We start from the raw sequence: 72,089 nt of genomic DNA, 5'->3' as shown, positions 1-72,089 counted from the left end.
TTGAACTATACAATAATGTTGGAGTGGCCTTTCTTCGATAGCTTCTCCATATGGTGAGAGTTAATAATTATAGGGAGTTGAACTTAAGCCCCATTGAGTGTATGTTTATGCCCAATGCTTATTAAAGCCAGTGTATAATTCCTTGAAACCCCATGGTATCAGGACTCAAAGTGTGAAACCATTTGAACCAAGAACTATATCACAACCACCCATATCCATAGAAAACAGGCAAGATTTGAATAAAAAATATCCCATTTGAAGTTTCACATTTTCACATTAGCCAGCATGTTTAATCAAACCTCCATTAGCTATCATAATTTCAAATTTATACATTGCATGGGCGCAACAATGGGTTTCTTCAACCACTCTCTTATGGATAGAATTGTGGGTGCTACAACTATCAATTAAAACAATCACCATGTTGTTCTTGATGAAGGAAATCTTTAGAGTTTTGGGTAAAAAATGCATGATAAAGAATGGAGAGAAATTCAAGGTTCCTCACAAGGGGCTTCTAAGGTTGTTTCTTCTTGAGGAGGAAGGGTGATCTCTCCAAAATCTAGTTCAAGAGCTTCATCTACTAAAATGTCTTTCAATTGGTGTTGGGAGGACACATATACATGGAATAATTTATGTTCTTTACATTTATGCCCTTTGAAGTACCACTTATCTAAATTATAGCATAGTTGAAGACATTGGCATTTTGTGACTTCTTTTGGTGAAAGTTTTTAGATTCTCAAGGGTTGATAGGGGAGGGGGTGGTAGTACATGCCAAAGATGGCAAGGAGGGGAAATAAAAAGGTGTTTTTTGGTCTATGCATTTATCCCCATCTCAACTTCTCGAGCTCTCTCACAAGCCTGCAACAAAGTAGTTAGGCATTGCATTGTGATTTTCTCTCTAATTACCTTCTCAAGACCATTAATGAAACATTCTTCTAAAAATGAGTAAGACATAGCCCATGTGTAAATTTCCAATCGCTCAAAGGTTGCTATAAATTCTATATTTGTGCTTGTTTGGCACAATATATTTAGACTTCTGAGATAATGATTGTCTCGTCCAAAAAAAGAGTAGATTGTCTTCAAAAATTGGATGTAGGAAATGTATCCTCCATGATATTTCTTATGCCATTGCGAACACTCTTCATCCAAGTATAACACCCCCTCTAAGTTTCATAAATTATTAGTATGAAAGTGTAGAGAGAAATAATGTCCCATTTGGGTAACTTGACTAATGGGATCAAAATCATCAAACTTATTCATATCTATTTTACGGAATTCTTACTACATAATGCGATGATTATCATAACAATGTCCTACTCAATTAGAAGAGTCATCCCTTCTAGTGGCATGCCCATATCCTACTAGATTCCTTTGCCTTTGACAATGTGGTAAAAGGTTGATTAGAGAGCTCACAAGCAATCTCATCAAGCTTGGTGTTGAGATGGGAAACCTAGTGGTTGAGGTGGGTGGTTGTGTCATCTAAGGTAGATTGTTGTATAAGTCTTTAAGTTTGTTCACATTTGAGAGCATGTGCATGACCACATTGTCCAAAGTGTAGAGGTTATGTGTGGAGTATTTCTAAGTGAATGTTGTGAGCCTTGTGCTTACCAAAAGGTTCCAAGTCTTGAGTACCTACAAAGGTCATTAAAAGAAACATTCATATTGCATTAGTTGATTTCATTGTTGCTTCCCTAACACACCCAAAAAAAAAAAAAACAAACAAACAAACTTTCACTATCATAGGAGGCAACATTTATGAATTTGTTCTCTCACATTTACATCCCAATTAATAACCAATAGAGAATTATAAAAGAAAATAACTAGTTATTGGAACCCTTGGAAAAAATCAATCCATAACTGAATTATAAAAGGTACCTATAAATTAGTAAAAAATAAGAAAATATTAATGACATTGAAAAAGATAAAGTTGATCATAAACCTGCCAAGAATTAACCAAATACATAATAAATGTAATAAATAAATAAAATACATAATAAATACTTAACCTAACTATTGTAATGAGCTTCAGGAGAAAAGAACTAACCAACTTGAAACACGTTATCATCTTAAATGCTTACATCATGAACATATCTAATACGTTTTAAAGAAACTTTCTCGTTCAAGATAATCAAAATAGTTTCTAATTTAAAGTGTAACATGCTTAAGCAAATGAATGGCCTTAATTAATGAATTCAGTAGACGCTAAGCTACCAGTTAACTTATGCCCTTCATTCATTGTACTATGAAATGGTATTAAAGTGTAACATACTTAAGCAAATGAATGGCCTTAATTAATGAATTTAGTAGATGATAAGCTACCAGTTAAGTTATGCCCTTCATTCATTGTACTATGAAATTGCCAACCATGGACGTGGACACTCAGAGTCCCACTTGCTGCTGCTTTAATTTATAGTGATGGACGTTGACTCCCACTTGCCGCTGTTTTAATTTACAGTGATTGTTACAGGGAAAAGTGTCTATACAGAACTGCTCTATCCCACTAAGGTGTGGCAGCTACCTTAGAAACAAACAAAGTAAAGTCTACTTTCGTTTTCTTTTATGAAAGATAGATGAGAGAAGAATAAGGAGACCAACCTCTGTCTTGCGCTTGACTCCTTGTTTAGTTCCTCTCTCTTCTGATAGTCTTTCGCTACTTGCCTTCTCGTATACCCAGCTTCACAGAGTACCTGTAAGATCAAAGCAGCATAAAACTATACAAGAACATGGATCTATTATCATAAACAATCTAGGGTCAGATGTAAATTGACCATACAAATGCACAAAACATAGATTACACAAGAGTATGGAAGAAAACTAGAATAGCTTTATTGATAATCAAGAAAAAAGCCAAGAGAGTTACAACCAGCTGTTCCGACCCAGCATCATCCTCTTGGCAAGAAAGCCCTCTTTCACCTCATACAAAGCTTAGATCACCCAACACACACTGATATTGCCTCAAGAAACTAACAGCAATTCCTTACAAGATGCAAAATTCCAGCCTCTGGATCTCTGGGATGAGGGATCCATATATAGATATCTGAAAGGGAGATGAGTCAGCTTGTGTTTTGATTAGTTGCCTCCCTCTGATAGTTCTTGTTTCCACTTGGAGATTTGAGGATCTCTTACTCATCCTGGGTCGAATTCAGAGAGGCAAGTGTCACAGGAGAAACTTCTGGAAGATTCCATGCTTTTCCACCTTGCAGAATGACACTGCCATTTGTCTCTTCCCACTCATCGCACCCCATAGAAGGGATTTTTGAAATTCAACGCACCCACTGAGTGTACTTAGGTGAGATGCAACGCACCCTGGCCATGGAGCAAGTGCAATGGTCCTGTTTTGACCAGTTCTGAGTAGTTTTTCATGGAGAACTTCTGGGAGAAGTTGTAATCAGTTGACCTTGTTCCTTTAGGGGTTGGAAAAACACTTTTAGGGACTTGGGAGCCCTTAGTTTATGGATATTTTATGCATGGGGTTACAGGGCCCAAAAATATCTATAACAGTGATGGACTCAACTCCCACTTGCTTCTTATGTGGATGGATGCCACCTGTATTGTTTAATAAATTAACTTCTCAACATAAGAAATCAGTCATGTCTCGGGTTAGTGGATGCAGTTGCTTTTGCATAAAGATTGGGTCCCACATATCTGTGGTCAGCATATCTTCTAAACGATCGGGAATATATGGTCGGTGACTCGGCGGCAACACTCAATAATGCAGCAACTTTCATGATTTCACCGTTCAGATTATGGTATTAGTTCCTTCCATCCATTTAAAAACAATTTAATAATAAAACAAAAGTATCCTCTTGGTTCGTTCAGCGGAAAACAAAAGTATCATTCAATGGAAATATATATCGACTTGGTTTGTTCAGCGGAAAAAAAATCCTCTGAATCGACCAGATATAATTAGTGTGCTGTTTTGTTCTCATCGATTCGTTGGTAGGTGGTCTTGACATTATTCAGAAAATATTGAGGTTCACCGCTCATTCCCAATCTCTGTAAAACGTCTTGCATCTCGCTTGCTTCTTTCTTATTCTGTATCCGATGGCAGACCTTACTTCCACACCAGCCTCTTCTTCGTCTTCATCCACCAACACTAGCCATGTTTATGACATTTTTTTGAATCACCGCGGTTCTGACGAAAATAAAGTCCTCGCCAGCCATATCTATTGTCGCTTAATTGCACGTGGCTTAAGAGTATTTTTGGCCCGGCCTGAATTGGAGAAGGGAGAGGACATACTACATCAAATCGAAGGGGCTATTCAAACCGCCTCAGTGCATGTTGCAATATTTTCTCCAACATATGCCCAATCAAGATGGTGTCTTGAGGAGCTCGCACTAATGGTGGAATCTGGATCGACAATTATTCCGGTCTTCCATAATGTCGATCCTTCAGAACTTCGGTGGACGCGGAGTGGAGATGGAGTCCAGAGTCAGTATGCTCGAGACCTGCAGATGCTCGAAAAGAAGAGAACATTAGATCCTCATACCAACTAAAGGAAGCCACGATATGACTCTATCACTCTGGAAAAATGGAGGAATGCTCTCTATGTTGTCTCAAATAAAAGCGGTTTTGATATAAACGCATACAACGGGTAAGGGCCACACTCTCTCCTGTTTTTCTTAGTTTATTTAATGAATGATAAGGTATATCATACTATATTTTCGGAGACGTTCCTCAATCATATTATCGTGCATATTGTTCAGTGACGAAGGGCAACTACTTGAGGAGGTCGTAGAAGAAGTGTGGCGAAAGGTTAATAAAACAACCCTTCATGTAGCCGAATATGCTACTGGCCTGGATGAGAAAATAAAATATGTGGAGAGAATTGTGCAAAGCCAGAAGACTAGGGTTGTGGGAATGGTGGGTCTTGGCGGGGTAGGAAAAACGACCCTTGCAAAAGAAATCTTCAACAGACACGCACCAAAGTATCATTGATCTTGTTTTGTGTTTGATGTGAGAGAAAACATAGCCAATAGCTCTTTAAGTTCATTGCAGACACAACTTCTTAAAGACTTGGCTCTTTTACAGGACGAGCAAATAAGAAACACTGATGAAGGAAAAGAGAAGCTCCGAAAGCATATCTCATCCTATCCCCCATCTCTCATAGTATTAGATGATGTTGATCATATTGATCAACTTCATGCATTGTTTTCACCGTTTAAAGATACCATTCAATCCAGTAGTTTAATCTTGGTTACTTCTCGCAATAGGGATGTGCTTACAAGCTCGGAAATTGTAGAGGAGTCTATTTACCAGCAAACAGGTCTTAACAGACTGCTAAGAAATTTACCCAAGAACACAAATTAATTACGGGGAATTATTGAAAGAAACAAATATAAAAATAACTAGCAACAACCATAAACACATAAACACACATGTTTATTTAGGAAAACCCCAAATCCGGGGAAAACCCAATCATAATGAAATTTCATTATCCTTGGCCAAAACCCTGGCCAATTCGGCCAAGTGAGCTTTCACCGTTCACCTCCAGGCCTTGCATTACAATGAAGTCCTTCCAGCCTTTTATAGGCTCCATTACATATAATACCACGGTGTTGTGGGGAAAAGTGCCTATTCAGGACGAACCTATCCACCTAAGGTGTGACAGTGCCTTAGCAACAAACAGAGAAAACTATTCTTGTATTCTTCTTTATTAATTGTAAATGAAGAGGAATAGGATGAACCAACCTGTGTCTTGCGCTAGTCCTTTGATCCAATCTCTCTTCTCTTTGACAGCTTCCAGCTACCTGCTTCCTCGCTTGCCCAGCTTCACCAAGTTCCTGCAAGATCACAGAAGAGGAAAACTACACAAAGACATGGATTTATATTCATAAATAGCTTAGGATCAGATTTAAGCTAAACATACTAATGCAATCATACATCAAAGATACACAAGCATGTAGGAGAAACTAAAATAGTTTTATTGATATAACAAGAAGATCCAGGAGGAGATACAACCAAGTGAGTCCCGATCCAGCATCAACCTCCCAGCAAAGGAATCCCTTCTTCACCTCCAACAAAGCATAAATCACCCAATACTCTAATCTCAATCCAAAAACCAACAACAATTCTCTGCAAAGTACAAAATTCCAGCCCCTGGATCTCTGGGATGAGGGATCCATATATAGATGTATGCAAAGAGGATGAGTCAGCTTGTCATCTGACTAGTGTCCTTTCTCTCTGTCAGTTCTTGCTTCCACTTGGAGGCTGAGAGCCTCTTACTCATCCCTGGTCGAACTCAGTGAGGCAAGTGTCATGGAGGAAGATTCTGGAAGCTTCCATTGTGTTTACACCTCGCGGAATGGCACTGCCATTTGTCATTTCCCGCTCAGTGCACCCTGGTAGTGCATTTAGGTGCGTTGCAACGCACCTAGCTAGTGTACTGGGGTGCTATGCAACGCAGGTGGCTAGTGGAGCCACTGAAATGATCCTAATTTGATTGATTCTGAGTAGTTTCTGGTGGAGAACTTCTGGGAGAAGCTGTATTTTGCTGACCTTGTTCCTTTAGGGGTAAGAACAACACTTTTAGGGACTTTGGATCCCTTGGTTTATGGACATTTCATGCTCAGAGCTGTAAGGCACAAAAATGTCTATAACAGTTGCCCCCTAAAGTATGAGGTCGTTTATCGGGTGAAATGCTTTATTAGGAGGATCCGAAGTTCTTTCAATACAATACATTATTTTCATACTATTTTCATGATCTAGCTGAGGCGGGCATTCCCATGCTCAGCTTTATAAATTCATTTTCATGTACATAGGACAGACAATTGTCTGATGGTAGATTGATGATTCTGATAGAGCCATCATCCTTTTGGTAGGATGATTATCTGTGCTGCAAGGCTGTACATTTCCATGTCTTTATTTTCCTGAATATATATCGCAGCCTGGATGGATGAAACTAGATCCGGGGTCTTCAATCTTGTCCGATCTTCACTCTAAGTACAAGTCGATCCATGTGAGAAATGTTTTGAAGTCGAACATGGAAAGACATCGCTTGATTACCAGTCAATGATGTAAACTGTTAACAAGCGCGAGAGGAATCACCGATAATGATGATGACCCTCAAGGTACTGCAGTACAATTCACGTGGTGTGAATAAAGGACTTGTCGTCGAACACCACGCAAAATTTTTCGGTCGAAGGTCATTGATGTATACCTATCGCCGGAAGTGAGAAACTTGCCATTGAGGCATGCAAGCTTCAAAGCACTGAAGGGGTTGTTCCTAGATCAACTTCTTGGATAATGAGCTGATGTCGACAAGAAGCGATCCGTCAAAGAAGGACCTTAATGAATCCCACATCAATGACACAAAACGGAGCAAATGATTTTGATGGAGGTGAAAATGATCTGATGATACATGGTTCAGGATGGCGGTCATGAAAGAGTATAATGTATGGTAGTGGATGGGACACAGGTGACTTCTCTGAATGACTTCTCTTGAACATGTCGGCGACACTTATGTGATGGATTGGTAGCATTTACCCCAAATGTGGATGGTATGGCGATACCATGGTGATGTGACCGGTGAATGAAACAACCCAACCCAATTCTGGTACGGAGTAGAAGTGTCATGTTCAAGAGCGACTTGCTACCAATAAAGATTCTTTGAGTTTTTCCCAATTTTTCCCCAGTCATTGCTGACCAGTACCTCTTTATTTTTGTCAAGCTTGAGGAGGATAACATATGCTTGTTCTATAATTTTCCCTTCGGGCAAACCCATCGCTATGTTTTAACGAGCCTAGCGATAGTGAAACTCGTTCTCCTCTAAAGACAAGTTTGTCGCTATTTAATGTTTTTAACGAGTCTAACGACAAAGATAACTCGGTCCTTTTCATTTTTAGAGAGTCTGAAAAGGTACGTAAAGTTAACTCCGGAATTCCTTTTTCGTCATCTAATCCCTTAAGTCCGAAAAAGTATAAAATAATACAGAAGGGATGAATTTTCGATAGTTTTAACGAGCTGAACAAAACAAGCGCTCGATCTTTTTGTGCAATAATCCCTCAGGTCTAAAAAGATTAAAATATAGAGGAGGGATAGCGCTTCCGGTCGCTTTAACGAGCTGGCAGGCCAAAACTCGGCAATATTTTCATATTTTATGAGTCAGATGAAAAGAGCTTAAAGAAGACTCGTCTTTTGAGGAACGAGTGATAAAATGGGTAGCAGCTGATTCCAGGTAAGGTTTGGAGTTTTCCAATCACGACAGTGTCACAAGGATGGCTAGTGAAATCACTCTTCGCAGCTGTTCCTCAAAATGGGTAAACAATCAAATGGAGGTGAATGATCGGCCAATAGAAAAGTGGAGGTGACGGTGCAAACACGACCAAGGCTTTAATGGCTGATAATGTTACATTCACGGTGGTTATTTACCAGAGGGTAGTTCATTTTTTAACGAGCTTAAACGCGGATTGAAACACTTGCTCGGTCTTGCGTTTATTTTTTAACGAGCATGAACTGTGTGCTAAAACTGCTCGATAATCCAGTCATATGATAAGAATGTCTCATATAAAACGGAAATATTTAGATTTTTTCCCCACATCCTTTCTTTATGCAAGTTAGGAAATGACTAATCCTACGAGTTTAAAGGGTTAGCCTACGGGTTTAAAGGGAGGACCTAAAAATTTAAAAAATAAATAGCTGTCCCTTGCTTGCACTCCAAAAGGTTTGCATGCCCCCAGGTATAAAGTACGATTTCAAGGTTACCCCTCAATTTGCAGACAAAACATTTGTTCTATCAGGAAAGGCCTACCTCTTTCAGGTTACCAAAGATTGCTCTATTCACGGTGCAAATAAAACACTTCCTCGGCGATGTTTACCGAAATAAACAAAGGTGAGCAGAGACGAGCGCCACTCACATAACTTTGACAAGAGAATCTTATTCTAGAATAACCCCTCTTCCACTGACGGATGGGGTACAGACTAGTCATATTCTCCCGTGGAAACCTACCCTATACCCAAAGTTTTCCTGCCGAAGCAGACCAGGACGCATGCCCCCTGGGTTCCAGTCATATCCCTCCGAATTACTTGCGCTCATCGGGAGGACGGACCGTGGGTTGAGACATTTCTTGCGTGAAGAGACCATTGAGGGATGGTATATGACTATTTGCCATGCGTGATCCGGGAAATGAAAGCTGGTCCACGAGCTTGACCACTCTTCCTTCGTGCAGAAAACACATTACTCTAAAGAGTGAGGAGACGATGGCTCCCATGCAATAAATATAGTCTCGTCCAAGGAGTAGGTTATAATCCAAGGGTCCTTGAACTACCATTACGTTCATTTGAACGGTCTTCCTTTTCAATGTTATGGGCACATTGGGAAGAATCCCTGAAGGTCGACTGGTTCCCTTATCAAAGCCTGTCAGATTTCTCATTTCAGGCGCAAGCGGTGGCGAACCAAGCGCTTTCCAAGCAGTAGAGGAAAGCATACTCACAGAAGCCCCTTCATCTATGATGGTACCAGGCATGACCATTCTATATATTTGAACGATAATTAGGAATGGTACACTAGCTGGTAAGCGGGGTCTGCCTAGTTGATTCCAGTGGAAGGAGACAACTAGGCTGCTTGGAGGTGGGACCGAGTAGACGGGCGGTTATGGCTCTGACGAACTTCCTTCCTGTGGTAAAGGAATGGGTAGACTGCCCCCTTGTTCGTCGAAGTCTGTGTTGATGAAAAGAATTTGAACGGTGTCATCCTTGTTCTCTTCCGTGATGGTATCATCTGAAGATGAAACCTCTGAAGGCAAGACCGGGTCAACTGCCACCTCGACCTTTTGACTTTCGTCTGGTATGGATTCAGGTGGTTTATCTTCAGCGATAGGTACTTCAGCTGACCACCTGAGCAGGCCGGCCGGGTTTTCAACTGGTGAAGGACTTGGCAGGAGTTTTTGATATCCAGGAGGAAGTCGCAACGGTGAAACCGGACGATCTTCCAAAACTCTTTTAGCCTCGTCTAAGAAGGGACAACGGTGGATGGCATGGTCGCCTTCACACAGTTTACAGGGAAATCTAGCTTTCCCTTTTTGTCCTGTGGCTTCACTTTCACTAGTTGACGATGTGCTGTCAACATGGCTATCAGAGGTTGACGCCACCGGATTGTGCAAGCGGGGAGACCAGTCCCTTAGTATCCGAGGGATGCAAGGACAATCTCTATGAAAGTGGTCTCCCTTGCAAATGACACATGGCGATTTAGGCCTGGTCAGTGCAGTGTGTGGATTTTCGTTAGACGACACTCGTTTGCCCCCATTCACCTTTGGCTCCTTCTTCTTCTTCTCTTTCTTCTTCTTTTCCTTCTTCTCCTTAGGAACTTGGCTTTTGGCTTTGCCAGCTCCATCAAGCGAAGAAGGAGGAGGAGAGGAAGAATTAGAGGAAGTAGAAGGTTGGTGGGTAACTCTGGACTGGTCTAACTGCTGATTCGATTGTTCAGGAATAGTGGTGTTCTGAACGACATTGGTTGAGAAGAGCCATACTGGCAGGCCAATTGTCAATCCTGGAAACGACAAGGTGGCCATATGGGGTGCACCAACATCTCCCCAAGAGGAGAAGGGACTAGGATTTCCACCAAGGGGAATTCCTTGGTTGGTAGACTCCATTTTCTCAACTTAAAGATCAACGTAGGAAAAGGGTGATGAATATTCCGTTTAAAATAAATTTTACGACGCTTTAGACACAACATGTTTTTTTAGTTTTAAAGAGTCGAGAAAAAACAAAAGATGAATCTAGTCTCCTTCGATTTTTAATGAGCTTGAAGTGACAAGTGCTCAGATGGACCTTTTCCATTAAGGAGTCTGAAAAGGAACGAAAGGGACTACTCTGGAGATCTAGGTAAAGGGAGTACCAAACCAATCACAAAACTGCAGAATACGTTTTACTGTACGGCAGTCAATCTTCCCGAATGCTGAGTTCGGTGCATTGCGATCAGTAGGGCGGCTGACATGGCTTCCTATGGATAAAAGGTTTTAAGCCTATAGGGGTCTCCCAATATATACTCGACGGTACGTGGGAGCACAATCTGTACTGGCACTTATCGCCTCACAGTGGAGGAATCACCCAACCATCAGTGAGGCCAACAGTTACCAGGTTTTACGACGCCGGAACACGTCTCTAGCCTAGACCTCTATGTTGTGCGTTAAGTTCCAAAGCGTTGTTAGATTCATTCAGTTTATTTTAAGTTGATCTTTTTTAGAAGTTTGCCTTTTGAGGTTCACCACGAGATGTAGATGTAATTCCTAAATGCAATCTAAAGATGATAAGCAAATCTTTATCTCTTTTCAACAATGAAAATCCTAGCTACAAGGGGAAAAGAAAGACACAATCTTTTCTCAAAGAGCAAAGAGCACACTGTAAATGCACTTTTCCTAAATCAAGCCATACAAACTATCAATATGCAAATGCACAAGTGCATGTATTTGTTTTTCACTTTCTTAATATTGATGCCTAAAAAGAAAGTTGATGTACAATTTTGAATTCGCTTTCAAATGACAAACACAAACAAGCTTCTTTTTCGAAATCAAAAGGTAGAGAAGATTACGACACTTTACGATTTTCGAAATAAACACTTGTTTCGACACTTAGAAAGTGACAAATTCAAACCAAAGGCAAAAGTAAATGTATAATCGATTGTCAACAGCAAATGAACTTTCTCCTAAGACCAAAATTGATAGTTACGACAGATCTAAATCAAAGGACGACAGTATGACTATTTCACTTTTGCAATGGAAAACTGTAAATGATGCCACAAACACACAAAAACACCTACAGTCTTTTTGTACAAAGGAGGCAGAATCAAGGCATAGAAAAGGAGTTTTCAGATAGGTACCCACACTGGTCACAGGCTACAAAAAAAAGAGATCAAAACTGGACAAAACAGAGCAAAGAACCTCAGCTGCACAGGGCAAAGGCTGGTCAGCGCACCTGTTGCACAGAGAAACTGAATTGCAGCGCAGGTAGCCCTCTCGGGACCTGCTTTGAAATGCAGAACCTCTTCATAGAGCCTGCACTGGGGCAGAAACGAGAGTTCTCTCCGGGTTCTGGGTCACGGTTTGCAGTTTAATCTACGGTTTTTGGCCAAGTAAAAGCAATCAGTAAAGTACAATCAGAGGGATGATTTAAAGGAGGACTAAGAGCTATCACAAAGGGCAATCAGATCATTTGTGAATCCATTGTTCAAATCATAGACAAATCCAGTGAGTGGATTGAAGTAGCAGTTGTCTACTTTGTATTTGAAAATGGCAAATGCAGTTCGATTGCTACTTCTAAATCTATGGAACAAACAACAAGAGAAACACAAATAAACTAATTAGACAATTTCCCAAGCGGAGTCGCCATTTTGTTGTGGGGAAAAGTGCCTATTCAGGACGACCCTATCCACCTAAGGTGTGACAGTGCCTTAGCAACAAACAGAGAAAACTATTCTTGCATTCTTCTTTATGAATTGTAAATGAAGAGGAATAGGATGAACCAACCTGTGTCTTGCGCTAGTCCTTTGATCCAATCTCTCTTCTCTTTGACAGCTTCCAGCTACCTGCTTCCTCGCTTGCCCAGCTTCACCAAGCTCCTGCAAGATCACAGAAGAGGAAAACTACACAAAGACATGGATTTATATTCATAAATAGCTTAGGATCAGATTTAAGCTAAACATACTAATGCAATCATACATCAAAGATACATAAGCATGTAGGAGAAACTCAAATAGTTTTATTGATATAACAAGAAGATCCAGGGGCAGATACAACCAAGTGAGTCCCGATCCAGCATCAACCTCCCAGCAAAGGAATCCCTTCTTCGCCTCCAACAAAGCATAAATCACCCAATACTCTAATCTCATTCCAAAAACCAACAGCAATTCTCTGCAAAGTACAAAATTCCAGCCCCTGGATCTCTGGGATGAGGGATCCATATATAGATGTATGCAAAGAGGATGAGTCAGCTTGTCATCTGACTAGTGTCCTTTCTCTCTGTCAGTTCTTGCTTCCACTTGGAGGCTGAGAGCCTCTTACTCATCCCTGGTCGAACTCAGTGAGGCAAGTGTCATGGAGAAAGATTCTGGAAGCTTCCATTGTGTTTACACCTCGCGGAATGGCACTGCCATTTGTCATTTCCCGCTCAGCGTACCCTGGTAGTGCATTTAGGTGCGTTGCAACGCACCTAGCTAGTGTACTGGGGTGCTATGCAATGCAGGTGGCTAGTGGAGCCACTGAAATGATCCTGATTTGACTGATTCTGAGTAGTTTCTGGTGGAGAACTTCTGGGAGAAGCTGTAGTTTGATGACCTTGTTCCTTTAGGGGCAGGAACAACACTTTTAGGGACTTTGGATCCCTTGGTTTATGTACATTTCATGCTCAGAGCTGTAAGGCACAAAAATGTCTATAACACACGGGTAGAATACCATGGGTGCACAATACCATGTTCCCCAAAACCATCACTGTTTAACCTGGTCAACTTTGACTCTATCCTGAGTCAAGTTTACCTAACCATATTCCCCCTTTAAACTTGACGTGGGGTTCCTTGACTAACTCCAGCCAAACCTGCTAAGTGAGACAATCCCGCTCACTCTAGCTCTTACACCCCTCAGAGTTTTTACCCGGTGTATTGTTAACCCGACATCCCCCCTATCACCTAGGTCTAATTCAGACTTCACTGATGATCACTGAGGGGTACACATGCCTTACCAGGTCTTAGAGTGGTATGCCCATTTACATGCAATAATTTTGACTTCATTAATTTTTTTTTTTTTGTTGCTGTTATTCTGAGCCATCTTCTCTCAATTGCGGGCATCCTTGTTTTGTTTCTTTGCTGCCTTCTTGCCAAGTTTAACTGCCTTTAACTTCTGAGATGAATCCTTGAAACCCTCGCCTGGGGTGACTTCACCTAGAGGCCTTGATCTGGATCTGGAGCGTGATAACATGTGATGTTTCTTGTTTGGTTGATCTATATCCATAGCATCAGCATTCTCTTCCACACCACTGCAACCGCGGGTCTATATCGACCTTCGGCTCCTCCGGAATAGTCCACACGACCTTCCACTATTTGCCTTTGTAGAACCTTGTTTTGGCTGCATTTAGATTAGATTTGCGAACAAACTATGCATCAATCCTTTCTATGTCTACCAGGCTAAATAACCCTTGGCAACAAAAGCATTTTTCTGAAGCCAATACACAACCTTTGGCTCCGATACCAATTGTTAAGAAATTTACCCAAGAACAAAAATTAATTACGGAGAATTACTGAGAGAAACAAATATAAAAATATCCAGCAACAACCATAAACACATAAACACACATGTTTATCCGGGAAAACCCCAAATTCGGGGAAAAACCCAATCATAATGAAATTTCATTATCCTTAGCCAAAACCCTGGCCAATCTGGCCAAGTGAGCCTTCACCGCTCACCTTCAGGCCTTGCATTACAATGAAGTCCTTCCAGCCTTTTATAGGCTCCATTACATATAATTCCACGGGTAGAATACCATGGGTGCACGATACCATGTGCCCCAAAACCATCATTGTTTAACCTGGTCAACTTTGACTCTATTCTGAGTCAAGTTTACCTCACAATATTGAATCAAAGGTATCCTCTTTCAAACTATATTTTGTTGACTGATGAAGGTGAACCTAATTGTTTTCAAGAAGCTTGTAAAGTCAAGCACAGTAAAGAATAGAAGAAAGCAATGGAAGAAGAAATGGACTCTTTGCTGGAAAATAAAACTTGGGAGTTGGTAAACCTCCCAAAAAGTAGAAAGGCTCTACAAAACGAATGGGTTTACAGGATTAAGCATGAAGGTGACGAAAAGAAGGAGAGGTATAAAGCAAGACTGGTGGTGAAAGGTTTTTCCCAAAAAGAAGGTATTGACTTCACTAAAAAAATTTCACCTGTTGTTAAAATGTCATCCATTAGAGTCATTCTTGGTCTAGTCGCTGCTTTAAACCTAGAATGTGAACAATTAGATGTAAAAACTGCTTTCCTTCATGGTGAATTGGAGAAAGAAATTTATATGGAGCAACCAGAAGGCTTCATAGAAAAATGCAAAGAAGGCCTTGTTTGTAGGTTGAAGAAGAGTCTCTATGGGTTGAAACAGGCACCTCGACAATGGTACAAGAAATTTGATTCATTCATGTTAAAACATGGTTTTTAGAGGTTGGAAGCTGACCATCTATATCAAGAGGTATTGTTATAGACATTTTTGTGCCTTGCAGCATTGAGCATGAAATGTCCATAATCTAAGGGATCCAAAGTCCCTAAACATGTTGTTCCTACCCCTAGAGGAACAAGGCTAGCAAACTACAGCAATTCACAAAAGTTCTCCACTGAAAAACACTCAAAACAAGCCAATTCTGGATCATGTCAACTGCTCCACTGAGCATCTGCGCTGAATGTCAAGTGCTCCACTGTCTACCTGCATTGAATGTCAACTTCAACAAAGGCTACCTGCGTTGAGCATACTTGGACAAGTGGCAGGCTCGTTTCTCAATGAGTCAATGCACAGGAAGCTTCCAAAATGACACTTGCATCAAGGAATTCGACTGGTGATGAGTAAGAGGCTCTAATTCTCCAAGTGGAAGCAAGAACCTCCAAGTGGATTCAAGAACTGAAGTGGGAGAGGACACAAGTCAACTTCACACCAGCCTCAAGCTGACTCATCCTTTCTCCAAAACTCCTATATATAGATCTCTTCTATGAGGTCTAGGGAGGCTGGAATATTGTAATTGCAAAGAATTGCTGCTAGTTTGTGATCAGAATCTTTGGGTGCTTAATGCTTTGAAAGGGGGTGAAGATAGGAACTTCATTTGCTGGGAAGAGGCGTTGGATTGGAGCCCTTTGGGTTGTAACTCTTCTCAAACCCTTGTTATTTATCAACAAAGCTATCTTGTTTTCTCCTATATGCTGATGTTTATTTGATGAATGTTTACATTAGTGTATTTGATTTATCTAATCCTGAATCATTTGTGAATATGAATATCTATCTTTGAGCTGTGTTCTTGTAGCTGTTCTCTTGTGATCCCGCAAGTATTCAAGTAACTGTTCTCTTGGAGCTGGGCAAGCGAGGAGGCAAGTGGTTGCAAACATCCAAAGAGGAAGAGGAGCTAGATCGAGGGACAAACGCAAGACATCGGTAGGTCCACTGATCTCCCTCTCTTTCATTTCACAAAGGAAGAAATATCTAGATAGCTGTCTCTCTTTGTTGCTAAAGTACTATCACACTTTAGGTGGATAGGATCGTCCTAAATAGGCATTTTTCCCCACAACAAACTGGCGACTCCGCTGGGGAAGAACTTATCTTAGTTAGCTTCATTTGTGTCTCCATTATTTGTTTATTTTATAGACTCAACAGCTACTTTCGAACTGCTTCTGTTTCACGGATTGCAAATAAGATAGTGCTGCCTTGATCCAGTCTTTTGATGAGTCTATAACCTGAACAATAGACTCACAAATGAGTTGATGATCCTTGTGATAGATCTTAGTACACCCTTTCAAAGTATCCCTTTGATATTACCTTGCCTGTGTTTTTGATTTGGCCTGAAACAGTGCATTTTTGAGCAAACTGTGACCCAGAACTTGAGGGAAACGAGAGTTTCTCCTCTCAGCGCAGGCACTGTGAAGCCAGTCTGCATTTCAACGCAGGTCCCGAAGGGAGTACCTGCGCTGAATTTCAAACTGACAGTGCTGCACCTGCATTGATCCAGTTTGGCCTAGTCCTACTGGGGTTCTCTGCCTTCTGTTGCCTTGTTTTGCTCTCTGTTTTTGCAGCCATTAACCAGCATTGGTACTGATCTGAAAACTCCTTTTCTTGCTTGCATTCCACCTCATTTTTGTACAAAAAGGCTTTGAATGTTTTTAAGTGTTTTTACATCATTCGAAGTTTTCCTTTGCAAAAGTAAAGTAATCATCCTGTAGCCCTTGATTCAGATCTGATTGTGATCTTAGGAGAGAGTCCATTGGCTGATTGCAGTTTGATTATCCATATTTGCTTTTGTTAATGGTTTGGATTTGTCTCTTTTGAATGTCAAAACAAGTATTTGTTTCAAGAAATCGTTAAGTGATTGTAATCTCTTCTACCCTTGCTGATTTCGGGAAAAAGTATTCTTGTTTGTATTGAGTATTTAAAAGCAAATTCAAAATTGTGCAAAAAGCTTTCTTTGTAGGCATCAATACTAAAGAAAGTTAAAAAGAAACACTTGCATTGTGCATTTTGCATTTGATAAAGATTGCATGACTGATTTAGGAAAAGTGCATTAGAGTGTGCTGATTGCTCATTGTGAAAAGATGATGTCTTTCTTTTCCCTTGTAGTTAGGATTTTCATCTGTTGAAAAGATTATAAAGCTTGCTTATCATCTTTAGACTGCATTTAGGAATTTGTATCAATACATCTCGTGGTGATCCATAAAGGCAAACTGCTAAACAAGATCAACCTTAAAATAAACTGAATTTACTTAACAACGCTTTGAAACATAACGCAAACATAGAAGGTCTAGGCTAGAGACGTGTTCCGGCGTCGTAAAACCTGGTATCTTATCGTTGAGTGGTTGGGTGATTCCTCCACGGTGAAGCGATAAGTATCAATACGGACTTGTGCTCCCACGTACCGTCGCGTATATATTGGGAGACCCCTATAGGAATAAATCCTTTATCCATAGGAAGCCGTGTCGGCCGCCCTATGATTCGCAATGCAGTGAACACAGCATTCACGAAGATCGACCACCCGTACCGTAAAAAGTATTCTGTGGTTTTGTGAAAAGTTTGGCACACCCTCTACCTAGAACTCCAGAGCAGTTCCTTTTGGCCTTTTTCAGACTCTATAACAGAAAAAGTCCATCCGAGCATTTGTCACTTCGGGCTCGTTAAAACATCGAAGGAGACTAGAGTAATCTTTAGCTTTTTCTCGACTCTTTAAAACTGAAAAGCAAGTTGTGTCTAAAAGCGTCGTTAATAAAATTTATTTTAAACGGAACATAATCACCTCTTATTCCTACGTTGATCTTTCGATTGAAAAATGGAGCACACCAACCAAGGAGTTCCCCTTGGTGGAAATCCTAGTCCCTTCTCCTCTTGGGGAGATGTTGGTGCGCCCCACATGGCCACATTGTCGCTTCCAGGACTGACAATTGGCCTGCCAGTTTGGCTCTTTTCAACCAATGTAGTTCAGACCACCACAAATCCTGAACAGTCGAATCGACAGCTAGATGAGTCTAGAGTTAACCTCCAGCCTTCCACTTCTTCTAACTCTTCCTCTCCCCCTTCCTCTTCGCTTGAAGGAACTGGTAAAGATAAAAACCAGATTCCTAAGGAGAAGAAGGAGAAGAAGAAGAAAGAGAAGAAGCAGAAGGAGCCAAAGGCGACTGGAGGCAAACGTGACTCATCTAGAAAAAATCCACACACTGCACAGACCGGGCCTAAATCGCCATGTGTCATATGCAAAGGAGACCACTTCCATCGTGATTGTCCCTGTATTCCCCGGATACTAAGGGACTGGTCCCCCAGATTGCACAATCCGGTAGCATCAACCTCTGATAGCCATGTTGAATGCATTCCGTCAACTAGCGAGAGTGAAGGACAGAGAGGGAGAGCAAGATCTCCCTGCAGACTGTGTGATGGCGATCACGCCATCCACCGTTGTCCATTCTTAGATGAGGCGAAGAGAGTTTTGGAAGATCGTCCGGTGTCACCGTTACGACTTCCTCCTGGATACAAAAAACTCGTGCCAAGTCCCTCAGTAGTTGAGAATCCAGCTGGCCCGCTCAAGTGGTCAGCTGAAGCGCCGGTCATTGAAAATGAACCTACTGAGTCCGTACCTGACGAAAGTCAAAAGGTTGAAACGGCAGTTAACCCGGTATTGTCTTCAGAAGATTCATCTTCGAATGACTCCATCACAGAAGAGAAGAAGGATGACACCATCCAGATTCTTTTCATCAACACAGACTCAGATGACCAAGGGGGCAATGCTCCCATTCCTTTATCGCAGGAAGGAAGCTCATCAGAGTCATATCCGGCCGTGTATTCGGTCCCACCACCAAGCAACCTGTTTGTGTCCTTTGATTGGAACCAACTAGGCAGACCTCGGTTGCCAGCAAGCATTCCATTTCGAATTATAGTTCAAATCTATAGAATGGTAATGGCTGGCGCTATTATTGATGAGGGAGCATCTGTGAGTATCCTTTCCTCTATTGCTTGGAAAGCGCTTGGTTCTCCTGCGCTTTTGCCTGAGATGAGGAATCTATCAGGCTTTGATAAAGGAACCAGTCGACCTTTAGGGATTCTCCCCAATGTGCCCATAACATTGAGGAAGAAGACGGTTCAAATGAACGTCATGGTCATTCAAGGACCCTTGGATTATAACCTACTCCTTGGACGAGACTATATATATTGCATAGGAGCAATTGTCTCCTCACTCTTTAGAGTAATGTGTTTTCCACATGAAGGAAGAATGGTCAAGCTCGTAGACCAACTTTCATTTCCGGGATCACGCATCGCAAATAGTCAAATACCAACCCTGAATGGTCTTTTCACTCAAGAAATGCCTCCACCCTCAGTTCTCCTTCCCGATGAGTGCGAGTGATTCGGAAAGAGGTAACTGGAACCCAGGGGGCATGCATCCTGGCCTGCTTTGGGCAGAGAAAACCTTGGGTAGAGGGTAGATTTCCGCGGAAGAATATGACTAGTCCGTACCCCGTCCGAAAAGGAAGAGGGGTTGTTCTAGAATAAAATTCTTTTGTCAAAGTTATGTGTGTGACAGTTCACTCACCTTTGTCCTATCTGAAAAATATTAGTTGACATCGCCGAGGAAGTGTTTCATTCACGGCAGCGTATAGAACAATCTTTGGATAACCTGAAAGAGGCAAGCCTCACCCATTAAAACAAATGTTTTGACGGATAAGTAGGGGCAGCCTTGAAATCATACTTTATACCTGGGGGCATGCAACCCTTTTGGAGTGCAAGAAAAGAGCGGTTATTTATCTGTTTTTTGGATTAGTCGTTTCCTAACTTGCATAAAGAAAGGATGTGGGGCAAAGGTCAAAAAATTGCCAAATGAGGAGCATAGCTTTGGAGGCGAAGCTCCATAAAAAATAGAATCTCTGAGAGGCATTTCTTATCTTATGACTGGTATAATCGAGCAGTTTTAGCATATAGTTCATGCTCGTTAAAAAATAAACGCAAGAACCGAGCAGTTTTAGTGCATAGTTCATGCTCGTTAAAAAATAAACATAAGTTGTGAGCAAGCTTCCCCTAGAGTTCAAGCTCATCCAGAAAAAATGAACTGGTAAATAACCATTGAGAATGTAACCCTAACAGCCATTAAAGCCTTGGTCGTGTTTGTGCACCGTCACCTCCACTTTTCATTTGGCCGATCGTTCACATCCATATGATTGTTTACCCATTTTGAGGAACAGCTGCGAAGAGTGATTTCACTAAGCCATCCTTGTGACACTGCCGTGATTGGAATATTCCAAACTGTACCTGGAATCTGCTGCTGCCCTGTTCATCATTCGTTCCTCAAAAGACGAGTCTTCTTTAAGCTCTTTTCAACTGACTCGTAAAATATGAAAAGATTGCCGAGTTTTGGCCTACCAGCTCGTTAAACGACCGGAAGAGCTATCCCTCCTCTAGATTTTAATCTTTTTGGACTTGAGGGATTATTGCACAAAAAGATCGAGCGTTTGTTTAGTTCGGCTCGTTAAAACTACCGAAAATTCATCCCTTCTGTATTGTTTTATACTTTTTCGGACTTAAGGGATTAGATGACGAAAAAGGAACTTTGGAGTTAACTTTATGTACCTTTTCAGACTCTCTAAAAATGAAAAGGACCGAGTTATCCTTGTCGTTAGACTCGTTAAATGCATTAAATAGCGGCAAACTTGTCTTTAGACGAGAACGAGTTTCCCTATCGCTAGGCTCGTTAAAACATAGCGATGGGCTTGCCCGAAGGGCAGATTATAGAACAAGCATATGTTATCCTCCTCAAGCTTGACAAAAATAAAGAGGTACTGGTCAGTAATGACTGGGGAAAAATTGGGAGAAACAAGAAAACTTTGATGGTAGCAAGTCGCTCTTGAACATGACACTTTTCCTTCGTACATCGGGTTGGATTGTCTCATTCACCGGTCACATCCATGGTCTCGCCAAACCATCCACATTTGGGGTAATGTTACCGATCCATTGCATCAGTGTCGTTATATGTTCAAGAGAAGTCGTTTGAAAAGAGTCAACCGTGTCCCATCCACTACCATACATTATCCTTCATCCATTCATGACCGCCACCCTGAATCATATCTCACAGATTGTTTTCACCTCATCAAAATCATTAGCTCTGTTCCGTGTCACTGATGTGGGATTCATTAAGGCCCTCCTTTGACAGATCGCTCCTTGTCGACATCAGCTCATTATCCAAGGAGTTGATCTAGGAACAACCCCTCCAGTACTTTGAAGCTTGCATGCCTCAATGGCAAGTTTCTCACTTCCGGCGACAGGTATACATCAATGACCTTCGACCAGAAGATTTTGCGTGGTGTTCGATGCCAAGTCCTTTATTCACACCACGTGAATTGTACTGCCGTACCTTGAGGGTCATCATCCTTATCGGTGATTCCTCTCGCGCTTGTTAACGGTTTACATCATTGACCGGTAATCAAGCGATGTCTTTCCATGTTCGACTTCAGGAAATTCTCACATGGATCGACTTGTACATCGAGTGAAGATCGGAAGAGATTGAAGACCCCGGATCTAGTTTCATCCATCTGGGCTGCGATATATATTCAGGAAATAAAGACATTGACATGTACAACATTGCAATAGATAATCATCCTACAGAAAAGGATGATGATTTCAGCAAATCATCAGTCTACCATCAGACAATTGTCTGTTCTATGTACAAGAAAATGTATTTATAAAGCTGAGCATGGGACATGCCCGACTCAGCTAGATCATGAAAGCAAAATGAAAAATAATGTATTGTATTGTATTGTATTACAGGTCTCCTACCAGCAATGAATGAACTTCGGATCCCCCTGATAAAGCATTTCGTTCAATAAACAACCTCATACTTTAGGGGGCAACTGTTATAGACATTTTTGTGCCTTGCAGCATTGAGCATGAAATGTCCATAATCTAAGGGATTCAAAGTCCCTAAACATGTTGTTCCTACCCCTAGAGGAACAAGGCTAGCAAACTACAGCAATTCACAAAAGTTCTCCACTAAAAAACACTCAAAACAAGCCAATTCTGGATCATGTCAACTGCTCCACTGAGCATCTGCGCTGAATGTCAAGTGCTCCACTGTCTACCTGCGTTGAATGTCAACTTCAACAAAGGCTACCTGCGCTGAGCGTACTTGGACAAGTGGCAGGCTCGTTTCTCAATGAGTCAATGCACAGGAAGCTTCCAAAATGACACTTGCATCAAGGAATTCGACTGGTGATGAGTAAGAGGCTCTAATTCTCCAAGTGGAAGCAAGAACCTCCAAGTGGACTCAAGAACTGAAGTGGGAGAGGACACAAGTCAGCTTCACACCAGCCTCAAGCTGACTCATCCTTTCTCCAAAACTCCTATATATAGATCTCTTCTATGAGGTCTAGGGAGGTTGGAATATTGTAATTGCAAAGAATCGCTGCTAGTTTGTGATCAGAATCTTTGGGTGCTTAATGCTTTGAAAGGGGGTGAAGATAGGAACTTCATTTGCTGGGAAGAGGCGCTGGATTGGAGCCCTTTGGGTTGTAACTCTTCTCAAACCCTTGTTATTTATCAATAAAGCTATCTTGTTTTCTCCTATATGCTGATGTTTATTTGATGAATGTTTACATTAGTGTATTTGATTTATCTAATCCTGAATCATTTGTGAATATGAATATCTATCTTTGAGCTGTGTTCTTGTAGCTGTTCTCTTGTGATCCCGCAGGTATTCAAGTAGCTGTTCTCTTGGAGCTGGGCAAGCGAGGAGGCAAGTGGTTGCAAACATCCAAAAAGGAAGAGGAGCTAGATCGAGGAACAAACGCAAGACATCGGTAGGTCCACTGATCTCCCTCTCTTTCATTTCACAAAGGAAGAAATATCTAGATAGCTGTCTCTCTTTGTTGCTAAAGTACTATCACACTTTAGGTGGATAGGATCGTCCTAAATAGGCATTTTTCCCCACAACAGGTATGATCAAGGAAAGTATATCATATTATTGTTATATGTGGATGACATGTTGATTGTTGGACATGATAAGAATAAGATCAATAGATTGAAGAAAGATTTGGGTAGCAAATTTGCAATGAAGGATTTGGGACCAGCATAACAGATATTGGGCATGCGAATTATGCATGACAGGAAAAACAAAAGGTTGTGGCTGTCACAAGAAATATATATCAAGAAGGTGCTTGACAGGTTTAATATGAAGGATGCCAAGCCAATTGGTACACCCCTTGCAGCCCACTTCAAGCTGAGTACGGAATTATGTCCTTGTAATGACAAAGAGAAAGAAGAGATGCGCGGAATTCCTTATGCTTCAGCAGTTGGCAGCTTAATGTATGCCATGGTATGCACACGACCAGATATTGCATATTTAGTGGGAGTAGTGAGCAGGTTCCTTACCAATCCAGGCAAACAACATTGGCAAGCAGTGAAATGGATTTTAAGGTATCTCAAGGGTACTAGTCATTATTGTTTATGTTTTGGTCAGGATGAGACTATGCTTGAAGGATTTACAGATGCAGATATGGCTGGAGATATGGATACCAGAAAGTCCACTACAAGTTATTTGTATACATTTGCAGGTGCAGCAGTATCTTGGGTGTCAAGGCTACAAAGAATAGTAGCCCTCTCTACAACAAAAGCAGAGTACATAGCTGCAACAGAAGCTTGTAAAGAGATGTTGCGGATGCAACGACTCCTAGGAGAGATAGGAATAAAGCAGGACAAGTATGTGTTATATTGTGATAGTCAGAGTGCCATTCACTTGGAAAAAAACCCAGCGTTTCATTCAAAAACCAAGCACATTGACTTAAGGTACCATTGGATTCGGCATGTGTTGGAGGAAGAACAGTTATCCCTGGAAAAGATCCATACAGATAGGAACCCTGCTGATATGCTCACTAAGATTTTACCACAAAATAAACATAAGTTATGTAGAGGCATGGTAGGACTTGGTGTGACTTGATGAATCTTATTTGGCTTCAAGTGGGAGAATGTTAAGTGTGAAGTCAAATTCACGGAAGATTTTAGATTAGATCTTTCTAGATCTCCAGGATTCTAGATCTTTCTACACCGCCATTAATTTCTAGAATCACATGCAAGATTCTAGATCCTCCTACACCGCCAGTGGTTTCTAGATCATTCCAAATCTCCATCTGAATCACACACAAGATTCTAGATCCTTTTTCTGCCTCTATAAATTTGTAATTTCTTTGGCCAAGGAAAGCAAGCCAAGGCCTAAGCCTGTAATGTAATGCAAAGTAATTTCTGTTCTCCAGTAATTGTTTTATCTATTCCGCTATTTCTGATTAAGTAATCTTGTTGTTTCTCCATTTGTCTGTCTCTGAGTATAAATCCGCTGTGTTATGTATGCTCTGGTCTAACACCGACAACACTCCGCAACACTATTCTGCTCGCATGTCTTTGACCAGAGTTGTCCTGAGACGGGATTTGAACAACTGGTTGAACATTTTTTGGATTTCTGATGGATTGCCCTTATCTCTTAAGGTCATTGGAGCGACTATTCGTGGAAAAGATTCTGAGTTTTGGAAAAACCAGTTAGACAAAATCAGAAGAATACTTCCAACGAATATTCATAGCAAGATTAAGATTAGCTATGATGGTCTCGATAAAGAAGAGCAGGAGATCTTTTTAGACGTCGCTTGTTTTTTTAATAGGAGAGAACAGAGATACCGCTATCAAAACATGGAACGGATCAGGTTGGGCAGGATGGCTGGGTTGCGCGGGTGTTCCAATTTGCAAATGATTCCAAAGTACTGTGGGAACCTAGAGGGCCTCGAACGTATTGACTTATCTGGGTGTTCGGGGTTGCATATGGTTCCAAATTCGTTCAGGAACTTAAAGAACCTCCGACATCTTGACTTGTCTAATTGTTTCAATTTAGAGATGCTTCCATATTCTTTTGGAAACTTGAGAAACCTCCAATATATTAACTTGTCCAAGTGCTCCAGTTCGCAGATTCTTCCAAATTCTTTGGAAAACTTAAAGCAACTCCAATACATGAACTTGTCTTGGTGCTCCAATTTTCAGACTCTTCCAAATTCCTTTGGAAACTTAAGGAACCTTCGACCTATTGACTTGTCCTGGTGCTCGAACTTGCAGATGTTTCCAAATTCCTTTGGCAACTTAACGAACCTCCAGCTTATTAACTTGTCTGGGTGCTCCAATTTGCCAATACTTCCAAATTCCTTTGGAAATTTAATACAACTTATACACCTGTATTTGGGAAAATGTTACGAATTGAGCATTTCTAACGAGACGCTCGGACAGATCCGAACACTTGAAGCGTTAGAAATCTCAGGTTGTTATGGAATTGAAGTATTGCCTCCCCAAATCACAAATCAACGGTTCTTGAGTGAAATGTATTTGTTTTGCCCATTCTTACGAGAATTGCCGAGTGCTATTGGAGAGCTAAGCCATTTGGAAATTCTGCATTTGGAAAGCTCTTGCCTAGAACTGTTAGAAATGGGAGAATTGGTATCTTTGGAGGAGTTGCAGGTACGTGAATGTGTCAAATTGAAGAGCATACAGGGGTTGGCCCAGCTGACAAAGCTTCGAAGACTAGACGTTGCTAATTGCTCTGGCTTAAAAGAGCTGTCAGGTGTTGAACATTTGATGTCGTTGGAGAAGCTTAACGCCGCTGGTTGTCCCAACCTGCAGTGGGGTTCGGGAGTGCTGGAGCAGCTAGACAAACAACTGAATGGTTGCATCATCAAATGAAAAGCAGTTACCTCTGCAATTATGTAGTAATAACACTTCAAATTATTACCTTTGTTGCCGAACAACAACAGCTCAACTGAAAGGTTGCATCATCAAATGAAAAGCAGTTACCTCTGCAATTATGTAGTAATAGCACTTCAAATTATTACCTTTGTTGCCGAACAACAACAGCTGTTTTTGTGCCCGTTATCTTTATTCTTCATTCTTGTCTTGTGAATGGCAGGAAGAGTAAATTTGTATTTTTTTAAATTACTTTTCGTTGACAGTGGCCACAGTTCTTAGTGCAAGCCGCAGATGAGCTCTCTTAATGACCAAAATGTCTGGCACTTGATCTTTTTGACACTTACTACACCGAGTCTTCTAAATTTTGCATCGAGTCTTCTAATTTTTGTTCCGCTTGTTTTAAAATGACCGGCTGAAACAACGAATTCTTCTCTTATAAGCTGTTCTGCTATAATGATCTCAACTACAGTCATGTTTTTTAATTAAATATTTGATTCTATGCTGAGCTTTTATGGTGCGCACTGACATTAATGGTAAAGTAGCCATATTAAGCTTCTCCGGTATGAGTGGGCAGATCCATATCCCCCCACCACTACTGAGATATTGAGATATCTACATAGCAGGGGACATTTTTTCTGGGCTAGCGTAATAAAAAAATTGGGACGGCGGGACCCCGATATGGAAAACCGCTGCAGAACTAAAAGTTCCCGGTGCTCTTGTTTCACAGCCCGGGCCTACAATCTTCCGGAATATATCGTTCCATGGACAATGATAGTATCAGCTGGAGAGGTCTTGGTGGCTATTCGGTGGTCAGTGCCACGCACATATACTTATAGATTTTACATAAGGATTGGGACTCGAGCGAAATCATCTTCCCGCCTGCTTTATGGAAATCCGGTTGCTCACTAAAAATTATTATCTTCGCTTGGCTGGTATTTTATGACAGGAACCTCACCTGGGAGAACCTCCAGAAGCGCCAGTGGTATGGGCCTGCAATCTGTTCACTTTGTGGATTAGATTCTGAAAATAATTTACATATATTTCTTCAATGTCCTCAATCCTATATGATCTGGCATCTCTTAGCTTCACAATTCGGTTTCGATATGGTCAACGCCTCTTCCATCTGCGAGGCCTTTTATTCATGGCGCAGCGTGCGCCACAAGTGGAGGCCGCTTCCTTTGATTACAATATGGACCATCTGGAAATGGCGCAACCGTATTATTTTTGAATCCATAAAGGACCCGATTAATACAGTTTATGAATCCATCCTTTCACTATTTGATGCTATTGCTCGGCCACATCAACTCACTATCAGAGAGGGAAGGAACCTAATGCATAATGATTGCTATGATTATCCATATGCTTTTTTTGATGGCGCAGCCCAACGAAACATTTGTGCTTGTGGGATTCACATTATTCCAGAAGAAGGTCAATCATATGATATCCATTGGAATGGAGGTCCCGGTACAAACAGCAAAGCGGAGATTATGGCCCTGGCTGGTATCATTGCTTTCTCTGATTTCCTGGGCATCAAGAACCTTCAAATTTATGGAGACTCCAAAGTCACCATCGATCATGTTCTGTCCAGAAGCCGAATCAGAAATATACACCTTTCAGGCTGGTTAAACAGGATTGTGGATTGGTGGCGCAGCAGGAGGGACTACACCATCTCCCATATTCCCAGAGGAAAAAATCAAAGAGCAGACATTCTGTCCAAGCAGGGACTTACATCGTCACCGGGCATATGGAGACTGCAGATTACTGTGGACAACTACGTCCACCAGATCCAAGATTTCACTATGACGGGTAAACAATTCACAATTTTGTGAAGCCATCAGATAAGTTTTCTATTCTCCTACATATACTCACACATATGTGGTTTTTTTTCTATATATAAGCTCATTGTATTATCACACAGATTTGTCTGTTATTTTTTCTACACTCTATTTGTATCAGTTTTTATATTGGTCTAGATCCACATATCAGTCTCCATGTGGTCTATGGTTCCATATAATTACTATCAGTACAGTCGCCATATCTATTATGTTATACATGTATATTTTGTATATCGATAATACAATATCTATTATGTTATACATGTATATTTTGTATATCGATAATACAAATACCATACAGCTTTTTCCGTACTGAAAAAAGCATCCTTTTCAAATTCCATGAGCACAGATGTCCAGTGGAGACTTGGGAAGTGGGGGTATATTTATACATTAGTCACCAGCCCTGGTGGACATTTGTGCTATCCTAGAGTAGGTTTTGTGCTTCCTTCCATGCCATTAATAGAAATGCGCATATTAATACAAATGAACATTGGTGCTGCCCTATGACAAGAACTTTTTAACTATTATTATTGAAATGAAGGTATACATTAATAGCTAGATAGATAATACGTTTATTAAACATTTAGTGATGTAAGATATTTATAGGACCATATAGAATAATATGGAGTATTTAAGGGAATTATAATAATGTGGATTTAATTCAAATTATTTAAAAAAATAAAAAAACAAAGTTCATATAATGGTTTAGGAAATAGAGAGCATTATATAAGAAATAAAAATTTAAGTCATGTAATGAAATATGTATGTTGAAAATTATTGTAAATATATGGAATATTAATTGAAGTGTATTATCTTTTTAGCGAATAATATATGGTTTCACTATATGTTGAGAGTTGTATTTGTTAGAGTATTTTATTGAGTTTTTTTATATATATGGGAAAAGAGGGTTACATGCTTAAAATTATTTTTTGAAAATTTTAAGTTAAAATTTGAAAAAATTAGTTATAGATATAAAATCTTTTCGAAAAAATACTCAAACTTAAATAAATAAATAATCATTTTAAAAAAAAAATACTCATAAAAATAAATAAATAAATAAATAATTATTTGTCTACAACTTTAAATTTTTGAGATTTGTGTGAAGTGCAAATTAGATATTTTTCTAATGAATAACAAGATTTTAGGCTTACTACAACCATTAGATGCACAATAAGTATGTTTTATAATTGTAATAATAATAGAAAATTGGAATAGTGTAAGCACACTTATTGCCATTATAATTTAGTCCCATAAGTGATTTTTTTTCAAAACACAAGTTTTATTTTCAAGTTATGTATAGTAAGATGGATTTTAGTGACAAAGATGACAGTTAATGAATACATAAATTGAATAAAATTTCAACATTTATTATTTTTGTAAAAATGTTCTACATATGTATATGAGGGAGGGCTCTCAAATTTGGTGGGGTGAATTTAACTTTGAAGATATAGATGTACTATCAAATAAAGGCTATGAAACACTATTTTTAGATAAGTGGTTTTATGTTGAGAAAAAAGGATAAAGAGAGCATCCATAGTTTATTTTCACGTGGAAAATCTATATAACAAATCATGGATGGATTTAGCAAAATAAAATTATTGTTTCTATAAGCCCAACAGAGCATATAATTTCATCAATGCTAATTTGGCTAGAAAATTGGAAGTACCTACATATAATGTTCCTAGCACACATGTTGATATCATGGATAAATATGTGTTGCATTCTAATTTTTATGCCATGGATGTGAAGGATGTGCATGTTATTCTTGGAAATTCTTGGATGGAATTAATTGGTACTATTAATATTAATGTTCAAAAGAAATTTATGATGATTTGGTATAAGAAAAAAAATCACATTATAGGTTGTCTCTAGCTAAACAAAAGGGGTTGAAATTGCCACATGCGTAAGTCTCTATCGGGAACATAATTATAAAGAATGAATCCAATGTTGAATCAACAGAAAAGCATACAAAAGCACTTGAAGAACCACCACAAGAGGGCCATAAACAAGAAGAAGAAGCTAAGGAAACCTCAGGTTGAAGAGTCCAAGCAAGAGGAATTGAGAGCTAAGGCTATTGTATATCACCACCCAAACCACTCAGTGAAACATCAATCAATAAGGCATAGGTGTGAGCATAAACAAGTTTATCATGGACCAATGTGGCACTAGAACAACAAGAAGACGAGACACATGGAGGCATCACAATACCACATGGATACATTAGAGAAACATAGTAAGGAGCACCATAATTCTAGCTCAACCTAGCAAGAAAACAATAGAACCCCTTGATCACCTATCATTAGGATGGATGGATGTCAGTACTTGGTGCCATATGGCTACATTGATTGTATGATTTCTTTTCGTGTTTCAAGGATGAAACTTTTGAAGGGGAATGAAATGTACATATCTATGGAGGGTAATATAGGGTACCTAGTGAGATATCCAAGAGATTTATAATAGATATACATTTACAATTTAGTGTTCTTAGAAAATAAGAGTTATTGGAAAGTTCCACCTATTAAAATGTTTGTTCACTAAAATGTTCTTAAAACACAATAAGCACAATATAAAATAATGTAATAAGGTATAACATTTAATGTTTTGAGCATTGTGATGTTACCCTATCTCAAATATTTTATCTATCTTAATTGTGTTAAATGTTTTATACTTAATTAAATTTGTTTTAAAGTTTATATTATATTATCAGATCCATTGAACAATTTAGAACTTAACGACCAGAAAGACAACCAAGATTGAAATAGATTTATTATAATATTTATATGAAAACGTATTTTGAATATTCATTTTATGTGGTAGCAATGACGAGTATGATGAGACAATAATGTACACAATTGAACTAATTCAAAGTTTTAGCTTTTTTGTTCTTTCAGTTTACCCTTTTTCAAATCTTATTTGCAATTCATTTAATTAAGTGAAAAGTTGACACTCACATCTAGTTCTGATGTCACAATATTGCATTCCTGGCATTTCTAATTCTTAAAAGTCAAAACCCATAATTTTTTCTAACACAAATCTTTATGCACCATGCTAGTTTGGTAATGTACTTTTAATGGCTCTCGGGTTGTAACGTTCCTATTTAAGCATGAGATTAGCGTAAGAGGGACAATAGAGTTGGAGAAAAAGAATTATGTGTAGCATAGTTTATCCTATGCATTTTCCTGTAAGAAAAGAGAGAGAATTATGGCCAACACAGTCTCTGTTATGCATTTTCCTGTAAGAATGGAGATAAACTAGGTGCTAATTCTGGGGGACATTTCTTGGTTGTTACTAACTTTTTTGTATGAGATTTGAGTGTGGATTGAATAAAAAAAGTTATTAATGTGCTGCTAGTTGAGTATTCTATATTTCCCTGATATGTTAATCCATCTGAATAAAATCTTCTCTTAGACTCTTGCTCTAGTTAGTGTTTTTGTGGTGTCTATTTTCTCTGTTTATTGCCAATTCTCTCAATTCATGTTTGAAGAATAATTCAAGACCATGCTCTGTATATCTGAAAACAAAGTATATGCATACTCATGAACAATTTTGAGGAATGGAATTGTTGGAGGTTTGAGGTGAACCATGTTTTTATTAGAGAAACCAAAAATATTAGGAGGAGAATCATGTCGACAATCGAGGTAGATTTTAGAGCAAGAGTTTATTTTCTTAATTAAAGAGTTCGTTCAAGGAAAAGAATCATTGGCGTGCTCGAAGGAGCATTAGAAAGTACTATGGTGTTGTTGAATGCCTGAGGACATCAGAAAGTACTATGGCGCTGCTGAATGCCTGAGGACATCGGATTGGCATTGAGAGACATGACTACAGGTAATGAGTGAATAGTTCATGGGGAGGACTAGAAGACTCATCACAATGGTTCCTAGCGAGTGAATTGTCGAGAGAAGCCAAAGAGAGGATGATTGAGAGACGTATCTTGACGAAGAAACTGATAATTGAAGAGTGTATTTGGCCAACGTGGAGAGTGAAGCAAAGTTGGAAGAGAGGCAAAATTCTTGACAGGCAAAAAACCACACCAACATCATAACAATAAAAAAAAGTTACAGATACAGATGAAATCATCCAAGCAACATGCAGTTGATAGCATGCATCGAGAGGTTGAAATATGGAGGAACATTTTTGTTAACTCCCCCATTTGCTAACATTGATGATAATCACTCCGTAAAATGTGAGGAAAATAGTATGCAGAGATTTTTTTTTCAGAAGGATGGTGCAACATTTATAAGATTATAGTCATCGAGGTTGCATACCAGCAAGTTGGCCAAGAATTTTGAGGAAGCGGAAAAAAAAATATGTAGAGGAAGATGAAGTCGTAGAATAATTTTTTTTTTATGGCAGAGCATACATAGAAAGTAGTCTAACTATTCTAATTTTTGAACCCATTTACAACTCAAATCATCAATAAAAATGTCAATATTCAATTAGGTATAAAAAAGTAGAATAGTTAGATAGTTCCCATACAATTTGCCAAATGCCACTTGAGAATAACATTTGAACAATCGAGTACAAAGGGAAACATGAAAAAGGCAACAGTTTGCTACGAGAAATTGGAGGAGAAAGCATAGAGAGACCCATGAATAAACTTCACAATCGAATATTGATGTTGAAAATATTTATTTATACAAATAAAGAGTAGAGAAGAGACACTTGTGTCTCAATAATTTCTTCATCTAATTAATAATATACAAATTAATCCTGAAGGATTAGTCAACATCCCCCTTTTAATATGAAGGGACATCTGACATGCCAAGTAACATTATGAATTTTTCAAATTTTTCACATCCCAATGCTTTGGTAAAGATATTTGTGATTTGTTGAATGGTTTTGGTCTCTACATGATGTCGAAATGTTTGATTCGATCATGGAATTTGGGATCCTTGGCCAATTGAATTGTAGAAATATTGTCAATAAAGAGAAGCATTGAAGTCTTTTGTTTCTCCTACAAATATTCAAGTATGTTCCTTAAACCAAATGATTTCTTTTGTAGCTTGAGGTGCTGCAACATATTTGGCTTCAGTGGTAGAATCAACAGGAACATATTTCTTTCGTGATCTGCAAGTGATAGTTGTTGATCTGAGATTTATCAAATAACCAGAAGTAGACACCCCATGCTCTTTATCTCCATCAAAATCTGAATCTGAATAACAAGTGAGTTGAAAGTCTGAGACTTTAGAATATTTGATTCCATATGGCTAAGTGCCTTTTAAATATTTAAGCACTCGTTTTGTTGTGACCCATTGACCTTCACAGGGTTGATGCATAAACCTGGAAAGTATTCCTACAACAAAAGTTATGTCAGGACGAGTAGTAGTAAGATAAATCAAACTTCCAACACGCTGCATGTACTTTGTTGGATCTTCAAATGTACCGCCTTCATTTGAAGTAAGCATTAGGTTCTACTTCATTGGAGTAGAAACAAAATTACAATCCTGCATACCAAATTTACTCAATAACTCTCCAATAAAAATACACTTAGGTTTTTGATAAACTTCAATTCCTAAATAATGATGAAGTAAACTTAAATATATCATATCCAAAACCTTTTACAACTCCATTTTAATGTATGCTGTATAATTATCATTATTCCCTATGATAGACAAATCATCAACAAAGATAACTAAATATACAGCGAATCTTCCAACTTTCTTGACAAATAAAGTTGCATCATCTAAATTGAAATGCTTATAATTCAACTTGAAAAAATGGTTAATTAATTTTTCATGCTCTTGCTAGTTTCAAACCATACAAATATTTCACCAAGTTACTTACCTTCTACCTTTTTCCTTCAACAAACAACTCTTTAGCTGAAACATATAAACGGAGATTTAAAAAGAAATTTTACATCCATGTCATATATTTTACAGCTAAATGTGCCAATCATAGTATTACTCCCGATGTAAAAATCAATGTGCCAACTTCCAATATTAAAGGGCCAACATAAAACACATGCAAAAGCGAAACGTTAATAATTAAAGAATATGTAAAATAGTTTCTGTAACGTATCGTTCATAGAGATCTATCAATTTATTAGGATGCAACAACACAACGAAAATACTTTGAAAGAATACCAGATAGAAAAACAAAGGGCGCCTGGAGTATTATGGAGGAATACAATTCAATAGCTCAAGTTTCGGTTAAGACGTGCCTTGACAATTGTAAATACCATAAAACATGATTAGTTTGCATACTTCTAAAACCTTGCTTTCGCTGGCAAGCGTCACTATCCATCCCTTTTCCCCATCCACTTCATTTCCAGTACCAATGTGATAAGCAATGACCTTGGTGTACATAGTTTCATTTTGGAATAGTTTTGAGTTTTTTGTCCACATATACATATGTAGCATTCTTCCACTTCATCCGCCTCCACTGAAGGTTTTGTACTCCACATATTGTGCAAGGTGGTTACCTGGTTCAAAACATGCACGAAAGGCGTTGCTACTGGCTTTGTTGGTTATAAAGCACATGATTACTGCTTTATGTGAAAGGACATCATTTAGGCCCGCGGGAGATCTACGTGTGGTTGCCGCAACGACATCCTGTACTGCTGTAACATGCTCAAAACTACTCATCAGAGATTGCATTAATCCCTCAAAGTCCTGCACGATAATCAAATAATGCATCGCTTTAAAATTCAAACATTGATAACTTTAATAACTGATGATCTACCATCCCCTATACACGCTTCTATATATACGCAAAAGAGGTACCTACCGAAGCATTCAAGAAATGTCTTCCGTCTATGTCTGTTGAAACACCCTCAAAGTCCTGCACGATAATCGAATAATGCATTGCTTTAAAATTCAAACATTGATAACTTTAATAACTGAGGATCGACCATCCCCTATACACGCTTCTACCCACGGTTTTTGTATATATATATACACAAAGAAGTACTTACGGAAGCATTCGAGAAATATCTTCCGTCTATGTCCGTTGAAACGCCCAGAAAATTTAGCCGTTTCAACTGATTAAATGCTTCTATACTCTGCAGCTTCCAACACCTTTCCGCGCTAATTTCTTCCAATGATATCAGTCCTTCAACATTCAGGGTTTCCAGTTTAGTGCACCCATTTATGTTGAGAAATTTAAGGTGTACAAGATCTGAAAGATCTGTCAACCTCTCCAATCGTGTGCAACCTTCCAGTGTCAGTCTTACAAGTGTTCGTGGAAAACCTTGGACCTGCTTCAACTGAGTGCTACCTGAAAGATCAACTTCTTCAAGCTTAGGGCAAACATCTGAAGGAATGCAAATGTTGGATATGTTTGTGTATCTCAAAGTGAAATCTCTTAAAGCTTCCATGACATCAGTCTGAAAACTAAATTCACTTATAGGAGATTCGGATATACTCAAAACTTTGACATTTTTCCACCGTGGTGAGATTGTGTTCACTTGCGATTCAAGGATGTATAATCTTTCCAAAAGATTTAACTCTTCTACAGGTGTGATGTTATCTAATTCTAGGCATCCTAACATAATCAACTCTTTTAAGCCCTTCAAAGAGGCCACAGAACGTGGTAAGCTTTGTAAATGTGGACTACCTATTCTTAGGTGTTCTAACTTATCCAGTAATCGTAAGTCCGCAGGCAAATCTTGTAAACCAGTATATAGTAAATTCAAATATCCTAAATAGGTTTGAGATGCGATTCGCTCGGGCAAGTAATTCAATTGAGCACAGCCTCTAAAGTCGACATACTCAAGTGTGGAAATTCCACCCAGAATATTTGTTGGGATGGATAGCTTCTCGCAGTCACGCAATGCCAAATGTTCTAATTGCAGTAACTAGGAGAAGGAAGTGGGCAGTTCGGTCAGATTAGTAGACCCGGATAGATCTAAAAACCTTAGGTTTCTGAGATTGGAAAAATCAATTGGGAGCGTGTCCCATTTCGTCAGATTAGCGGAGAAAGATAGATCTAAGTGCGTTAGGCTTACAAGATTGGAAAATTCAATTGGAAGTGATGGTAGCAATGGGATATTTTTCAACACTATCTTATTCAAATCTTTCAACTGGATACCTATGCATTGCAAAAAGCTGCGAAAGGAAGGCATGAGGCTGTCGTGGGTGCTGGAAGTACTTGCAGATGCATCCCCTTTCGCATCAATTCTCAACTCACGCAACTTTGTAGGTACCTGTAATGAACACACAATATGTTAATCATCAAGAACTGGCTTCATGAATCTTACCACCACGAAATGTCATAATCTCTTTACCATCGCGAACTGATTGAATGATCTAAAATATAGATCCACTTACCTCATGGTTTCCAATATGGCCGAATAAAAGTTCAAGGTGATTAGTAGGACCCTGAAACTCCAACACCCTTAAACATCTTATTGAAATGGTAGAGGGAATGCAGATACGGCCAAAATCACGCAAGCGAAGCCATACCAAACTCCCAGACTTGATAGCCGAACCAAAAAACGCAGCCAGGTTTATTGGATGTTCAACAACCAGAAAACGCACACCCTCTAAGGTATTAGTGAGTTCAGGCGGATCCTGACCTGTAGGGATAAGAATGCCGCGAATGTGACGGGACTCTGATCCGTCCTAGTAAGCATATTCAAATACAAAATAAGTTTATGCTCTGAAAACAAATAAATTGTCTGCTGTTTCAGAAAATAAATGGATGAGGCCCAGCTAGACATACCTGACTCAACATTTTTTTGTTGGATATTTTTAATGGAGAAATACCAAAACCAAATAAAATTATTCACCACAGAGACAATGCTCTGTTTACTCTGTCCAGGATCTTTTTGCCAGGAACCTCTTAAAATCAAAATGACTCAGAAGACACCATTACACAGTCACAAAACATTTCTATTAATTTAAAAACTGAAAGACTGATACAAATTCCATCCTCTGTGCAAAGAGGGATTAACAAAATAAACTTTGTTGCTCTCACAGATTTTCCACTGCTGTGGAAATTACATACACAGCTCTCTGTTCTTCAAAAACTAAATCAAAACATTACATTGCCTCCCCTGTTCCATTTTCCGCACTGCTGTGCGTTCAATACATGTTCTATGAACAAAACAAAATTACAGTCCTATTCTAGTTGAGCCCTTGCACTGCTGTGCATTCTCCAGGCATATATCACAATACATTTCCATAAAAAAAACACAGTGCTCAGCCACCATACATGTACCTGTTCTCTTTTGCGCATCCCATGCGCAGCCTCAATGCACACCAAAAAAAATACAACACGCGCATCCACCACTATATATAAAAAAACTACCGCACGGGAACAACACCATTTTTGTTCTCATAAAACTCTATCGCGCAGGCTCTTCTCCATTTTTTTGTTGTTCTCATGAGCAAAAAATAGCGCGCAGGCACAATGCACTATTTTTGTATAAAACATACGTTTATATCCAAAAACATAAAAACCTTATGTGCCGTAAGGAAAATTAATTATTTACCTACATCCTACGAATAGGCATTAACTCCATTAAATTTCCTTCTCTGCGGTCAACGGGAAAACCAAACACTGCACGCAAAAAATTGATTTGATGTAGGCGGGGAGCAGCTTCGGAGATCGACGGCGGAGGTGGCACGTTGGGTCAGATCTTTGTCCCCTGGGCTGATCGGACGCAATTCGCACACCATCCTCGGGGAAACCAAACGACCCTTAGCGTCCGGGGAGCAAGCGGTTTCTTGTTTGTACACAGGACGCGTGGCGCCATTTGATTGTGTCGGGGCCCCTGCTACGGATACAGCCTTCTGCCAAAGGCGGTGCGGGGAGACCGGGCCGGTTTTCCAAAAAACCTCCGCGCCGTTGAAATTACAATTTAACACTCCCCTTTAATTTCAACTGCTGGGCATTAGGACATACCCAAACACTTCCTCTCGTAGAGGGATTCCTCAGTACTGCTGTTACAAAGATATCATCCTCACATAGAGGGATTCACCAACTGCTTCTGATGCAGTTCACAAACAAGCAAAGTTGTCTTCCTCTTAATAGAGGGATTAACCTGAAACTGTGCTTAAGAGCACCTTCCTCATGACAGAGGGATTCACCATGTGACTGTGCTTAAGAGCACCTTCCTCATGACAGAGGGGTTCACCATCACAATGTGCTGAAGAGCACCTTCCTCATGATAGAGGGATTCACCTGTTATAAAAACATCTTCCTCTTAACAGAGGGATTTACCAAACAATGCTAAAGAGCATCTTCCTCTCAACAGAGGGATTCACTAATGACTATGCTGAAAAGCATCATCCTCTTGATAGAGGGTTTCACCAAATGACTGCTTCAAATGCAGTTCCAAAACAAACAATCATTGCACTGCTGTGTGTGCAAGTTCATTACAATGTTCTTTTATGCTGCTGCATATTCTCTGCTACACTGTTGTTCCATCTTCTTTACTGTGTCTACCCCACACTGTTGTGTCTGCTCCACGCTACTGCGTCTACACCTGCACTGCTCTTACATTTCTTTACAAACTCTGCATTGCTGTGCGTCAATAAAAAAACATGTGCGTTGCTATGCCTTTCCTTTCTCACATTCACACTGTTGTGTGAGAATTCTTTACTTGTGCACCAATGCGTGCTTCCCTTCTTCACCATGGGAAAGCTTTTCTTCGCGCTGCTGCGTGCTCCCCTTCATTAATTACAATCATACTTCTGCTGTGTCTTACTTGCATTTCATATGCAAACAACACACTCACTGCACTTACATTTACTGCTGTAAAAAAAAATTCTTTTACCTGTGCTGCTGTCCATAACTTCTTGCTGCTGCATTTTTCACATTTGCATTGCTGTGTAAAAACACATTTCTTCAACAAAGCTTCATGCTGCTGCATTTTCTTATTTGCCTTGCTGTATACTTTCTTCTTCTTCACGATGGGAAAACTTTTCTTCAAGCTGCTGCTGTCCATACACTTGCTGTTGTGTTGCTGCTGCAATTTGCACTATGGCTGCCTTTTGTTTCATCATACTGCTGTGTGCCCATACACTAACTCCTGTTAGCACGGGCTGCCCCTGTTCCTTTTTACACCCTTGCTTCACACAATCTTAGTCTTCATTTTTTTTTTACAACGCACTGCTGTGCAATCCCTTTCAATTTTCTGCTGCCTCACATATTCATTCACCCATGTGCATTAAAATTCTGCTGTCCTTGTTTTTCTTTATGCATTTTTGTGCATATTGCATAAACACAAAGCAAAAACATTGCTCATTTCATCACCGCTGCATGTTACCTTTCAGAGGGATTAACAAAGATTTCATTTGCAACTGCTGCGTTGCAATACATCCTCCATCAACAAATGACTGTTAATACAGTTCAGCAAACAAAAAATTACAAGCTCCCCTTTAATGTATGCTTGTCTTCTTTTGGCAGACTCTTCTCAAAACAAACTTAGATCAGCTGCGTTGCTTAAGGGACTTTCACACTGTATTTATTTTCTTCTCCATTCTTGTGTAACTTTCTTCTTTTGCATGGGTCTAGCTTGTGTAAGAGCCCATGTTAAGTTACAATCTCGTGCCATATGCCCAATGTTATGACACTTGAAACATTCAACATTTTTCATGAATAAGAATTCATGATTTCTTCTTGTGAAATTATTTCTTGGAGATTGTCGGGGACCACAACATCTATCTCCATGAAATGCTCTACAGTCTTTTGCCATATGACCAAAGTTTGAGCAAGCATAACAATAACCATAAAATGAACTTTGGTACCTGGGAGATGGAGGTTTCCTTGATGTACTTTTGAAGCCTTGCTGCCTTGAGATCCTTTGATGATCACCATTGCCTCTTGCCTTCTTGCCATCAGCTACATTTCTTCTTGGAGCTGGTTTTCTTCTATTGCAGCCTTCATTTTTCTCCTTGCCTTTGCTGGAACTAGGAGCATCACCATCTCTTTCTGGCTTCTTCACATCTCCTTTGCTTAAAGCATCCTCATCCTTGTTTGAGGATTCACCTACATACCCAAGTCCTGATTTATCAAATGGAGATCTGTGATAGCTGAGCATGTCATCCAAAGCTTGAGAGCTCTTCATGATCTTGTTCATCCCTTCAACCTTCTTCCTGAGGAGGACAATCTCTTCTTCTAACTTTTCACATTCATTACTTTTCTTTGCTAGTTGTCCCTCAGTTTCTTCCTTGCTACGAGTAGCTTCAGCTGCTACTACTTTGAAGGAGATAATATCAGTCTTCATTTTGGAGATTTCTTCATCTTTTGCTTGACTGCTCTTCATTTTCTTTTCAGCTCCTTGTACCTGCTTCCTGGCTTCTTGTAGTTCGGACTTAAGGGAGGAGACCTCTACCTTATACTGTCCAATCTCTTCCACAAGTTTGTTCACCCTCATGTGCCTTTGTTCAAGTTGACTTGACAAGGCATCTGCCTGCTTCCTTGCTTCATTCAGCTGATTTGTCATGGATATGACTTCTTCATAATGTTTCCTCTTGCTTTCTTCAAGTTCTTTCTTAAGCTTGGCAAGCTCTTCATCCCTTTCTTTTACTTGAAGCTTGATGAGGTCAAGCTTTTCATTCTCAGCTTCTATGATGGGTTCTTCTTGACTCATTGTCATGGTCAGTGCTCCCTTTGCATGAAGGTCATGCAGTCTGTCCCATATATCCTTTGCTGATGTATATTTTCCAAGGTTCCTCTTCACTGAATCAGGGAGACCATCCAAGATAGTCTTTGCTGCTTGTGCATCATACTCCATGGATTCTTTATCCATCTTGCTGTCATCAATCACTGACTCCCAGACTTCAATCCCCTCAGACATTAGGAAAGCCCTCATCATTATTTCCCATACATCAAAGTTTCCATCAAACTTTGGAACCTCAAATACAATGCTTTCAAACAGATTGCCTTCTAATTTAGTAGAGGAGGGAGACACATTTTTAGCAGGCTTGGAGGCTTTCTTCTTTGACCTCGCCATTCTTATCTAGGCTTTAAATACTTGACTGTGTTTTCTTTTAAATCATTGACTGTTCTCTTAACAGTAACAGAAAGGAAAGCTTTGAAAAATACCTTAACTCTTTTGGCTGAGTCTTCACACTGCTGGAGAAATTTGACTGCTGCAACCACACCTTCCTTCAGCTTCTTTGAGTCTTCAAAGAGCCTGGACTAGCTCTGATACCACTGTTGGATATTTTTAATGGAGAAATACCAAAACCAAATAAAATTATTCACCACAGAGACAATGCTCTGTTTACTCTGTCCAGGATCTTTTTGCCAGGAACCTCTTAAAATCAAAATGACTCAGAAGACACCATTACACAGTCACAAAACATTTCTATTAATTTAAAAACTGAAAGACTAATACAAATTCCATCCTCTGTGCAAAGAGGGATTAACAAAATAAACTCTGTTGCTCTCACAGATTTTCCACTGCTGTGGAAATTACATACACAGCTCTCTGTTCTTCAAAAACTAAATCAAAACATTACATTGCCTCCCCTGTTCCATTTTCCGCACTGCTGTGCGTTCAATACATGTTCTATGAACAAAACAAAATTACAGTCCTATTCTAGTTGAGCCCTTGCACTGCTGTGCATTCTCCAGGCATATATCACAATACATTTCCATAAAAAAAACACAGTGCTCAGCCACCATACATGTACCTGTTCTCTTTTGCGCATCCCATGCGCAGCCTCAATGCACACCAAAAAAAATACAACACGCGCATCCACCACTATATATAAAAAAAAACTACCGCACGGGAACAACACCATTTTTGTTCTCATAAAACTCTATCGCGCAGGCTCTTCTCCATTTTTTTGTTGTTCTCATGAGCAAAAAATAGCGCGCAGGCACACTGCACTATTTTTGTATAAAACATACGTTTATATCCAAAAACATAAAAACCTTATGTGCCGTAAGGAAAATTAATTATTTACCTACATCCTACGAACAGGCATTAACTCCATTAAATTTCCTTCTCTGCGGTCAACGGGAAAACCAAACACTGCACGCAAAAAATTGATTTGATGTAGGCGGGGAGCAGCTTCGGAGATCGACGGCGGAGGTGGCACGTTGGGTCAGATCTTTGTCCCCTGGGCTGATCGGACGCAATTCGCACACCATCCTCGGGGAAACCAAACGACCCTTAGCGTCCGGGGAGCAAGCGGTTTCTTGTTTGTACACAGGACGCGTGGCGCCATTTGATTGTGTCGGGGCCCCTGCTACGGATACAGCCTTCTGCCAAAGGCGGTGCGGGGAGACCGGGCCGGTTTTCCAAAAAACCTCCGCGCCGTTGAAATTACAATTTAACATTTTTCTATCTCAATTGAGCAACTAAGACGGAGTGGCTTTTCACGTGAGCGTGAATCTTGTCTCACAATATGTCTAGCCAATTCCCTGACTGGAGTTGGCACTATAATTTTTGCAGTTGTCTATAATGGAAGCTTTTTCGGTAGGTTTTTCTGGTCAAAATCCCGCAGCAATTTATTGGAATCGTTGGAATCGCAAGTTTGATAGTTAGTTTCTGCACAATCAAAGCGTCCCAGGGGTTTTTCAGGGTGCTGAATCCAAATATGCAGTTAAAATGGTTTTTAACTGCAACAAATCAAGATTTAACCTCAATTTCTTCCACCGGATTCGTCACCGGAATCTCCAAAAAATCGCATTATAGACAACTCCATAATTTTTGATCTCTTCTGCGGTAATACTGCTGGCAGGTAAGACTCTATGTACTTACACCCTTCCCGGAACTTGCAGAGTGGTTTCATTAAATACCCATTTCCTTTTGGACTTGGATCTTTTCCGCGGTTCTCAATTTTATGATAGGACTCCGCATCAGACTCAAAGTACACAAGGCACTTTTTACGGAGATTTTCAAGAAGTTCGTTCTGAACATCAGAATAATAGCCCAATCCTTCTGATACATTAACAGCTAGTTCTTTGTCTTCTCCTACAAAGAAACACCCAATGTCCAAAAACAAGTTCTTCTCTTCGTGGCTGTACATTGACCCGTAACTCACTCTTAGTGTTTTTAGAAGACGGTTTGCATCGACCAGTGGTTCTCCTTGAGAAAACCTTGTCAACTGCTGTTTCCAATACCTTTTGTCACGATTACCAGCGAGCTGTTCCCCCCAATATTCTAAACAGAAGGGCAACCCCCCACAAATGTCCAAAATGTCCTCCACCAAATCTTTATATCCTTCCAATGGTTCTGCTTCAGTGAAAGCATGATGACAGAAGAGCTTCTTGGCATGCGTTTTCTCTAATGGCTTCAAATCATACCACAAAGGATTATATCCTTCAAGTATTTTCTTATCACGACATGTTACCAAGATCTTACTACCAGGCTCCATTGCATCAATGTCTAGTAGTCTCTTTATTTGCTCCCTCTCATCCACATCATCCAGAACAATCAGAATTTTGAACCCTTTTACACTATTCTGTAAAATTGTCTTCCCGGTTTCGGTATCCGGAATGTCAATATCGTTACCACGGAGAGCACCAACAATCTGCAGCTGCAAAGATGTTAAATTACCTTTTCGTTCCCCTACGTTAGACACATAGCAAAACCTGCTAAAAGACCGACTTCTCAAGTTAAAATAATGTTTAGCGAGAGACGACTTCCCAATTCCGGTTATTCCTGAAATCCCTATCAATTTCGTCGCGCTTTGTTTCTCAATTTCATTTTCTAAATTCTTCAAGGCCTGGTCGAGTCCACATGGATATTTCGGGATCTGAAGATGCCCCCACTTCACATCTTTGAACACGCTTTGCACAATCTTTTCTATTAAATTGTAATTTTGAACAGCGCGGTGGTTTTCAGGAAATCCGCCAGGTCTCCCGGCACCGCCATTCACCAAAGGTGGTTTCCGTATTAAGGGAGCCGCCGCAATCAAACGCCGCCACGCGTATCTTGTACGACGCCCAAAACTGCTTTCCCCGGACAGTAAAGGTCGTTTGGTTTGCCCGAGGATGGTGTGCGAACCACGTCGGATCAGCTCAGCGATCTGGACGCATAATCTCAGCCGTTGACTTTCCAAAATTGCCCTCCGCCTGCGTCAAATCAAGTTTCATACGTTGACCGCCGTGGGAGGAATTAAATAGAGTTTAATGTGTGTCGTAGTTTTTTTTGGTGGAAGACTTTTAATACGTTATGTGCATGCCTTTAATTTTAGTTATGGGCATATAGTTAATATAGTTATGGGCATACGTCCCACATATTTTTTTTATATATGTTTTCTTTATATTGTTATGTATGTTGACGTGCGGTAGTTTTTTTTGGTAAGTAGTTTTCTTTATGTTGTGAGTGGGGTGGCTACGCACGAGAGTGCGATTTTCTTTTTGTATATGCACAGCAGTGCTGTAATGTTGGTCTGGCAATGAAAAACACAGGAATGTTTTTGAAACTGTTTATGTAACATCCACAGCAGTGGAAAACAAGAAAATACAGAGACAGAGTTTGTTTAGTGAATCCCTCTCTGCACAGAGGATGAAGCATGTATCAGTCTTTTTGTTTTAAATCAATAGAAGTTTTTTTTGACTGTGTAATGGACTGTGTTCTGAGTTAATTTTTTTTAAAGAGGTTCTCTGCAAAAGATCCTGGACAGAAGAAACAGAGCATTGTCTCTGTGGTGAATATTTTGTTGGTTTTGGTATTTCTCCATTTAAAAATACCCAACAGTGGTATCAGAGCAGGCTTAGGCTCTTTAAAGAAGTTAAAGAAGCTGAAGGGAGAAGGTTGTTGCTGCAGCAAAACCTCTCAGGCAGTTAGAAGACTCAGACAGCGCAGGATTCAGGTATTCTTCAAAAGCATTTCTTTTGTTATTGCTGAAGACAGTTAGTTGTTTTAAAAAAAATACACAGTCAAGGAATGGCTAGCACAAGCACTGGTATGGGTATGTTTAACACCCAGCTCCCACAGTTTAATGGGAAGAACTATGACTACTGGTCAATAACTATGAGAGCCCTGTTTGCCTCTCAAGATTTATGGGAAATAGTTGAAGATGGTTTTGAAGAACCAGCAGATGAAACTGAGTTCAATGCATTAACTCAGGGAGAGAGAGATCTCCTGAAGAGCAATAGGAAGAAGGATGCAAAGGCCATTTTATTGTTGCATCTAGCAGTAGACCAGAGTATATTTCCAAGGATAGCAGCAGCTAAAACATCACACAATGCATGGGAAACCCTTAAGTCAGCCTATCAAGGCATGGAGAGAGTGAAGACAGCAAAATTGCAAATGCTGAGAAATGATTTTGAAAACTTGGACATGAAGGAGTCAGACAACATTGAATCATTCTTCACTCATGTGATTGGTGTAATTACACAAATGAGAACTCATGGAGAAACAATTGAAGATAGAAGAATAGTGGAGAAAATATTGAGGGTCTTACCCTCAAGGTTCAATGCCATAGTCACCACCATTGAAGAGACAAATGATCTCTCAAACTATTCAGTTGATGAGCTGCATGCATCTCTGATGACTCATGAGCAGAGGTTGAGTAGGAATGAAAACTCATCCCTTGAGCAAGCCTTCAAGACCCAGATGTCCTTTGGAAGAGGAAGAGGTCAAGGAAGAGGAAACAGAAGAGGAAGAGGCAGAAGCCAGAACAGAGGTGGAAGGAACAGCCCATCAAATGCACAAGGAAGAGGCAGCAATCCAAATCAGAACCAAGGTCAAGGCAGCAGCCAACAAAGAGATCAGTATCAGGCTCAAGGACAAAGGTATGATAAATCTAATGTTCAATGCTATTATTGCAAAAAGTATGGACATTATGCTAGTGATTGTAGAAAGAAACAACATGATATGAACAGCAGACAAAATGCAAATGTTACAAGAGAAAACAACAGTCAAGAAAATGTCATGTTAGCTTGTAACATGGCTGAAACACATAGTGAAGACATATGGTTTTTAGACTCAGGTTGCAGCAACCATATGACAGGGAATATAGCCCTCTTTTCAGCCTTAAATCAGAATTTGAAATCAGAGGTCACACTAGGAACTGATAGTAAAGTGTCTGTTATGGGAAAAGGGGAGGTAAAAATATTTACGAAGCAAGGAGAAAGGAAAACCATAACAGATGTCTACTATGTCCCCGGAATGAGATGTAACCTATTGAGTGTTGGACAGCTTATCCAAAAGGGTTACAATGTTTACTTTGTAAATGATGTGTGCACCATCATGGACATACCACCCAGCAAAAGATGCATTGCTGAAGTGAAGATGACAAGGAACAGGATGTTCCCTCTCCGGATCCGGGAAGACTTGAAGAACAAGAAGGAGATGGCAGCAGTCACCCAAGAGGCCTTCCAAAGCGTGCCAAAGGATGAGAACTGGTTATAGCACTTGAGATTCGGGCATCTAAATTTTGGAGGTCTAAATCTATTAAGCAGAAAAGGGATGGTAAGAGGATTACCATTGATAGAGAAGCCTGACAGCCTTTGTGAAGGTTGTATATTGGGCAAACAACATAGAGAGAGTTTTCCATCAGGGAAAAGTATAAGGGCAAAGGCACCCTTAGAGATTATCCACTCAGATTTGTGTGGACCAATGCAAGCTCCATCATTAGCTGGCAGCCTATATTTCTTGACATTCATTGATGATTTTACAAGAAAGACTTGGATATATTTCCTCAAGAACAAAAGTGAAGTCTTTGAGAAATTCCAAAACTTCAAAGCACTTGTGGAGAACCAAAGCGGGCTGCACATAAAAGTATTGAGAACTGATAGAGGAGGTGAGTATATCTCCAATGAATTCCTAAAGTTTTGTAGAGAAAATGGAATACATAAACAGTTCACAACTCGGTACACCCCACAGCAAAATGGAGTTGCTGAAAGGAAGAACAGAACCATCATGGAGATGGCAAGGAGCATGTTGAAGGCAAAGCATTTGCCAAATGAGTATTGGGCTGAAGCTGTACATTGTGCAGTTTATATTTTGAACAGGTGTCCTACAAAGGCAGTCATGAACAAAGTGCCAGAAGAGGCATGGAGTGGGAGAAAGCAAGTAGTCACCCACATGAGAGTTTTTGGGTGTGTGGCCTATGCACACATTCCGGATCAGCTAAGGAGGAAGTTGGACAGCAAAGGGGAGAAATGCATCTTCATTGGATACAGTGAGGAATCCAAAGCCTACAGGCTGTACATTCCATCTACCAAGAAGTTCTTTGTCAGCAGGGATGTTCAATTCATTGAAGAGGAAGCTTAGGATGGAAGCATAGAGAAAACAGTGAACATTAAAAGCTGTTTGCCTCATGATGAGGATGAAGAGGAGGTGGATGAAATGAATCCCCAAACAGCAGCACCAACACAAGAACAGCAAGGTACACCATTGAGGATCAATGAGAGTGCTTCTCCAAGCACACCACAAGGAGGAAATTCAAGTGCATCTTCAAGCACTTGCACACCAAGTGAACGAGGTAAGAAGTTTAGAAATCTAAGTGACATTTATGATGAAGGAATGAATTCCTTATTTGCCTTGTTTTGTCATGTTGATGATCCTATTCATTTCGAAGATGCTATTAAAGATAAGAAATGGATAGAAGCTATGGATGACGAGATGAATGCCATAGAGAGAAACAAAACATGGGATTTGGTTGAGCTACCAAAAGGCAAAGAAGTCATTGGTGTGAAATGGGTCTACAAGAGCAAGAGCAATGCTGAAGGTAAGATTGAAAGGCATAAAGCAAGGCTGGTTGTCAAAGGCTATAAGCAGCAGTATGGGAGAGATTATGAGGAGACTTTCGCCCCGGTTGCAAGAATGGAAACCGTGAGAGCAGTGTTGTCCATAGCAGCACAAAACAAATGGAAAGTCTACCAAATGGACGTGAAGTCAGCATTCCTAAATGGAGTGTTAAAAGAAGAGGTTTATGTGGAACAGCCTCTCGGATATGATAAGAAAGGAGAAGAGCACAAAGTGTGCAAATTGAAGAAAGCTCTTTATGGGCTGAAGCAAGCGCCTAGAGCATGGTACAACAGGATAGATTCATATCTATTGGAGAATGAATTTGACAAATGTGAAGGAGAACCCATAGTCTACATCAAGGAAAAGGATGGTAAAATTTTAATTATTGTCTTGTATGTAGATGATGTTATTTTCACTGGAAATGATATTTATCTTATTGAGAATTTTAAATCAGTCATGAAAGATGAATTTGAAATGACTGACATGGGTTTGTTGAGATACTTCTTAGGCATAGAAGTAGATCAAAATGAAAAAGGAATTTTTATATCTCAAGCAAGATATGTAAATCAAGTTTTGGGCAGATTTAAGATGGAAGAATGCAAGGCAGCTATCACTCCCACAGTGATGGGATTAAAACTCAGCAGAGAGGACATCAGCAAGGATTTTGATCCTAGTTTGTATAAAAGCATTGTGGGCAGCCTTATGTATTTAACAGCAACTAGGCCTGATTTAATGTATGTTGTTAGCTTAATTTCCAGATTTATGGAGAGGCCAAAGGAGGCACATTGGCAGGCAGCAAAGAGAATTTTGAGGTATGTGAAAGGTACCAAAATGTTTGGAATTCTATATCATGCCTCAGAACATTCAGATTTGGTTGGGTACACAGATAGCGATTGGGCTGGAAGTGTAGATGATCGGAAGAGCACTTCCGGTTATGTTTTTAACATGGGTTCAGGAGCCATTTCATGGGCTTCTAAGAAGCAGTCCATTGTAGCATTATCTACAGCAGAGGCAGAATATGTGGCAGCTACAGCAGCAGCATGTCAGGCAGTATGGATGAGAAGAATGTTGAGAAGCTTAGGCCAAGAGCAGGCAAAAACGACAGTGGTCTTTTGTGACAATAGCTCAGCTATTGCTTTGTCAAAGAATTTTGTGTTTCATAAAAGAACGAAACACATCGATACAAGGTTTCACTACATCAGAGAATTAGTGAACAATGGAGAAATTGTCCTCGAACATTGCAGGACCCAGGAACAGGTTGCAGACATCTTGACAAAGCCACTGGTTCAGAAGAGTTTCGAATTTTTGAGAAAGTGTTTGGGAATGACCAAACGCGCGGCTGTTAAAATTAAAGGGGAGTGTTAAATTGTAATTTTGAACAGCGCGGTGGTTTTCAGGAAATCCGCCAGGTCTCCCCGCACCGCCATTCACCAAAGGTGGTTTCCGTATGAAGGGAGCCGCCGCAATCAAACGCCGCCACGCGTATCTTGTACGACGCACAAAACTGCTTTCCCCGGACAGTAAAGGTCGTTTGGTTTGCCCGAGGATGGTGTGCGAACCACGTCGGATCAGCTCAGCGATCTGGACGCATAATCTCAGCCGTTGACTTTCCAAAGTTGCCCTCCGCCCGCGTCAAATCAAGTTTCATACGTTGACCGCCGTGGGAGGAATTAAATAGAGTTTAATGTGTGTCGTAGTTTTTTTTGGTGGAGGACTTTTAATACGTTATGGGCATGCCTTTAATTTTAGTTATGGGCATATAGTTAATATAGTTATGGGCATACGTCCCACATATTTTTTATATATATGTTTTCTTTATTGTTATGTAAGTTGACGTGCGGTAGTTTTTTTTCGTAAGTAGTTTTCTTTATGTTGTGAGTGGGGTGGCTACGCACGATCGTGCGATTTTCTTTTTGTATATGCACAGTAGTGCTGTAATGTTGGTCTGGCAATGAAAAACACAGGAATGTTTTTGAAACTGTTTATGTAACATCCACAGCAGTGGAAAACAAGAAAATACAGAGACAGAGTTTGTTTAGTGAATCCCTCTCAGCACAGAGGATGAAGCATGTATCAGTCTTTTTGTTTTAAATCAATAGAAGTTTTTTTTGACTGTGTAATGGACTGTGTTCTGAGTTAATTTTTTTTAAAGAGGTTCTCTGCAAAAGATCCTGGACAGAAGAAACAGAGCACTGTCTCTGTGGTGAATATTTTGTTGGTTTTGGTATTTCTCCATTTAAAAATACCCAACATTTTCCAAAACATTGCCGTAATCACTGGAAGAAAGGTATTTGCAGTTATAATCATTAGCATAAAAAAACTGAGAACATCTGCCGATTCAAGCTATAGCAAGTTGGTTATATGATGACTGAGTAAGCTATGTGTTTACCTTATGTCACTTTTGAAGACTTCACCAGAAATTTTTGATACCTCTCTGAGTGCTTTCTTCCACTCCTCCACCTCTTCCGTCTTGATTTTGTCATTGCGTTGGTGCGCTTGGAACGCTTCTGCATAAGGCTCCCTGTCGATTTCTCGCAGGTCACAAGGCTCAACGTCATAGAAAACAGGTATAATTTTGCGCTGATGATTTGAGTGCCAAATCCAATAGAGCTCACGCAAGCAAGGAAGTGATTCAGCGTAATGCTTAGAAAATATAGTAATATGAATGGAGGCACTGAAAATGGCGTTTTTTATTTCCGGGTAGATATAATCTCCCAACTGAAGTTCGGGCTCATCCAGAAAGACGTTCAACCCACGGGGTTCTTTGTTGATGAGGCTAGCAAGGTTTTTTTGGTGTCTACGCCCCTATGGTTTATGAAAACGTGGTATGTTGCTGGCTTGGTCACTGGCTCCATAATTACTACGTGTTGCAGATCGGATGTGCTCAGATGCAAGATGGATATATGGCTTTGCCTGAGAAGTAGATGAAGGCAAATGCCACGCTATTGATCCGTAAGCCCGAGTTATAAAAATAGTTGTGAAAGATGAATCGAACACCGAGCTCAGTGAACAAGTCGCAACTTCTTTACACGATTCCAGCCGTGTGCTTAGTTGGATATATGTTATAAGAGGTTAAAACAAATAAAAAAATTCATTGTGCCTAGTGTGAACAAAACTTCCCACCTACGGAATCATTGGACCATCTCCTAACATGTGTGAACCAAACTTCCCACCTACGTAACCATTGGATCATCTCGGTAATTTCTTCGTTTTGGATCATCTCGGTAATTTCTTCGTTTTCAAAATATTCATGGCGTGAACGGTGACGAGCACGCCTGGAATTTCAAATCTTCTCTGCCAGTCAAATGAAAATTTGATGATGTTTTTTGCATTTTTCATGCTCTTTATTTTACCTTTTAGGCAAATTTGAGAGTGTTGACCTCAGTCTCATTTTGGTTTTGACATTTTTTAATCAAGTGTTTATTTAATATATACTTGTCAATAATGCTACATTTTTTTAATAACCATTCATTTTTGAAGGGTTAGATGAATATATGCACTTCCAAATAAAATTAAGACCAGTCTTAATCTGAATGCTGTGGTCTAAAGCATCCCATTACATTCAATATTTTTTAGATCTTGTAGTTGAAAATTATCTAACATCCCACAACACTCAATATTTTTTAGATTTTAGAGTTGAAAATTATATAAGGCATCCCACTACACTCAATATTTTTTAGATTTTACATTTGGAAATTACAATTTCAAGATATCCCTATCCAATTTAAGCCAAAATTAACCAAAAAAAAAATGCCAAAAAAAAAGAAAAACTAAGAAAAATAGCCTACTTGATGATAGAAGAAAAAATCAACATTAACCTTTTTTATAAAATCACATAGCACTAAATAAATAACAAAAACAATAAATATATTTTATGTCGATAATTATTTAGTAACAAAAGTCCCATCATACTGACCTAGAAATGAGACATTAAAAAAAAGCTAGAATTTATTTTATTTTCTCCATTTTATAATAAATATAATACACAACAAATTTAACTTTACTTTTATTTAAATAACCATTTATCTCAACATTATTCAGACAACTAAGTGTCTCTTTTCTATTTTAGAATTTGTATTATACAAAATTTTCACTGCACACTTACAGAGGTAACCCTTTATTAACGCAAATGATTATAAGGATAAGAATTTCTCTTTCCTTAAAACCTTCTAGATCCAAGATCCAACACTAAGAGGAAAAACCATAATTTTAACAAGTAAAACACCAACATTACAACATAAATCAGCCTTTAGTCCAGGGTGCACTTGTTGAAATTAGTTAGATGTCTTTGAACAAAACACCATCATAATAAAGACAGCACAAACATTCGTTGGATTGAAGCCATAAATTATGCATTTTTGGTTTTTCAAGTTATCACTATCCAACTTTTCTTTCGTTAGTCTATCAACATTTGTTTTTAACTATGACAAATCTATTAATTTCACTCGTTGTTGCTCTATGCTAACTTCTATTGTTCCAGAATCTTTGTCTATTCTCGATTATTTTCCCAAGAGAAAACAGGTTTTGTTAACCACATTTCAAAAATGTTACCACGCATGTGAAGTCCATCTTCACCACTTTCACTCCATTTAAAACAAACTTACAACCAATCATAAATGGAGATAGGGTAGCCTCTTTCACTAAGTAGAAATGCCTACATAAATGTCATATATCTTCAATCCAACAAATATAAAAGTAAGGGTAGGTTTCTCACCCGTAAGTCTCTCTCAAAACCTTTTATTTCTACAGCTTTAGAGAAACATTCCCAGATATTTCTATAATGCCGAAGTCTTATGGAGTCGACCACCAGATGTTTTCTTCTCTTTGAGCACGCAGAGAGATTGAGCATAGACTCCATTTTTACCCTGCGTCCAACGAAGCTCTGAAGGGTTTGATGTCGTAGAAGATAATACGCCAATTGATTGAAAACAAAATAACAACGAGATCTGGCTAATCTTTGAAATTCTTGTTTCGTTGAAGAAACTGAAACAATGATATATAATTCATTTTTATTACTATTAAATTATGTTTTGATAGGTGGATTAAAGGAACTAATGTCGTAAATTGAACGATGAAAGCGAAGTTTTGGAAATTTCCTAGTCACTGCATTTTCGAATCAGTGGTTGACCTGATGTTACACTTTATAATTTGAAAGGTAGATACTGTGATGGACCATGGTAGCTCGAGATTAAATTTGGTCATAAATAACATCATTCGTATGGATAATCGTCAAATCATGGATGGTAGCTCCGTGCAAGGAGGAGTTACTCCCAACCATCAGAGGGAAGGAATGGTAGGCACTAGGTAGTCACGACTAGGATCATTTAAATAAATTTAAGATCGAAGTTGAACTCTTTTATGTACCGGTCCATCGCCCCATCCTCTCATAATTTCAAGGTGCTTGTAATTTTAGGTATGACAGAGGTATCATAGTTTTTGATGGTTTACATTTCAAATTAAACGTCAAAATGATGACAATTTACATTTCAAATTAAACGTCAAAACGACGGGTCTATAGGGGCATAAGACACGTCAAACTTGAAGTGGAAAATTTTGCAATCACTATCAAATACGTCTTACAACCCAAAATACATCCTACAAGACGTCAAATTCCAGGCCTGGTGACAAGTTCGATTAGCGGCACATGAGTAGAAGAAAAGGTGGTACTGTACAGTACTCCAAAAGAAAAAGGCTAAAAAAAAAACAAAAATTACAACATGTAAACTTTACCTCTCCATAAATAAAAAAGGAAAATTCATTTACAAGGTTGGAACCAGGAAGTCATGCGATCATCATCGTGCTTGTACATTCATTTGACCATTACTTTTCTTTTTAAAAAATAAACGAATCTCACAACTACGTCCGGAGCAATTTTTGAAGTTGCAAACTAGGGGAGGGACGCCATTACCTGTGCGCCCTCCCCTCCACCTCAGCTACCGGCACGTGGCTCCCATAGGCACTCGTACGACACCTGCCTGACGTGTTGCGCCATGTGTTGTGGTGGGTGTCAAGGTTTATAACCCTAATTTTAACCCTTTTTGCCTCCTGCTTCTGCTTGTTTGCCGCGATGTCTACTCTGCTCTATGTATTTCTGTTCGGGTCCGGTGTTTGGGTGAAGCACTCCGCTGACGGTGGCGTGGGACGGGTCCATTTCCTGTGCGGCTTGTCCGCCATTGTTGGCCTGCTAACCCTGCTTAATTGCTCTCGTTATCTATATAGGGTTTCCGTTGTTCTTGTTTCATTCTGCCTGCTAGTCTTGTTCGTTCTGGACCGCCGAGGGTTTACACATACCTTGGTGGTTGTTTCATTCATGCGACCTATTGTTTGGGAAGGAGCCAGTGCCAATCTCTAGCTAGTTCGAGGTTACAGGTAAATTTACAGGTTTTTGATGATTTTTGTTTCACATTGTCTTTAATATTTATGCCATTGCCTAATTTCCTATTTTTCCATGTTTTCCAAGTTGGTTGCAGGTCTGGCGAGCTCTGGAGAACGTCTGGCGAGCTCTGGAGAAGGTTTTGACATGAAAGACGCTTGGACATGGCTTCTACGTCTATCCGGTAGGAAAAATCCTACCAGCCATTGCTAAGTTGGTTGTAGGTCTGGCGAGCTCTGGAGAACATCTGGTAAGCTCTGGAGAAGGTTTCGACATGAAAGATGCTTGGACATGGCTTCTACGTCTATCCGGTAGGAAAAATCCTACCAACCATTGCCCCACTGTGTTTTTCAACACCTCACCTTCCTGTTGGAATTTTTGTTATTTTGCTCTTGGAGTTTTGTAGGTTTAGGGTTTTGCTCTATTTTTTTGTTATTGTTGCTCTTGGAGGTCAGTTTGTATGCTGAAATTGACCTTAGGTGTGAGCGGTTGCCATTAAGAACCCTTCAGAGGTGGCCTGCTATCACAATGGGGTTTATTCTTTGATTTTGGTCTTTGAAATTTGGGGTTTATGTTGCTGTTATATGTCTTCAGATATTTCCAATGTGGAATTAGTTCTTATCATTCAAATTAAAAATTATGTTAGATAATTTGTAGATAAGATTATTGTGTCTAAATTAACATAAGCGTTTCATGGGTTAGTCAAATTTGAGCTTATGTTGTAATTAAAATGGGTTTGTGTTAATCATGGTGCATAAAGTTTTTGACAGACTTTGATGGGTCAGCCAAATTTGAACTTCCATTGTAATCTAACATGGGTATCTGTTAATCATGATGTAGAAAGTTTTTAACAGACTTTGATTTTGGTCTTTGAAATTTGGGGTTTATGCTGCTGTTATATGTCTTCAGATATTTCCAATGTGGAATTAGTTACATTCTTCCGTAATACTCTTTTGTTTTCAATAAAAGAATGTTGATCAATATTATAGATGTAACTGTTCTCCCTTCTTTTTTATAATTGCCAGATTTTTAATGTTAGATGAAGAGTGATCTTGTTACATGTTGTATTTCGTTACATGTTGTATTTCTTTTTCTGCTAGAATAATTTTGCAAGCCAATATTATAGATGTAACACTCTTTTGTTTTCAATAAAAGAATGTTGTTCAATATTATAGATGTAATTGTTCCTTGGATAAAAAAAGATTCGGGAGTTCCCTGGCATCAGTGCTATGATGGGCGAAAATCTATCATATAGTGGTCGAGGGAACTAATAGTTCTAACTATTGGAAATGAAGGTCACTGATGGAAGAAGTCTTGCTATTTAAGGAATAAACAAATAATGAAAGAAGTCATGTTATTTAAGGGATAAATGAATAATGAGAAGCTTACATGCTCGTTCATGTCATGGGGAAGATCTTCAGTCGAAATCAACACAACATCGTCAATTAGGGTTTAGGGTTTAATAATGTGATGTGGAAAATCGTTCGGTGGCAATCAGCACATCATTGTCAATTAGGTTGTTTTATCATGTTATCAAGATTATTTGAGACTCGATTAAGATTAAGCTTGGACGTTTTTTATTTTGTCAAATTAAATTTATGCTAGCTAGTTTATATTATTTTATTTAAATATTTATAAATTTTCTAGAATAAAAAACACTTTTGAGATTACAATAACCTGCAACTTAGTTCTTATCATTCAAATTAAAAATTATGTTAGATAATTTGCAGATAAGATTATTGTGTCTAAATTAACATAAGTGTTTCATGGGTCAGTCAAATTTGAGCTTATGTTGTAATTAAAATGGGTATGTGTTAATCATGGTGCATAAAGTTTCTGACAGACTTTGATGGGTCAGCCAAATTTGAACTTCCATTGTAATCTAAAATGGGTATCTGTTAATCATGATGTAGAAAGTTTTTAACAGACTTTGATAGATGTAAATTTGGAAGGTCTTGTTTTTGGAGGTCAGTTTGTATGCTGAAATTGTCAGTTTGTATGCTGAAATTGACCTTAGGTGTGAGCGGCTGCGATTAAAAACCCTTCAGAGGTGGCCTGCTGTCACAATGGGGTTTATTCTTTGATTTTGGTCCTTGCAATTTGTGATTTAGCATGCTGCTGTTATATGTCATGTCCATCACATTCTTGGTAGTGTGAATGTAATAAGATGTAAATTTGGGTTTCAGTCAGCGTGATTGATTCATTGACTCACTCATCATTGTAAATTTATACACAAATTATTCCGATTTGCTTCTCTTTCATGGTTGTACATTTATACACATCAATTATTGATATTTGCTTCCATTTGTTCCACAGTTCTAGTGCAATGATTCATCAGGAACTACTCTGCTTTTCACCCTTATACTTATATCCAGTAAATATGTTCTTTAGTTGCTTAAATATGATCAAATTGGAACTTTGGCCTAAGGTATGTAATTAATGCTAATTTTGGTTTTATGAACTGCAACGAGCTTCATAGTGAACTCTTGATAGTTCACAGAAAAGACAAGGAGTGAATAGACTCCTTTCATAATGTTGTGTGCAACCAGACAACATATGGAGAGTTCAAAATGTGTAGTAGAAAATGAAAGGGATGCAAGTAGTCAATTATCTTCCTTCTCGTGCAAGGAAATCCCTGTAAGGTCTGTGATAATACTTGTAGCTGTTGGCTTCTCTCTGTTCCAAGATATGCCATGTCCCTTGGTCCAAAATGCAATGTTTCTACTAGATCTCTCCATGATTTTATCTTAGATGGTTATTGCTCTGGACATGCTAAGTTCTGTGTTGCAACGTGTTTATAATTGTCTTTGTGCTTGCAAATGTGAAATTCTGGTATTGTTATCTCGCTTACTGATTTTTACTAAGAAATGTTTCTACAATGTTTATTGTAGCCATGTGTCTCTTTTATCATAAAGTAATCTGCATTTGTAACTTAGTTAATCAATCAATAGATTTCTTAGAGGTTGGCTGGGTGCATTAGTTGTATTGCCCATTTGTATTATGTTTTAATTATAGGTATTATGTGCATTATCTGTTGTTTCATCATGAAGTATTGCTACAATCTCATGAAATGTAAACTAAAAATGTTGTCATTGTTTCACTTGTGTAAATCATTTGGTGTGTAGATGCATAACAGAAAATCCCATTTGCATTCTCAGGTAAGATGTCTACATTATAATAGACTATAGATGTTCCTTCTAAAATGGATTTTGGTTACAATGTCACACACAGTATGAAATAAAACAACCTAGGTTGTAAGCCAAAATGTTTATGTGACAAGAAAAAGATACAATCCATCCAAAATCCACATCATAATGTGGTTACAACCAAAAACATATGACACCCCTATTCTTTATGGCCCTGAGAATCTTGAGTGCCAAAACTCCCCGAGTTACCTTCTTGAGCCAGGTAGGTTGGCCTACCTAAAAAGGGTTGATTAGGAAATGGTTGATTGCTGCCATATGATTGAGTCCAATTTGCAACTTCCAACCATGGAGGTATTGAGTACCCATACCTCACATTTGCACTACTGACCCCTGCATTAAGTGGAGGTGTGTAATGAGCATACATAGAATTGACACCTCCTCTGGTAGGAATAAGGCAAGTGGGTAAACCCTCAGTTTGATAGTGAGGCACTTGAATGTTTATGAGATATTGGAATAATGGTGTATTATCTGCAATGGAGTCCAATGAGTTTGAAATAATCCTAGTTTCATCAGCTATGCTTGCATCATTGTCAACCATATTGATCATCCCTTGTTCCTTTTCAAGCATTTGTTGTGTCTTTCTTGATTCCTTTTCCTATCTTGCCATTTGTTTTTGTTGGTCCTTAACTTGCCTTGCTTTATCTCTTTCAAGCCTTTCATATGCTCGATGTTGCGCTGCAACAATCCTTGCTGCCTTCTTCTCCTTGACTAGATCCTTCTTTTTCTGTTTTAATTCTTGCATTTCAAATTTCTTTTTTTTTTAGACTCAACTAATAGGTTTATATAGTCCTCTGAGGTGAGTAACTGTGAACTTCGACCCAAACAAAGACTACTTGGTGTACCTTGATTTTTTTCATTGATACTCTCTCTACTGGTAGCTTTAGGAACCGGCCAAGTATCTTCTCCACCCCTCCCACCTACATGTCATTGCTTGGTACTTCCCTTTCAGTATCTGATGGAACTGATTGAACTATATCATTATCTTCATTTGATGCCTCATTATGTGCTTCATCTTCTTCCATTGATCTGTTGTCCACAAAAAAATGAACAATTTCACTGTTCAATTCTGCTAGTTGTGAGGGCATGTTCATGCTTTGTTCATTGGTTGTTGAGACACTATGTGCATTCATATTAATCATTGCTTCTTCTAGCCATGACGGTGGGGTTACTTGGCTTGGCAATGTCAATTGGTCATTGTCAACTGCATGTTCAACAATGTCATTAACAATATCAACAGCAGGAGTTTCATGTTCTTGAGTTGGTGGAATGATCTCCATGTTACTATGAATTTGTTCATGGTTATACTGTGTTTCACATACAGTTTCATCATCTTCATCATATAAGTGTTCTTGAGAGAGGGAAATCATATTACCAGCTACAACCACATCATCTTGGTCATCTACTTCTTGCACTTCAACACCTGTTTGGGCATTCCCTTCTTCCTGACCATCCACATGAAACGCCTGGCTACAACCAATATCATGAATAAGAGCATCATATTTCAATGGCTAGATTCCTGTCCTCCTAAAGCCAGCCTTGATATTTGATGGTGTCAGAGCCCTTTTAAAAGCTTTAATTGCAAGCTCTGCTAGCTCGAACATTTTCACCTCAGTACCTAGATTCTTTGCCATCCATGAAGCACGCTCTGACCTGAAATAGTTCTTGAAAGGGCCAAACGCACTAACATCAAGGGGTTTCAATCTGTGAGTGGTATGAGTGGGAAATGTCAATAGCTCGATGCCTAAATTGTTTGCTTCCTCAATTGTTTGTACATCCATGTGGCTCCCATGGCCATCTAATATCAATAGGTGTTTGTTATTAGGTGAGACGCCACCTGGTACCGATGCAACAAAGTGAAAAATCCAACTTAAAAACAGTTCTTTAGTCATCCATGCATGGAGATGTGTAGCCATGCATGCACCTGGTTCACAGTTCTGTATATAGTTTTTCAGCTGATTTTTACTTTTGAATAGATAAAATCCTGGGATTGAAGTACTAATTGCATTGACACAACATAAAATAGTTATCCACTCCCTACTCTTAGGAAAAATCTTTGGCACATTTCGGCTCCCTCTCTTAGCAACTACCCGCATACCACAATTCCTCCTTGCCTGTAAACCTGTTTCATCACAGTTCCATATATGGTCTGCTCCATAAGAACGTTTATCGTAAGCACTAGAAAGTGTGTCGTAGAACTTCTGCACAACTTCAAGGCGCAAATTTAATGCTTTTTCTCTGTCAAGGCCCTCAGCAGTACACATTACAAGTTCTGGATGCCTTTTTTAAACCCAAACCACCATGATTTACCAGGAAACCCATCTTTGAATGGGTTTGGCCTCCCTTAACAGATTTGAGCAACTATGGATTTGAGTTGTATCAACTCTAGCCCATGTCCCAATTGGGCCATCTCTTTACACCACTCAACCACCTCAGCCTCCTCCTCCTTAGTCATAATTGTAAGAGGCCCTCTACGTTTTGTATGATTCAGTCCATTTATCCAATAATGTATTGATGAGGGAGGAATACCATTTTTTTTTGCTGATGCCCGAACTGAGTATCCATTAAACTCTATGTCGTCAATTGCAACTAACATTTCTTCTTTTTTCCATCCTCTTATAGCACTGATCATTTTAGTTGAACTTGCCCCTTGGACTGTTGTTGATGGTGGTTCTATGGCTGATGCTGTGATAACATCAGCTTCAGTCACATGGTCATCCTCAACAACATTCCTTAGGGCATTGTTGACATGGACATCACTTGTCCTGTCCTCATCAGACGATGTGCATCACAGCTGCGTACCCCTCGTCACTCTCCTGCTACTTCTCATTGTACAAGAAACATAACTACCTTTTGCCATAGATGCAACAACCTGTAAAATTATTGCATGCATTTAGATAAGAATATTTGTACATTATGCTTTCATACAAGGCAAAAATACTTCTGCTTTATTGTAGGAAATTATCAACATGTATGTTAGTGCCCTTGAAAAATCAAATAGACAGAATCATTTTGTTGTATGTCTTCAAAATTATCAGTGATTGTTGTTTTGATAACTTTTCTGTACACTTAAAATACCATGACTGTATTGATTGGTTTTGTTATGCATTTCCCAACAGTGCCTCTTGTTCGGTTTGACTACTTAAAATATTGTTTTATTGTTTTGATAACTTGTCTTTACAATTCAGATACCATGAGAAGATCTGGTAGTTACTGTTGTTTAAATTAATTTGTTTAGACTCCTATTTGTTATCGCAATTGAATTCATTCATGACCCCTGCTATCTCACCAAGTGGACTTGCATAATGCCTTCTAGGTCTGTTCTAGGTCTGTTCTTCGGTAATGAGGGTGAAGTTAGATAGAAATATAGGCTGCTATTTGGTAGAGGGTGCATGCATGTGTCACCTTCAGTGAACTAGAGTGTTGCTTTTGTAGGTCTTCAGATCAGCCTCCCATTCAGTTAAACATCTAGTTAAGTTCTAAGTTCAATTCAGTTCTAGTTCCTCCCACTACAACCTATCCCTCTTAACATTCATTATCTAATTTTTTTTTTTTCTGTAAGGATGCACTTCTCCAGAAATGGATCTTTGGCTATCAAGGAGTTATCATTGGCCAAACCAAGCATGGTATTTAATTTGACCAAGGCTCCAACTTGAGACCCCCTGAAGCACTCTTGATCACAACTTGGCACCATAACAAATTTTTTCCTCATGTCACTTACAGTTGAAGTTTCTAGTCATGTAAACATTCATTTCAACTACAACTCTTATTTGTATCTTGTCTACATATATAAGAGAGGCCATGCCTTTTTCTTAAATCAGGAAAGCATATTATCAATTTGTAAAGTTTTGAGTAATTATTGACCTCATATATCAAATTAGATAAAGTGAATAGGAGTAATGAGGGTGCAGTTGGATAGAAATATAGGCTACTGTTTGGTAGAGGGTGCATGCATGTGTCACCTTCAGTGAACTAGAGTGTTGCTTTTGTAGGTCTTCAGATCAGCCTCCCATTCAGTTAAACATCTAGTTAAGTTCTAAGTTCAATTCAGTTCTAGTTCCTCCCACTAGTTCTAGTTCTAGTTCATCAGAACTCGCATCATAAGATCCTTGTTGAATAACATGTAAAATATGGACATGTATTCAACCCATTCAATCTAGTTGACAAATTTTCATTACATGGATAACTAGCCTCAGTTCCTGTTGCCATTTCTTCTTTTCAATGTTGATCATCCTTTTCTTGTTTAAGAACACATTTAGACTTTAGCATAATAGGAAAGAAAGCTATCTATAGCAGGTGGTTCTGGGGTATAGAAAGTGATTGGTCAACGAGTTTACTAAGCATCAACTTTTTTGGTTCTATGTTTGCTTTTCTTCAATTCTTCAAAAATCTTCCTTGCCACATGTAGCTTTTGCCACATTTGCAATAGTTTGAGGATGGTTGTGCCTTCTTTGTGGTCCTTCATTCTGATAGGTTTCCCCTTGTGTACAACAACCTTCCAATAGGGCCCTTCCACTGCTTCTTGTTCATTTGTTTATGCTATTTTCTTCCTTTTACATTGTTTGTTTTCTTTCTGATCATATTTCAAGAATGATCTAAACCCCCTTTTCCTTTTCTCCTTTCAACTTTTTCTTCACTTTATTTTGCAGGTCTTGTTTATGCTACCATTAGTCTTGATGATGTTTATTGGTGGCCTCATACAAGGTTTTCGGTTCCAACACCCAAAGTTGTATTGCAATAGTTGACCACTAATTAAGCAACTCATTTGAAGCTTCTGATCTATTTTACAGCCAACACAAGGACAATATTTTACAGCCAACACAAGGACAATAAATCTATGCTTATCTTCCAATTGGGCCATAGTTTTTGTTTCTTATTATAAAATTTCATTAAGATTTTGTTAAAAATGATTCTCAGAAAGAAATTGCCTTGTGAAATTATGGGTAAACAGATTTCAATTGAGTTGATCATCATGTTCCTACATATTTTTGCATGTTGTCTTATGATAAGTTGCTATTTTAGCCTTCATGTCACTAGAGAAATGTCCAAGCAACCAAACTTTTGCTGCAATACCTAAGGTGCTACCATTAAAAGTTGGGGGCTTTTCAAGTTATGGTGATTTTCAACTTCCTCTCTATATGTAAATGAGGTGAACCACATGCTCATCTTTTCTTAATGGATCTTGCATGTACATTTTTGTGCTTACATTGACTCCAAGAAGGATGATAGCTCTTAGTCCAATCTTCACGTTGATGTCGGTGAATATTTTTCTGGCATACTTAGATTTTGTTGCGTTTTGTTTAAATCCCTATGATCATTCTTTGTTAGACTCTCATTTTGTCTTAATCCCTTCAATATGTTATGTTACCTATGTGGTTCTTCAGGGTTTCTTTGTCCAAATCCCCATTTAACATGTTCCTCTTTTTTCACTCAACTTTTTATTGTTGCATGTTGCTTCTGTAATTTAAACACGAGATTCTTGATGTGCTCAAGGCATCAAGTGACACCCTATTTCTCTTCATCTACTGTTGGCTTGTTGGGGCCTGACCTAGGTTCGGAAAAGTTATTAGCCAAACAAATCTCGCACTACCGGCCCTTTCTGCAACAGTCCATGGAGCATGGACTGAAGTCTCACCCGAGGTAGTAGGGGAGGGTGCTGGAACCAGGTTTCTGCACCCTTGGGATGTCTTGATGTGGTCTGGATGGGGTCGCAAACCATTTTGTGCCCTCGCGCTACTCTGTACTACTCTAAGGCTTCTACGTAGATCTGTGCCTATGTGCTTTGTTATTAACGGGGTTATTATAGATCTACTCTACTTCTTACGATCTTTAAACCAACATTTAGCAATAATACCCAGTGCGCATCATCATCACTCATAAAGACAGGCTCAACTCATATAACATATGTATAACCCAGAATATAAATAGATCCACAATAATTCAGAATCAACACAATGTCTGAGAACCAACTTATCTTTATTAATATCTTTGTTTTAGTACAATCCACTTTCTGCCCTGTGCACACAGCTACGGAGCCACTATCTAACTCCTAACCTTCATGACCCGTACTTACAGACTCAAAGTGAATATTACTTTCACCAACCCATAACACATCAGATCTTACAAAAAGCTCCTTATACCCTTAGAGCCTTGCTCTATTTATACATTCCCATGGTCTGCGGACCATGGGCAGGCCGACTCACTTCCTATTATTTTATATTATTTTTGGGCGGACAACCCGACTCAATTTATTACATTTCGCGCTCCGTGCACTTCACGGAACTTTTACAATATCATTACCCTATATTATGGGCTTTAAGCCTCAAAACCATTACGCAGGGCCTCCGATACCCGACAGGCTCCCAACACAATCATCGTGACTCATCCCGTGTCACTCGTCAGTGCGGCGATACTCACTGCCAAGGCTTCGTGGTCCACCATCCCTGTGAGTGACTCACTACGTTCTGCTACTCCCTCTTTGTCTCTTGCAATGCTTCTTAAAGCTCCTACTCCATTGCCTCTACTAATCCACGTAACCAATGATTCTCATTCTGCTCTGCTCGATTAACACAGAGCACCCCGTCATAGGATTTTAACTCAAGCTAGGGTGCCACATACGGGAACTCTTCGTGCCAACGCAGTAAGTTTCCAATTTCTGGTCTACTATATGCATTGTCTGCTACAGCTTGTGTTGCAATTTTGCAAGAAAATTGTTGCTATCCATGAGATCCCAATCTTCAAGGTGCATCAGAGACGAACTGTTAACTGCAATTCCATCATTTGTCTCCATATTCATAGTCTTTCCCTTATATTTTATGGGTCGCCGACTAGCCCATGGGTTAGGTAGTGGCATCTAGTTCTGCTTCGTGTCTAAGAATTTCTGATACATCCCCTACCGTCAGTGCAGAACTCTGTGCGGTGCCCGTGGTCATCGACACCACATTATCCAGAAGGTGCTGCATCTCGACTGGCCATATTTCAATCCCCGGGCTTACTCCTTTAGTGGCAATGATGAACAATTCCATATCGGTGGAAAAGCATAATAACTTACTTCTCTCGAAACCATATATCATTTGGTGGATGCCCCCCTATGATTTATAAGCGTTTTGAAATTCAAATTCAGCGGTTCCCTCCTTTTCTGGCACTATAACATTAAGCCTGCGGCATATCATTCTGGATCTGGCTCGTACCACATCTCTTAATTTCCCACCGCCCGCTCCCTTTTGCCATAACTCAGGCATGTTGTCATGAATAGTGTCAGCAACGGTCACCTCTATGCTTGTCCACGCAGCAGTGCAGCCCCTTCTGCGCAACCGCGACCCTTGTGACAGACCAATTCTACGTGCACCCTTGTTGTCGCACAGCTCCTCCATAGACTGCTTTATTGTCTCGCGCTCTCTTTCAACTGCCTGGAGCTTTGAGACTGTCCTTCGATCGGTTAGTCAGGTGGTCGGCCCACCCATGTAGAGCTTCAGGCGATTGCCATTTACTCGGCCCGGGAAGGGTTCTCCATTAAGCTTGCCAAGCTGGACCATGCCTCCATCTGTGACTTCTTTGACTACATAGGGTCCCAACCAATGCATTCAGAGCTTTCGAGGGAATTTATCAAACATGTTGTCATATAGTAATACTAGATCACTTTCTTTGAACATGTGCATCTTGATATGGTGATCATGCCAAAATTTTTCCCGCTGCTTCTGTACCTGCTAATGGAATCCTACTAGAAATTGTTCCTCCTCAAGTTCTTCTAGTTCGCAATCCTCTCTTCCAAAACCCCGTGGTCTGCCATGCTTGTCGTCGCTGCTATTTGCAAACTAGGTACAATGTATTCCATTGGCATGACGGCTTCCTTGCCATAAACTAACCGGAAAGGTGTCTGGCTCGTCAACTTCTTACACATTCTTTGGTATGCCCATAGCACAGCAAGTATGTGCAAATCCCAATCGTTTCGCTGCGCATTACATAGCTTTGTCAACGTAGTCTCCAAAATCTTATTAAAAGCTTCAACGGTCCCATTTTCTTGTGGATGGTACGACATACTCTGTTGATGATATATCTGGAACTCCTCAGTGAGCATGCTGATAGTCTCATTTAGGAAGTGTGTTCCGTGTTTGCTCATTAGGATTTTTGGACATCCAAACCACGTCAACACATTCTTGAACAAAAATTTCGCAGTCGTAGTGGTCGTGCAGTCCTTAACCGGCTGTGCTTCCGCCCATCGGGTGATGATATAACGTGCACCCATCTTTCCTTGAGGTGTGATAGGCCCCACAAAGTCGATCACCCATTTTTTAAATGGTTGTAGCGTCATCTATGGCTTGAGTGGCATTTCATCCCTCTGCGATGGTTTCCCAGTCCGTTGACATACGTCGCAGGCCCAACAGTACGCTTTTGAGTCTTGATGTAGAGTTGGCCACCATAGTCTAGCGCGAAGAATCTTCTGTGCTATGGCGCGTCCTGCATAATGTCCTCCTACAACCCCCCCATGTGCTTCAGCAAGGATCTGTCCTTGCTCAAATTCAGGTACATATTTGCATAATATTTCATCGTTGCCCATTTTGTAGAGGTGCCCTGCAATAACAGTAAAGTCTGTTGCACGTATCACCAGTTCTTTCTTCTGCTGAACAGAATACCCCTGTAGTGCAGTTCCTGTGGTTAAGAAATGGATTATATCCTCAAAGTGGCCATCTGCAACGCGCACTACATAGAGTTGTGCATCAGGTAGTCCCTCCTCTAAGTTTGTGGGCTCTTCACCGTTCTCAATTCGGGACAGGTGATCTGGGCCTGTGTTTAGACATCTCGGCTTTACGATGACTTTGAAATCATACTCTTGAAATAATAACAACCATCTACAAATGCGCCCCCCAACACAGGCTTATTCACTAAGTATTTTAACACAGAATGATCAGTATACATCTTAAAGTGTCCTCTGAGTAGATAGTGGCGGTATTTCTGGAGCGTGTAAACCATCGCCAACCCCTCATGCTCAATAGTAGAGTAGTTCTTTTTAGCTTTGGACATTTGTCGACTTGTGAATGCGATCGGGTGATCAATTCCTTCCACTCCTTCCTGCGTGAGTACAGCACCCAGCGCGATACATGACGCGTCAACATGCACGTGAAATTCGATGTCCCATTTTGGAAAGACCAAAATGTGTATAGATTACAAGGTGTTGAACAAAATCACACTCAAGAACATATACCCCCTGCCCAGGATAGATGATCTCCTGGACTTGAAGTCTAGATATCATTAGGTTCGAGTCAAAGAAGAAGATACATGGAAGACTGCCTTAAAAACTAGGGAAGGTTTGTGTGAATGGGTAGTCATGCCATTTGGCCTATGTAATACACCAGCTACGTTTATGATATTAATGAATGATATACTGTGCCCATTTATAGATTCATTTTTTATTGTCTATTTGGATGATATATTGGTATATAGTGATACCTGTGAGGAGCATATTTCACATTTGATGCATGTGCTGGAAACATTGAAGAAGCACTAGCTGCTATCAAATCTTAAGAAGTGTGAGTTTGTGGATCATTATTTGGTGTATCTGGGGTATGTGATCGGTGGAGGAGAATTGAAGATAGATACTTCCAAGATGGAGGCTATCATGAGATGGCTAATGCCTACTAATGTTTCTGAGGTTAGGAGTTTCATTGGGGTAGCATAGTACCTGAGGAAATTCATAGCCTCATTTTCAATTGTAGCAGCACCGTTCCATGCCATAATAGCAAGTGGCAAGAGCTTCTAGTGGGAAGAAGGTTAGCAGAGGAATTTCAAGGAGCTAAAGAAAAAGATAATTCAAGCACCAGTTCTAGCATTACGAAACTTGCAGTGCCCTTTTGAATTGGAGATAGATGCGAGTGGGTATGATATGGGAGCTATCTTGATGTATGGAGGAAGTCATGTATGCTACCATTATGAAGTACTTCATGGGGCAGTTCTTGTTATAGACATATTTGGGCACTGCAACCCCAATCACATATGTCGATAAACCAAGGGCTCTCAAAACCCTAAAAGTGTTGTTTCACACCCTAAAGGATCATGGTCAACTGATTACATCATTTCCCAGAAGTTCCACCTGAAAAACCACTCAGAACTGGCCAAAACTAGACCATACTGACTGCTCCTTGGTCAAGGTGCGATGCATCTCACCTGCTACACACAGGAGGTGCGATGCATACTGAAAAGGCCTTCTGTAGGGTGCGATGAGCGAGAGTAGACAAATGGCAGAGATAGTTTGCTAAGTGGATGCCTAAGGAATCTTCTAGAAACTTCTCATATGACACTTGTATCTCAGAATTTGCCCAGGGATGAGTAAGAGATCAATGAAATCTCCAAGTGGAACCAAGAACTATCAGTGAAATGACACTAATCAAACCCAAAAGCTGACTCACCCCTCTCCAAATATCTATAAATGGATCCATCATCTGAGAGATCTATAGGCTGGAATTTTGTAATTTGTACGGAAGTGTTGTTGGTTTCTCTTTGAGAAAAACATTGTATTGTTGGGTGATCTTGCTCTTCATGAGGTGAAGAGGGCTTTCATGTTGGGAGGATGATGCTAGATCAGACAGCTGGGTTGTAATCCTCTCTTCTACTTCTACTATCAATAAAGTTCTTTGAGTTTTCCTCCATATAATTGTGTACTTGTAAATCTTGTTATTTGTGGATGCAATTGTATGGTTAATGTATTTCTGGTTCTACATTGTTTATGATATCATAGATCTCGATGCTTTGATGGTGTGTTGTTGCTTTGCCTCTATAGATATTCTCTAAAGCGGGACAAGTAGGAGAAGAGTGGCGAGCTCTATCAAAGGAGAGAGGAAACAAGCAAGGAGCCAAGCGGAAGATACAGGTTGGTGCTCTCTGCTTCTCTCTTATCTATCATACATAAAGGAAATCTTGAAGTGCTTTGAATTGTTTGTTTCTAAGATAGCTACCCATCTTAGTGGGACTAGTAGATCGAATAGACACTAGTTTCCCCAGAAAGAAAATGGTGACTCCACTAGGGAGAAAATAGTTTGTTTGTTTGTTACTGTTGTTTGCTTTATAAACTACAGACGGAGCCTGAAGTTAAGCCAGCTAGCCTTCAAACTGCTTTTGCTATGCAACTGCAAAGTAGATCAACGCTGCTTCAGTCAATCTCCGGGTTGGTTTATGAACTGAACATCTGACTTGCAAACATCCTAAGTGCCCTTGTGGTAGCTCATTAACCTCATAAGATCATACCCCTATACTTTGTTTTTACTGTCTATCATAGCTTGGTCTAAATCACTGAACTTAGCTGCAAATTTTGAGCAAAAACCAAGCTCAGTTTCGTTCCCTGGTCCATCGCACTGTCTCTAACTGGCAGTCTGGATGCATTGCACCTCTCGTGTGTTGTAGGTGAGATGCATCCATGTTTCCCTTAAGGACATGTGCGATGATTGAATGATACTGTTTCCTTCTCTGGAATTTGGTTTTTTCTTCATTGTTTTCAACTCTATTCAGTAGTTTTGCTGCCTATGATCAGTATATCATTGTTGAAGCCTTCTTCCTTTACATTATTCAGCCTCCATTGATCAGGAATTGTGAATGTTTTTTTATGTATTTTTCATCATTTACAGTCCTCCTTTGTAAAGAGTAGCTTAATCGAACTGTCATCTTTTGATTCAAAAGTGTCGCAACTGTCATTGTGAGTCGAAAAGAAGAGTGTCGTAAAGTCTTCCTTTGCTAGATAGTCGATTGTACTTTTGTCATTGTATTAGATTTTAATTGTCAGTATTTGAAGTGTCGAAAGCAGTTTTCCATTCGAAATTGAAAGTGTCGTCTTAGTCTTCCTTTCGTTTTGAAAAGAAATTGTTGAAGTGTCACTTTGAAGAAACTAGTTCAAATCTGTACTTAGTTTTCCTTTTTGGCATTCTCATATTAAGGAAACGAAAAAACAAATACATGCATGTGCATTTGCATTTAGACTACCTGCAAAAAATGATTTAGGAAAAGTGCATTTAGTGTGTGCTCTCTGCTCTATGTTAAAAAAATCGTACTCTTCTTTCCTTAGTAGCTAGTATTTTCATTGCTAAAAGAAAACAAATGATTGTTTATCATTTTAGATTGCATATTTAGGAATTTTACATCTACATCACGCGGTGAACCTTGAAAGGCAAACTTCTAAAAAATATCAACTCTAAAACAAACATCAATGAACATAAAAACTCTTTGGAACCTAATGCACAACGTCTAGAAGTCTAGGCTAGAGACATATTCCGGCGTCGTAAAGCCTGGTAACTATCGTTTTCATCGAAGGTTGGGTGATTCCTCCTCTTTGATACGACAAGTGCCAGTATGGACTTGTGCTCCCCGTACCGTCGAGTATATATTGGGAGACCACAATAGGCTGATATTCTTTATCCTTAGGAAGTCGTGTCTTCCACCCTATCGATTGCAATGCACTGAACACAGCATTCGGGAAGATTGACTGCCATACATAAAATCCTTGGTAATTTCCCTTTAAATTACCACCACGATGTATATTGCAGTTTTGCGATCGTTTTGGTAATCCCTCCATCTAGATTTCCAGAGCAGTCACTTTAGTTCATTTTTGATTCCTTAAAAGAAAAGGTCCATCTGAGCACTTGTCACTTTAGACTCATTAAAAATCAAAGGCGACTAGAGTCACCTTTATCTTTTTCTCGACTCTTAAAGTTGAAAAAGCAAGTTGTGTCAAAGCATCATAAAATTTATTTAATTTAGAATAACATCCCTATTCCTTCGTTGATCTGAGGTTGAGGTAATGGAGCCCACCAATCAAGGATTTCCCCTTGGGGGAAATCCTAGTCCTTTCTCTTCTTGGGGAGATATTGATGCTCCATATATGGCTACAATGTCCCTTCCAGGAATCACAATTGGCCTGCCGGTATGGCTATTTTCAACCTCTGTCATTCAAAACACCGTGATTCCTCAGCAATCAAATCAGAAACCAGACGATACTGGAGTTGCTCCCTCACCTTCTGCTTCGTTTGTTTGTCCCTCTCCTTCTTCCTCTTTTCTTGGTGAAACTAGTGATACAAAAAACCAAGTAACTGAGAAGAAGAAGAAAGGGAAGGAGAAGAAGAAGAAGAAGCCAGTCAAGCAAGGGGGCAACCATGAATCATCTGGCAAAAATCCGCACATTAAAAGTCCTAAATATCCTTGTCTAATGTGTATAGGAAACCATTTTCATCGAGATTGTCCTTGCATTCCACGAATCATGAGAGAATGGTCTCCCCGTTCGCACCGTCCGGTGTCATCAACCTCTGCCGATCATGTTGATAGCACACCATCAACTAGTGAAAATGAAACTCCTGGACAGAAAGGGAAGGCAAAAATTCCATGTCAATTATGCGATGAAGACCATCACCTTTGCCAATGTCCTTTTCTGGATGAGGCCAAGAGAATCTTACATAACCGTCCTGCTTCACCGCAGCAACTTCCGCATGGATACAAGAAACTCTTGCCAAGTCCATTACTAGTTGAAAATCTTATTGACATACCTTAGTTGTCGGTCAAAACGCCTATCATTGAAGATAAGCCCTCTGAGTCCATACCGGACCAAATTCAATAGGTCAAAATGGCAGCCGACCCAGTCTTGCCTTCAGAAGGTCAACCTTCAGATGATACAGTCTCCAAAGAGAATGAGAACAACACCGTTCAAATTATTTTTATTAACACAGAATCTGATGAACATGGGGGCAATCTACCCATTCCTTTACCACAAGAGGGAAGTTCCCCATTTCGAGAGATTCATCTAGTTGTTTATTCGGTCCCTCCTCCAAGCAATCTAGTTGTTTCCTTTGATTGGAATCTACTAGCGGGACCCCACCTTCCATCTAATGTACCATTCCAAATCATAGTACAAGTTTACAAAATGATCATGTCTGGCACTATCATAGATGAAGGGGCTTCCGTGAGTATCCTTTCCTCAACTACTTGGAAAGCGCTTGGTTCGCCATCGCTTCTGCTTGAGAATCGAAATTTGTCAGGCTTCAACAAAGGAACCAGTCAACCGTTAGGGATCCTTCCAAATTTGCCTATAAATTTGAGAAGGAAAACCATTCACTTGAACGTGATGGTAGTCCAAGGGCCACTAGATTACAATCTACTCCTTGGGTGTGACTACGTTTACAACATGGGAGCTATTGTTTCCACACTCTTTCGGGTGATGTGTTTCCCGCATGAAGGTAGAATGGTGCAACTTGTCGACCAGCTTTCATTTCCCGGTTCAAACACAATTACGAGTCAAACGCCATCCCTAAATGGTCTCTTTGTGTCAAGAATGTCTCTTCAACCTCCAGTTCATCCACCTAATTACCGCGAGTAATTCGGTGAATGTAACGAAGCTTAGGGGGCATGCACCCTGGTCTGCTTCGGTAGGCGAACCCAGATGAAAAAACAGATTTCCTTGTAGGTTATATGATCAGTCTAAAACACCATTTCTGTGTAGGATATGGGATCAGTTTGAAACATTTATCTCCTCGCACGTTATGTGATTGGAAGCTCACACCATTCACCTTTGTCTATTTCGATGGACAGAGCCAAGGAAGTGTTTTGTCTGCTCCACAGACGAAATGATCCTACTTAAATGCAGGAACTTCCATAAGGTAACTGGAAATTCTCGTTTTCTCAACACCTGGGGCATGCAAACATTTTTGATGCAAGTGAAAAAGCGACCAACGTAACTCTAACCTCATATTGTTTTAGCCTAACTTTTAGTTCAACTACTTAGGTTAGGTGATTGATCTGATCCACCATTCACCTTTGTCGGCGGCATGCAGGGAAAGGAAAGGAGATGTTTTATCTAAACTATCCTACCTAACCTCAGTAGTTCATTAACCCTTAGTGTAGTTAGTTCTGTAGTTGGTCGTTTCCAGCTTGCATACAAAAGGCAATGAGCAAAGTTTCGCATGGGGCAAGCTCACTAAAAAATGAACCTACTAATAAGAGACATCTTTAAAGATGACTGGCATGAGCAATGTTACCGCAGGGTTCAAGCTCATTAAAAAATAAACCCGCCACTGAGCATAGTTTCTAAAGATTCAAGCTCATTAAAAAATGAATCCACCCTCGGTAAATAACCTTTGTGATTGCATTGCTATTAGCCTTTTGAGCCTTGGTTGTGTTCTTACCGTCACCTCCATTCTTT

The 72,089-nt window shown here is 39.6% G+C and overlaps 3 protein-coding genes across 3 annotated transcripts; 1 reads left to right on the top strand and 2 right to left on the bottom strand.

The window, feature by feature from the left end:
- The first annotated feature begins 4,041 nt into the window (after positions 1-4,041).
- LOC149213757 (putative 2' cyclic ADP-D-ribose synthase BdTIR) lies at positions 4,042-4,494 on the top strand. The gene has a single exon (XM_089389139.1). It carries the CDS (start codon positions 4,042-4,044, stop codon positions 4,492-4,494), a length of 453 nt encoding a protein of 150 aa, XP_089245265.1.
- A 29,036-nt stretch (positions 4,495-33,530) lies between these two features.
- LOC149213756 (uncharacterized) lies at positions 33,531-36,410 on the bottom strand. Its single transcript, XM_089390803.1, has 4 exons — positions 36,006-36,410; positions 34,652-35,881; positions 34,465-34,518; positions 33,531-34,349 (listed from the first exon to the last, which is right to left on the bottom strand). Exons 2-4 carry the CDS (start codon positions 35,225-35,227, stop codon positions 34,107-34,109), a joined length of 873 nt encoding a protein of 290 aa, XP_089246929.1. The 5' UTR covers positions 35,228-35,881; positions 36,006-36,410; the 3' UTR covers positions 33,531-34,106.
- LOC149213755 (TMV resistance protein N-like) lies at positions 35,308-63,945 on the bottom strand. The gene is made up of 5 exons (XM_089389138.1): positions 63,817-63,945; positions 42,372-43,670; positions 36,006-36,299; positions 35,684-35,881; positions 35,308-35,343 (listed from the first exon to the last, which is right to left on the bottom strand). Exons 1-5 carry the CDS (start codon positions 63,943-63,945, stop codon positions 35,308-35,310), a joined length of 1,956 nt encoding a protein of 651 aa, XP_089245264.1.
- Between the last annotated feature and the right edge of the window lie 8,144 nt (positions 63,946-72,089).

The sequence above is a fragment of the Pinus tabuliformis genome, chromosome 1_1 (assembly GCF_031772625.1).
Source record: "Pinus tabuliformis cultivar Carrire ecotype Pingquan chromosome 1_1, CPIR1, whole genome shotgun sequence".
NCBI classification, from domain to species: domain Eukaryota; kingdom Viridiplantae; phylum Streptophyta; class Pinopsida; order Pinales; family Pinaceae; genus Pinus; species Pinus tabuliformis.
Note: the sequence above shows the minus strand (reverse complement) of the source record. Positions and strands in the feature narration are given on the sequence as shown.

Bases quoted from the DNA above. Each gene is read 5' to 3' on its own strand.
- LOC149213757 (XM_089389139.1), top strand. From the start codon at position 4,042: ATGGCAGACCTTACTTCCACACCAGCCTCTTCTTCGTCTTCATCCACC.
- LOC149213756 (XM_089390803.1), bottom strand. From the start codon at position 35,227: ATGTTAGGATGCCTAGAATTAGATAACATCACACCTGTAGAAGAGTTA. The intron at 34,519-34,651 runs GTAAGTACTTCT...ATTATCGTGCAG, and splicing joins GATATTTCTCGAATGCTTCC to GACTTTGAGGGTGTTTCAAC. The intron at 34,350-34,464 runs GTAGGTACCTCT...ATTATCGTGCAG, and splicing joins GACATTTCTTGAATGCTTCG to GACTTTGAGGGATTAATGCA.
- LOC149213755 (XM_089389138.1), bottom strand. From the start codon at position 63,945: ATGGAATTGTTCATCATTGCCACTAAAGGAGTAAGCCCGGGGATTGAA. The intron at 43,671-63,816 runs GTAGGGGATGTA...TTATGCGTCCAG, and splicing joins CACAGAGTTCTGCACTGACG to ATCGCTGAGCTGATCCGACG. The intron at 36,300-42,371 runs GTATTACCGCAG...TATGCTTACTAG, and splicing joins TAGAGTCTTACCTGCCAGCA to GACGGATCAGAGTCCCGTCA.